Consider the following 72089-nt stretch of genomic DNA (forward strand, 5'->3'; position numbering starts at 1 on the left):
TTGGGATGTCTTTGAAAATTTCAAGTAAATAACACTTCTCTAGTATTTGCTCACCTCAAACCCGAACAATTCAGGTATAGTAAACAGAGGTTTTTGAATATCCATCTGTATTTTAAAAGCCATCTTTCCCAGAAAAAAGAAGCAGCAGAATGATAAAGAAAATTTAAAAATTAACTACAGCATTACAGAAAAATAAAGCAACATTCTAGAAAAACATATATGCAGAGAAATACATACATTGAGATAAGAGAACCTCCATTTAGAAATGTCAAAAGAACCCGTAAATATTCCCAAGACTCAATGAAATATAAATGAGAAAAAAAAATAAAGTCCCATGGAAATGACTGTGATATAAACCAGTCCACAATTGCTAAAAAAAAAAACAAAAAACAAAAAAACGCAACATACCCAGACCTGATAGGATATTGACATTACTAAAAATTTAAACAGCTTACCTCTTATTTGAAGGCCTTTATACATATTAAAATGAAGGCAATTCTTGCATACTTTTTCCCTACTTGCTTATCTGTAAGCACATAAGTAGTTCTGTTGCAGTAAATGAGGCTGCTCATATTCTTAAAGATGAGCACATATTTCATTCAAAAGGAAAAGGAAAAAGGGGAGAAAAAAGGAAAGCTTATCGAAACATGTAAGATAGCTCCATTGCAGTGATCCCAAAGGAAGGAACTGTCAACACAAGCCCAGCCTCTGCACTAAAAACAATTTCAAAAAGTTAGTAAAATTGTTAAAATTATAGATTTGTATGGTTTTATGTCCTTATCCAATGTATAACACAAAGTATATGCCCTCTGCATTCCATCTCTCTTGTTATTTTCATTGTCTTTCAATGTTACATTGATATAATTCTTTTTCTAATGGTATCTATTTAATCTTCTGAATTTAACTTCTCTTCTCTGGATCTTTGAGTACATCCCCAATACTACAAACCACTCTATTATCCCCAAATGGAATTTCCAACAACCTATAAATTTGCTTTAAAAGAGATGATCCTAACGTGGAATAAACTTTGTTTACCCCTACTGAAGGCAAAATTTATTCTAAGAGAAGAGCACAGAGACCAGAATGCAGTGGCCACGGAGACCTCTGCAGTCCAAGTCAGACAACCAGACAACTTTTTCCTCTTCTGAAAGTTTCCTCTGGATTAGGCCACAGCATGATCTACTATGATACAATGAGTTTTATTAATAAAGGCATCAATCGTGAGTTAGACCTTCTGAAAGGAAAAAGAAAAAAACACAGAAGAAATGGTCTCAGAAGTGAAGTTGACTCATCATCATTCAGAAAAATTTCTGAAGCCTCCAGAGATGTCTGCCTGAGTACTGCATAATGGGCTCAAAGTTGCCCAAAGGGCAGATCTTTCAAGACCTGGGCAGCAATTTTTATTCTGCTCTGTTATAAACTATTTGTCCATCTTTGCCATTTGCCACTAGCACTAGTACAGGCACATATTTTTTCTCATTATTTATTGATTCTATGCCCATAAACCACGAGAATGAAATAGAATACAGTAAAATAAAACAGACTTTTAATACTGGACTCAGAAAACCTTCTCTCTACTGTAATAACAAATGCCAAATTTCATAGCATCTTCTTTTTAATAACTGAGCTATAAACCTCTCAATAATGAGTCTTGTAATGGAAATGCTAAGCCTCCCTTTAATGCTGTGGCCTGAACTTGCTGCTATAATCCGCAAGTTTTATCAGTTAGTTGATTGCACCTTAGAAAAATGACTGCTGGCAGCACAAGTCCTGTTTCGCTAGAGGTACTCCCAAATACTCCATTGTGATATTATAACTGAGAACTAAAAGAAAGAAGAACGAAAGAGAGTGAAAGAAAGAGTTAAAGAATGAAAAAAAGAGTAAAACTAAGCGGGGGGGGGGGGGGGGTGGGAGGAGAGAAGAAATCTGTGCAATGGATGACAATCTCCTGACTTGTCATTTCCAGCTCTCACTAGCAATGCAAAAGGCTGCTTAACGTGCAGCCCCTGCTCAGGCAGGGTTGATTTTGGCCCTGGGATCTCTCTGCCACCTAGCCAGTGTCCTGTGCCACCCTGGAAATGTCAGCAGCTTCTGGGCTCTCCTGGGTAGCCAGCTCTCCAGGTAGCCTTGGAGCCCTGAGCTCTGCCGGTCAAAGGCTACCACCACCATTACAGGCATTATAAGATTTCCTTCTTGTTGTAGAAACCTTGTGAATTCCTGGTCATTTTTGAGGGTTTTTTTCTTCTCCCTGATTTCCCTGAAGACTTCAGCTGGCATATGTTCACGCAGTGTATTGAGCCTGCAGTTTCCCAAAGCTTTCTCTGATCCAGTTTGAGATATAAGTGGTATATGTTATATACCAGTTTAGCCTATAGAGTTTACTCCCTTTCCTAAGCAAGTCATGAGTTTCTTTTACTGTTTTAACTGTGTCCATGGCATGTTGAAAGCCTACGTGATTTCCTGCATAAATAACATCTAACTAACTTCCAGCTATGTTCTCTAGAGAAGCAGAAGAGGACACAGGAAAAACATCAGTATCTGGTCTTTTCCTGAAAGAACTTGTAGAAAAGTGCAACACAAACCAGAAATATTGCACCTATTTTCTTCCCTTTAAAGAGTAAACCTAAAACCTTTAAAACTTTGTATTAAAATGCCATTAACAGTATTATCTGTGCAGGTGCAGCTACATACTGAGTGTCCCAAGGACACACCGGCATGCTCTCTATCCTTATGTTAGTCAGTGGGAGCTGAGGCCATTTCTACAAAAATCCTGCATTTCAACAAGCACTTTCACTTAACCGCAATGTTATGGTGTGGCTCAACAGTGCGATATGATAAAGGGAATCCATGAGGCACTTATAACACACTGTATGACTAATTATTGAAATGTGCAGACATAATCCTCTGACCTTGAAAAAAGTACAAGTGAAGTATTTGTAAAGATAATTATGAAGGGCACATGGTTGCAACATGATGACAAACAATATTAAACATGCAAAAGGAAGGACATTCAAAGAGGCTTTTTTGCACGTGCAGAAATTGTACATTATTTTCCTTGCTAGCATCCCAGGCAGCATTGTGCATATGCAGCTAATCATGTCTTTGTTTATACAGATACATTACAATTACATTTAAGTTTTCCTAACTCTTCCACTTTAAATAAGAACCATAATGCTGACCATAAGAGAGCCAAATGCTGTCCTGCGAGGACAGAAAACACAAATCCCATGGATCTTGTCTCAGCTACAAGATGAGGAGGCATTAATTACCTGACTTTATAACCCTAATCTCTCAAAACTACTTTTTAGCACTGTTCTCTCAAAAACTTCATAATTTAGCGCACTTGCCCCTCAATCTGCTTAGAAACCCTAAAATCTTTTGCGATCCTGCACTGTAGGGAGCTTCCTCCTGACCTGTGCAGAGCCAAGATTAGACCCAAAGCAAGATCTGTCCTCAGGCTTTGCATACAGATCGTACTGCATGTCTTCTAGTCTTCAGGGACCAAAAGCTAGCAAGATCTATACACTTTAAAGACAAGCACTCATCTTTCCAAAGGACACCCTGTTCCAGTTTTGTAAGCCCAAAGATGCTGGGAAAGGAGGAAAGAACACTGAAGAGCCAAGAAGTAGAAATCAGATTGCCATTTTAAATATTCAATCTCTACCAAATTCCCTGCCCCCAGGTCTCTAATTCCCTTAGGAAAGACCTCAAGAAATATTTCTACCAGGAAACATGTCTTCATGAGAGGGGAATGAGCTTTTCACACACCCACACTGACAGAACATGTATTTCTGTGGCTGCCCCTCTGGCAGAGTACCAATTTGGGAGAGAAGGAGAGAAGGAAACTAACTAACTTTTTTTTCCTTGGGAAGAAAGAGAGTAAATTAATCGACTATATAAGAAGGCCTATGCAAAAATGCTTTCAGCAAGATGCATGTTGCATCCCTCAGTCAGGCAGCCCCATTAATATAATTGAAGGTGAGCCATCTGCGAAGGTGAGCCATTGCCTCAGAGTTTCACAGGAAGTATGAGCATCACATCCTTAGCCACAAGGCAAGTGTATCACAGGTGTATTCTAGGGCAAAAGAACTCAAGCAGAGAATAGCATCACTCTTAAACAAAGCTTTTGTGGTTACAGAATGATTATAAGTGCTTTCATAAAACTACACTGTTTTATTAAGCAGAAAAAGTCTCCTCCATGATGTTGTGGAGCAGCAATTCCCACAAGTGACTGAAGTATAGCCACTATCTTTTTCTTTTTTTCCTTCCTTTTTTTTTGATAGCTTTAATTTGCTTGTTCTTTATGTTCATTGGCAGCCCTGCTAAAATGTATCTTTACAACCTATTGTCTTAGGTAAGATTATATCAACAGCTCCAGATGGACCACTTTTAAAAATAAATTCTGCTTTCCCTTATCATTGACAGGAATCACATTTACATATTCTCCTGGTGGAACTGATAATGCGCCAGATGATTAATGTGCCTCGATGTACTGATACCTGTAGACTGTTTGATCAATGTCTCGCAAAGAAAGTGTCTTTCATTCAGTATGCTCAGAGTCCAAAAACACACTGTGATTAATGTAACTAAATGTTTGGGGTCAGCTGAAGCTACAGTTCTTGTTCCTGATTCAATATCAAACTAAAGATAGGTCACAGGAGAGTGAATTAGTCATGTGAAGAAAAAGTCTGAGCATGCAACTTCAAACTATCTCCTTAAGGGAAGCTGCGAAAGAGTTCTAGCATTTTTTAGTTGCTCTACAGTCATCTGGGCTGTTTTTCACCTCATTGTTAAACAGAACAGCCCAACATGCTAAGCCTTTTAATGCCAGGATATTTTCAGTATAAAAATAAGTGGGTTTGATTCAGTCCTTGGCATTGAAGTTTGGATTTATTCAGATTTATTTATTACAGTTAGTGAACCATGAAAATCCAAGTCTCTGAAGTTATTCCCCAAAGAAAGCACTTCTTACAGTTGGGAGATAACAAAATGTCTAACGAACACTAGACCTTTTCCTAGTTTTACTTGATCAACTGGAGTAACACTATTTCTGCTTGTTCTTACAACAGCTGTTAGGTGTTTCATTAAAGATAGATGGGAGATATAGGAAGCACAGGGACCTGCTGAAGGATGGCTTTCATTTCCACTTGTACTCCTTTACTCTTCTCCTCAACTGCGTAGGAGATATAAAAGCCATTCGGCCAACGAGGGGAAACATCTCCTCTTGACACCCTGCCAGCTCTTTTCCAACCACATCCCTGATTAGAAGGCAAGAAAGTAGGCCAAGGAAAGACACTTGGATGTACGCTGTCAGCTGGCTCCCTACATGGGGAACTTGGTTGTCTTAGGCTGCCTCTATAGTCATAAAAAGTCCTTGAAATTAAGTGAGATGAATCCAGGCCAAAGTATAGCACACTGGGAACAGATAAAGACATCTTGGAGGCCATACACATGTTGGAGCTGGAATGGCTACTGGTTCCCAGGAAAACAAAGGTGATGTGCAGCTCCCTTAGTCCCACCTGCTGCTGCACTGCACCTCCCTCTGTTCAGGTCAGTACTGGCCTTCCATTCTGTAAACACAAATGCGTAAATGCCATTTACGCTGATGCGATGTCCTTTTGGTGACTCGTGTTCTCAAGTTTTTAAATAAGATCTCCATAACATCAGTTGAGGACTGTTACCTGAGACTGGCTCACAGATGGCTACTAAGATGACCAAAACCTCTCTGCTATGAGACCAGGAGAAAGTGAAGTGCTGCGCTCCTGTGAAGAAGCACATGAAAAAATAAAACACAATGCTGTTCTAGTCAATATACCAGGAGACAGGAAGAACAAAGAAATCATCACATTTTCTAACCCACACACAATAATTTCTCTCTTAATTAAACAATAAGCTATGTTGAAACAGAGATTTAGGGCTGAACTGTACCTACTCTCTATGTAAATGTGCTTGGGAAGAGATACAACAGTGAGCCTTTCCTCTCCTCCTGTGTGCTCACTCGGGGAACAGAGAGACCTGGTTCAGCTGCCACTGCTCCCTCCACCAGGTCTGCAGGTGGAGCTGGCCTTGGGGACAATTCCCTCCAGTCCACCCCATTTTCTGTCATGGGTACACTGTCGGTGAGAATGGAAGTGACAGTAAATGTCACTGTAGCACCTCAAATGCCCAAGAGATGAATCATCTGACCATCCTTCACACACCACAGAGACAATGCCTTGTCAGCATACGTGACATATCCTGAACTTTATATCCAGCCCCACTGCTCCAAAAACCTCTTCCCATGCTGTGCAGCCTCTGTTGAGTTGCTACTGAGTTGCTCCTCTTGCGGCCAGGCTTCACAAGGCAATTAGTGACACTGGAGATGACATTATCTCATATGCAACATCTGGCAAGAAAGAAAGAAAGCAATGGCGAGATCCACCCTGAAAATTGCTGGTTTGCGATGTAGTTAATCTTATAAACCACAATGTTCTCAAGAGTAAGACGATAAACGAGTAGGTAGGGAAATACGTTACTCAGGAATTGTCGCTTCTTTCCACACATCCTCAGAACTGCCTAAGACACCACTAAAAGTATAGCCTGGGCCTCAAATTCCTGTGTTGAAAATGAGCATCTCTGCCAGCAAAGCCCAGCTTGTGACTTGCTGAAATTCCCAACTGACAAGGGCTTCAGCCGCTGACTCTTCTGAGCAGCTGATACATTTGCATATTGTATAAAGGAAGATGATAAGCCTGGTACCAAGTTTACACTCCTGAACTGTAATCAGCTTCAGCAGCACCATTTCTGACTTTCCTTACAACAAACAAAGGTTTCTGGGCCATGTCTTGAACCCCACTGCAGTGATGCACAGGACATTCATTACCCTCTTTCTAATGTTTGCCTTAAACACAGCTTAATACACCACTTCATAATTGCGCTGTGGACTTACAGCATTCTGACCGACGATAGTTTTCAACTTAAAGAAACTATAAGAGGCTCTGAGATTATATTTATTATTCAAGAAATACTTGAGACTGCTAAACGTATCCTTAATACTAATATAGCTGCAAAAGTTAATGCATGAAAAATAACTATTATGAAAAGTATTATCAATAATTTTAGGAATAACATACATGCATAATGAATGAGTTTTGCCCAGGGGTAATAGCTTGCATCTTGGCCTGATTTAGTGTGGAGAAACTCTGCATTATAATGAAAGGCAGAATTATCACGTAGTATAACTGCTAGCTTTATCACTGCTTGATAGGATCCTAAAACTGTCATCAAAATGTTAAAATTACACTCACTTAAATGATCTCTATAATACAAAACTATGTGCATGTGGATTTATTGCCCTCAGAATAATGTGAACAACTTCACCATCACTGATTTGTAAAACATTAATTATTCTGCTGTAAAGACATACATCAAAATAAAACAAGATGGCACTTTAAAAGAGGGTAAGCTTGAGGAAGAGACTTTACCAAATATGCTGTCTTGATTTTAAGCATGGATGAAATTATTTATTTGTCATTTGAAAGGTTTGGGGTTTTCCTATTTAATTTCTTGGGTATTTTTGTAAATGACATTGGCTTAGGCTACTAAAGCATACAGGATTTTTCATTTCTGAGAATGAAATTTTTTTTTTTTAAATTTTTTTTTAATGCTACAGTAAGAAGTTAAATGTGACTTCCTTGCTTTGGGAAGAAGTTCAAGTTACACAGTGCAATCGATCCCTGAGGAATTACTTAAGAGCATATCTCTTAAGAGAGTAGCTCTGTCTGCACATACCCAAATCAAATGGAATAATAAAATGGAGTTGCTTTATAGACAGAATAAATGTATTGGGAAAATAAGTGAATGCTATGTACACACTGTTATACTGAAGTTTACTGTAGACAATATACGCTCAGCACAAACCGTTACATCCCTAGTGAGGTTCTGCTACTATGTTAGAGATTTTATTGCACATCGCCAGTAAATCTGCTTTTCATCATGAAATACCATTTAATTGCATACAATGAGTCTTATTAATGCACAATATAGAAATGTTTTAAATTATATGGGCCCATAACGGATTACAAATATGAACACTCTGTTGTTCGTCAAAACCTTTCTCCTTATACTTCATGCTTACCAACATTATTTGTTAGAAAGAATAAATCTAATCTAGCCTTGTCTTTAGAGAGACTTCAATGTAGCCTTTGAGGTCCTGATTCTGCAAGGATCCCTCTACCCTTTCCCATTTAATTTTAAGGTCTTAGGTTTTTATGATTTTCACACTGGTAATTCAGCAAACACAAACATTTGCACGTATGAAGACCAGAACAGAAATAATAGCTCATAGACTAAGCACCTTCCTCCATCTTGTGTGTTAACAAATTTAAGCAATTCTGTGATGTTGACAAACCTATAACGCTATATATATAAAGTGCCTGGAAACTGGGAAAGGAGGCCCATGTATGTGCATATAGTTTTCTTGTTCAGTAGCAACAAAATAATAATAAAATGAAAATAACAGTTGCCAGGATAATTCTCACATTATCAACCTCAGTAAAATCCTGGTGGAAAAGTCAACCTGATAGAAATATTACTAATTATTTATTGAGTGTTATGATTATAATATCGTGGGACCCTCAGATATATTTGCAGGGTACCTGATCCAGAGGCCACAAAGTTCTCTAGTTTTTCCACCACCTTCAAAGGGTTTTCACCTCTGTGCCTTATTTTTAACATGAAATATTTCAGCTCCAAAATGCACTCAGTTCTGTTGCAACTCATTAGAAATGCTACCCTTTTCCACAAAATGCTCAATTCTATAAAACCCAACTACATTTCTGTTAAAAAAAAAAAAGAAAAAAGATAAGCATCTCTGCTGTATTCATCTCAGGCAAATTAGTTTCTTCAAAAACACATGAGTATATTGGGAGAAACACTTGGAAATGATTGCTGAAGAGGAAGGTTGCGTGGGGTACATCTTCTAAGACATTGAAGAATGGAAGCAAATGGGAGTGAATGAACAAATTAATGATTAAGGAAGATTTTTTTTATTTATTTATTCTGGAAGCTCTGCCCAGCTTGGCCTCCCAGGTTCGAGCAATCTTTCACTGTCAACATATGCCATGAGATTGATTCAATTAAGATTAGCGGCACTAGAGAAAAAAAGTGGCATGGTTTACTTTTGATTAGTATTGTCTTTCCTCCCATCTCACAGTGGCTGTGACCCCTACAACCAAGACAGTTTAAATATATTAGATGATGAAAGTAAATCATTTGTCGAGTATCTATAAGCACAAGAGGAAACAAACTTAATCACCACTTATATTTTACATGCTTTTATATCTTTGCAAGGATCCTCCTTTCCATTTCACATATTGAATTTAAGTTACTTATGATTAACTCTTACTCATATCTAAAACAGTGACAATGGTACAGTGCTAGAAAAAAGGGGCAGGGTGCTGAATACAGTTTACTGCATGAAGTAGTGTAATTCCCAATCTAATTACCTTTGAAGGTGGATTAGTTTCTATCCCTCCTGCATCTGAAGTACTTTAAGAGTATATAAAGGACACTTAGTTCCCATATCACACATTAGCAGGTAGATTACATTAGAAAATTAGCTAGATATTCAGGGTGTTCATCTCCCTGCTGTCACTAGCATGGCCTACATTTTCTGCTGGTACAAATGGGATAAACTGTCTTGAAAACAATAGAACCAAGAATACTTACAGTAGATGAGAATTTGACTGAAAACCTGTTTTTTTTTTTTTCCTTACATCAGAATGAAGAAGGAAGGTAATTCTCATATTATCCATTCTAGAGAAAAATGTATGGCATTTTTTCTATTTTTCCCGTCTCCCAGGACAGAGAAAGATGAAATCACTTAAATCAGACAGGTATCCCAGGCTTCATGGTAACACAGATCATAATAGGTAAAGGAACACCATTTGCTAGTGTGATTACGTTTTCGTCATTCTATAAAAAGGCTTTATTCAGTTCAACAGAACATACCATAAATTTAGTACACAGTGTCCATATGTACAGTGCCTTTACATTTCCAGAGCTATCTCTTAATTTAAGGTTAACTAATGTATTTATCTTAATTAAAAACAAACAGAAAGAACAAAATCTCACCTCTAATGATCACAAGACACAAACTCTGCAGACCAATATCAACACACAGCAGCTTTTAGGAACATTGTCTTGACCAGCAAAGGTCTGATTCTCATGCAGCAGGAAAGTGTCTCCTGACTTATGCTAAGATTTCAACCATGGCACAAAGGTTTACTTAGTAAAAGGTACTTGTTTACGCTCCCAGTGTTTTATAGCAACGTATATAAATCACGAGGTTTTTTCCTGAGATACCTGGGGCAGGATCCTTGCCTGGATCCACGCCAAATGATACTGGTCAAGGGTTGATGGGTAAAGGACATGAACATAGCCGTTTATCTTTGCCCCAAATTCATATTCCAAACCAGTCTCAGCAGTGAGTGTAATGAAATCAGAAGTCTCAGTTCGGTCCCTAGTGGCATTAGTTCACATTATAAAATCATTACACATCATTTGACAATGTTGTGCACTGTTAGCATAGAGAAGAACTTGTTCTGTGTCTCTGGGGGGGGCGGTCCCCACAGAAAAGATCAGGTTTGTGTGTGATGAGGAGGTGCGGCGAGGAGTGCAGCTGGCTGGTTGATAATGAGCACTTTGATGTTTAGCGTTTTCAGTCCCTTAACACTCATCAAGACCAATATTTGTCAGAATACAAAGAGGGAAAAAAGTCAAACTGTTGTTTTCTAAAAGGGCAACTGAGTAACATTTACCTAGTACAAGTTTAAAGGGAAATTCAGATGTTGGAAAATACATTAAATCTATTAAAATACCTTTGTTTATTGCTATTCAAAACACCCTTGACTATTGCTGTGCTGGAACTTCAATGTAGAAATGCGGACGTTTTCCTATTTCTCTTTTTTCCCCTTTTAAAGGCGGATTTACAGTATAACATCTGATCTCATACACTCGTCACTGCAATACTCTCCAAAGGCCCTGCAAGACAATGGATCCTTCCAAGTCAAGCAAAAGAGCAAATGTTTGCAGACTTGGAGTCTAACTACACATCTGGCAGTATAGGAAAACACAGGCAGAACATGCCTCAGTTGACAGCCTCCCCAGCAGACAGTGGGCTGTTCATAGCCCACTTACACAGCACGCAACAGCATATCTTTAATTACTAGGAAAGAATCCTATCTTTAATTGTAGTTGAAGAAATAAGTCTCTTTGCAGGCCACAGAGCATGTTCTTTCTCAAGTGAGATGAGCTGCAATCATAATTGGAATATAAAGAAGCAAGGACAAATCACTAAGCAGTTAATTAGCTCTGTAGCTTTAGTTAAAAGCTATGTTGGTTTTTCAGTCCTGGAAAAATCACTGTTCCCAAGAGCATGGCTGGTATTACCTGGACAGCTGTTAGAAAAGCCAGTCCCCAGGGGTCACCTGAAGCAGCATGACAGCAGAAATTAAGGATGGTAAAGTCGGGTAAAGCTGGATGGAAGCCATTGATTAGCTTTAACATGAGCACTTTCTCAGGTGTTGGTCCCATGACAACCTAACCGATGCAAGTCAGGACCAGCGCTGTCCAGTCTAAGCCATGCGCTCCCATCCTCTGCCTCCCTGTTCCCCCGGTGGGATGAAATGGCTCAGCAGAGGGGCAGGCAGGAGCCAGGGCCAGGACCATGCTGGGGAAAGAGGAGAGGAGAGAGGAGCACAACAGCCCTACTTGGATAGGTCTAACCACAGCAGAACCACCGCCCTACTAATCTACACATTCTACAATCTTGGCTCTGGCCTACCACAAGCATTACAGCAATTTAAGTGATCTACAGGAAACTGCAAGACCTGTTGTCACATTCGTTGACAGAATAGAAGACTTTGGGTTGGGAAGTGCAAGTCTGGATGTCAATGGTAGCTGTCAGCATAGGGCCCACAAAGGCTGTTGCTCAGGCCTTGAACATCTGGATTTGGAGGCATTTTCATTAAACAAGGTACACTTCCTTCTATGTCATCCAATTCTCAAGTTCTCATTTTATTTGGGATTTTGACTCATTTTAATGATTTTCTCTGAAACTAACATGCCGCGATTCAAATTTATTTTTAAGGCTAGTGTTCTGATGCAGTCTCAGTACTCGAACAGCCTGGGTTTTCAATAGAGCACCACTTACACTGATAGAATAAAATCAGGAAACCTTACAAGACTAGACATGCTTTAGGTAACTATAAGCAGGTTTATCCACTCTTCACTTCAGAGTAAATATTTTCAAAACAAAATTAAGGAAACATATTAAAGAAATGATAGTTCCAAATTGTTCCAAGCCTCTAAACGTTTCTGCTTTAAATTGCTACTCTGGCAGCTGTAGTTTGGAGGGGGGTGGAGGGGGAACGGGTCCTGCAGATATCTGGCTTCATTCACCATTCACTCTTAAATGGTGTAACAGTTTTATGGCCTTTTCCTAATGATCACCCATTGTGTAGCGGATTGCCAATCAAGGATCACTTAATGACAAAACAGAATAATTTAACCCCTATTCAAATGACAATGCCCAGAATTGCCCACGTAAATGTCTTGACACAACAGAGCTGTACAGAAAGTTTTTCAGCCGAGTGAGGTAAATAACATTAACAAGCTATTATCCCATAGCTCTTCCTCGCCAGTCACAAAAGACTGACCTTTGAACTTTGAACTTTTTCTTTGACTGATCGCCACCATTATAACATTTGTGTTAGTCATTTAAAACCGCAGGTGTAGCCACTTACAATACCTAATAAAACGCGTAGGCTTCAAGGGAGGAGAAACTCGGGCTCACAGGAACAAAACCGCAAGAATTAGCAAGGGCATTTCAAAAGGATTAACGTCCCGTAATTCTCGGGCAGCAACGACAGGCCTGACAAAAGTTCGGCGCTTTGCTCCCCGTGTCCCACTGGGGACAACTCCTGCCAACCTCTGGAGCCACGGCCGGCGCGGGGCACCTCTGGCCCGCCGCTGGCTGGGAGCGCTGCCTCAGCGGCACAGCTGCGCCCGCTGCGCCGCCGTTCTCCCCGGGCTGTCGCCTGTGACCTTAGTGTTTCGGGTACTGACTCTCACCAGCCACCGGGTTCTAAGGTTACTTGGAAAAATGTCGCTTGGGTTGCTAAAGCACGCCGGTATTCTGTAACAAAAAATGAATTAACGTTGCAGTGCTGTGTGTAAGTACCGCAAAGAAACAAGTGCACATATGTAGCGTGCTCATTCAGTCAGGGAAAGTTAACAATATCACTTCTTCTAGATGACTAATCATAAGCTTATGAAAAAGATGAAACGAAGTGGTTGAGGATGATGGCAAGAGATGGGAATTGATGGGCGGGGGGGGGTCTTTACCTGCTATTTCAGTGGAGCTTCTTGGAACAGACTTGGGAAGAGAGAGGATGTATTTTCAAATCAGGTACGACTCCTAAAGGATCTGCTAGGGACATTTTAGGAGCCATACAGTAACTAAAATTAGAGAATACATTGCTTTCTTTAAAACACAGGCTGGGGTTTACTGGGCTGATACAGCGTAGAAGGCAGCTGCTCTGTACCTTGTTCCATGCCTTTGAAAGCGAGCGGGAAGGCAACTTCCAGAGCGCCAGCAATATGTGCAGTTCCAGGCCAGCAAGGTGAGCACTTTGCAGTTTCCATGGGATCTTTCCACCTTTGAAACCAACTCAAGGTAAGTGCAAAAAATCAGAAAAATGTTATTAATTTTTATTTGAAATTTTTAAATGGAATCACTTCTGTCATTTTATGACTCCTGTGTTTATTTCCTAAACACATTCAAATTATTTGATTTCACCGTTTTTCACAGTACGAGAATTTAAAAGGCAAATCACTACAACACAACTACTTATTGGAACCAGATTTCATAATTACACAGTACTTTATAAGACTAGCCTTATAAAAACAGGTGCAATATCTTTTGATTTATTTGGACAGTCAGAAATAAGCCACTTACATTCCAGAACAAAGTTTCAAAGTTATGATCAATTCAGTGAGGAAAACATGCACAATGTATTGGTCTAGTGATAAATTTAAAGGTATTTGAACATGTTTGTAGATATACTGCAGTTACCAAAAGAAGGTAAGTTGATCAAATAAATTTTTCACTTTGAATCATTCACGCAGCTCTATTTTAAATAATTGAAATAATTACTTTATTACTGTTTTGAGTTGAAAATATTATCTAATAATGTAATAACATTTTAATAACATTTTAGATAATTGGTGTGTAACAGGAACTAATTTAATGTAAGAAGAAAAAATTAAAATGGATAAATAAAAAATTATTATGAATGACCACTGAACATCACCAAATTCGACAGGAATTTGGGAATTCTAAACTTATGTTGTTTTAAAAACCCTTTGTTTTTTGCCATCTTTTCTAATGATGCCTCACAAAAGCAGACTGCACCCTGACCTATCAGAAAGGGCACACAGATGTTCCTCTCTTGAGTAGCTACTCTATTCACATGTACACAAGTATTACCAAAAAAACAAGACTTCATACTTAATAACCAAATAGATAAGTCCTAAAGATCCGGTCATGGAAATACAAGCCAGAAGTGGAGATGGGAGTTCCTGTCTTGGTATATAAACACTCAGTAATTCAAACTAAACCATCTCTCTGCAATGTCAGAGTGGATGGCCCAGGGAACCAAACGGAGATCAGCAGACCTGCCCTTTTTAGTCACTACTTTAAATAAGGGACTAGTCAGGAGTGTCCAAAAGTCTTGAATCATCAGCAGGTTATCCGAATGAGGTGGTCTTTCTCATGCAAAAAGACACAAACCCACCATCATGATAAACACATTTCTGGCAAGTTCAGTGGATATGATAAAGGAAGCAGGAAAGACACGGGTTTTTTTCTGAGAAGAAACGGGATGCGTGTTCCGAGGCAGGCATAGCACTGCCTCTGTGATGAGCTACCAGGGCAGCTGGGCCAGACACAGTTCCCCAGCAGAACCTCCCACCTCCATCCAGTTAGCAAATCTGGACCTTCCTAATGTACACCTCGATGAAGAAAAGAGAAGAAAAGGCTACAATGCAATTGTAGTGTTGACTGATTCAAGACTAGGCTCTGGTGTAGACGTACTGAGCTCCAGCAAGGAAAGAAATCCCACTGCCACAATTTTCTTCCATTTTTTTGATAGTTGTCTTGTGTCCAATATAAAACACACCCACGCAATCCACTAGAAATAGTTACACATCTTACAGAATAGGCTGGATACTTGAAATGATTGCCTACAGTGGCCCCGCTATAACTAGCAAAGAGCTGAGGGAGAAGAACAAAGCAAGTTTTTAAACAAATCTACACTTATTCTGTAGGTGGACATCAGTTGTCAATTTTGGAATAGATACGTCAGATCAATACACACAGGTACATTGAAACACCTTCTTTTAGGCAAACGAATCACAAGAGAAGTTTAGGGAAACAGCAAATATTCAAAACCACTTAAAGCCCCCAGCTTCACTGCGAGTCGTGCACAAACCACTGTCTCTTCTAATGGGGCACTCTCCATTTCCCCGGAATCCCCTGTTACAGGTTACTTAAACTATCTGGCATCAGCCACGCACGCTGACTGTGAAGCCCCGCGGTGCAATGCTCCAGCTTACTGCTGGGTGAAGACGCGTATCGTCGCATATGGATCTGACATTGTCTTATCTCGGGCCTTTTGCTGTTGACATTTGTCACCGGTTCAAAACTTATTATAGCCACCACCTCCGTTTAAATTTACAGATAGCTTTTAATTAATGGGGGAAAACGTGTTTATCTCCTCCAAGCAGCGCCTGGGTTTCAAGCATTTGTTATCTCCGGTGTGAAATTTAGGCTGACACGAATCGACGCTTCCCACGCCGGCGGCCGGGCGGCAGCGCGCCCGGCAGCGGGAGCGCGCCCGGCAGCGGGGCAGGGCGCAGCCGGCACGGGCAGCCGGCGGGGCCCCGGGGAGCTGCCTGCACTGCGCTGCTGCCTAACGAGGGCCGTGCTTAAGCGAGTGTGCAGAGCACATCTGCCCGGGCTCTGGGACTTGGGTCTGTGTGACCAATGCAGCGTCCGAGAGTTAAATTAATGGTAAAGAGTTTAATTGTGAGTAAACAATGCCACATTAAGGAGCAGTAAACACAGCAGTAGAGACTAAAAGACGTAGCATTCAATCACAGATGTGGCTGCTTCGGCGCTTTCGTTAACGATCCCCCCCGTCTGTACCTTAGGACTGTGCTTTCGGCACGGCTGGGCGTGCAAACGCCCTGCTCCCCTGCCAGCTCTCGCGCCAGGGCCCTCCCCGGCGCCCGGGTACGGGCAGTTTGGGAACGAGGTTTAGTTCCCAAACTCCCGAGGCCGCGGGAGGCATGAAGATCGACACAGGTTCTGAGCGCCCTGAGCAAGTTGCCTCAACGCCCTGAAGGGGTCAGAGCAGTTGCTACCGCGACCGTTGTGCCTCAGTTTCCCCCTTCACAAAACGGGAAGAGGCCCGATTCACGTGAGCGGGAGGCTACAGGGATTATCTGCAGGTCCTGTGAAGTGGTAAAAAATACACGACAGCTAAACAAAGTATATGAGGGGAGATACCGAATTCTTGTTCATCATTTTGTTTCGCTGTTTTCCCTTCACTCCCATTCTCATTGCTTATTGATTTTTCTTTCCAGCTGACATACAAGCGACAGCCTATATTAAGACAACAGCAGCTGAAGCATCAGTAAAGTCAACATTGCTACATACCATTAAGAAATCTACTGTTTGAGGATGCACATTTACCACTCCAAGAAATACCTTAGGAAAATGCAACCACTCCTGAGCAGGGACTAGTACTAGGTGGGTGGGCTTCAAAAAATGCTTCTCTGCATGATGTCCAGTAGGAGAATCCCTTTCAAAACCAGTGAGATGGATGAGCTGTCATCGACCCACTTCATAGCCTGCCTTGCAGGACACTCATAAATGGGCAAAGGACAGTTCTGGTCTGTTCAACACAAGATAAAAATGCACGAAAGGTGATTGACATGAAGAAACTGGAAGTGTGGTAAACTACTTTAAACATACACTTCTGGGAGCACAGATCTACTGGAATAAGTCAGTCGTGTGTATTCTCTAGTTGCTGAAAGACTAACCACCACTTTAAAACAATTGAAATCCCTGTATATTGTGAGTATAAGCTTTTAATTAATTTGCCATGTTACATGTATCAACAGCTAGGCAGAAATGGAGCTTAACATCAATTTATCTTCAATTTGGTTTTGAAGCCAACACAAATATTTCTTCATTTCACCCTGCTTTTGACTCACTATGCAAATAGAAGAAAAAAGGCCCAAACCACTGCTTGCATTAGCATCACAAAAGGTGTAACCTTAAATCAGTAGCACTGACTCTCGTGCTAGCAATGAACTGGGATCCCTGTCTTCACTTGTGGCACTCCGCAATTAAAAGCATTTGATGTAAGAATAATTATGAATGAACTCACGAGACTCTCTTGCACATAAGAAATGACAGAGGCAACAGGCTTGCTTGGTCCTGGGGCTGCATTTTGGCTGCTAGGCAGAGACCTTCCCCCTTTCTGGTTAAGGAAAATGAACTGTGGTCCCTCACCAAAGCTACATGCATTGTGCAAACCCTGCACAAACGTTCTCGCCAAAGTGCTCCCACTTCTTCTGAACCCACAGCGGAACAGGCGCCTCCCTTCTGTGCTGACAGCAGCTTTCTCCCGCAGCGCAAGCCATGGAGGAGGCAAGGCTCCAGCTGGGCTTCTCCTCCTCCACAAGTAGGGACACCCTCACCAATGCCACTAGCAGTGCAGTTGAACAGAGAGGATTCAAAACCAAACCAACAAACCACACCATCACCCCCTATTAAAAAAAAAAAAAAAAAAAAAAAAAAAGGAGGAATATGTGAGGGGAAAAAGGACTTCCCCGCTTATTCTGTCCAGGCTTTTCTGTTGAGTGTTGAGACTGTCACCAAGAACATTACCAGAGTTTTGTGCTGGTGAACACAGGCACCACCTACTTTCGCTTGGCCATTGCATCAGCACTAGACGAACAGGGCTCTTAGCCTGGGCTTGATGTGCGTGGGTAAACAAGGAATTTCCTCTATCTTTTGCCATTCAGCCCCATACAACTATTAACATAGCAAATCTCCAAAATCCAGATGCTCAAACCTGAGGAACGGTTCCAGAAGGCGAGAAATCTTCATCAGAGACTCAAGTGAAAGAGAAACAACCTTCCCGAGACAGCCAGTCCATATTTGTATTCTCCAGTTTATTCAGTCTTCCTCTGATTATTTCATTAGCTCTTCACTTTTTAATGAGTGTAATCCCACAACTCCCCAAGCATGCACACTACATCAGCCTGTCCCTAGAAATTATCTCCCTCTGCCTTTTATAAAAGCTCTCTCACAAACAAACAGACTGCTCCACGCTGTACACACATATCCATGTAACTAACACAATTTGCCAAAGGGCAAAAAACTCTAAGCTCCCTTTATTTGCCTTGCTGCTGAGTGATCTCAGTCCCAGTGACTAAGAGTCAAGCAGCGAGCTGTGGGGAGATGCCAGGCTGCAGCTAAACTCACCTCAGCTGCAAGCAGCAGAGCTGCCATCTTGCTAATCAGCTTTAATTTAGCTGTCTCACAGCTTCATAAGTAAATAAAGACTTACTTAGTGTCAGAAATATCAGTATTTAACCGTAGAGTTAAAGAAGTATGGTAATTAAAAGAGTGCCACAAGTCACAGCTCTGTGCAATCCTAACAGATTGTAGGGTTTGCCTTTTTGAACCTCTCAGCACGTTTAGAAACTTGAGTAAAACAACAAAAGGTGTTAATAGCTTTAAGGGGAGCACCATGCTGATAGATTACCCATTATGGTTATCCACTCACAGCGAAATGGCAAATAGGTTTGATCAATTCGATTTTAATGTAAAGTGGAACTTGGAAAAAAAAAAAAGCAATGAGCAAAGAGAAGACCTTTTGTTGCTAATGTGTCTGAAAAAAGCACTTAATTGAGGTGATAATAATATTAGCAGTTATCACCATCAATAATTCAGCCTTATTTATTACTACATGGTAAAGTTCTGTCGAACAGGAATCGTTCAGGCTTTGTTATACATGTTAACATGAAGCTAGCTGTTGGGTGATTGGTATATATTTCACCAGCTGCTCAAAACTGCGGGATAGCAAGAACTAATGATATTCTTTCTTGGTCCTTGCATTACACAATAGTTAATTTGCTGTATGCAGAAATATACGTTACAAATATAATAGTCCCACATAAAGTATGCGTAATAAAAAAAGCATTATATCTGAAACAGTGACTGACTAATCTTGCCTGAGCTATCTGTCATAAGGAAAACAATTTCAATTCCTGCATGATTTAGTACTCCTACAGCAGAAGAAACATAAATTCTGCCTCTTCACACAGTTCTAGTCACCTGTGATTAGTTATCTTTAAAAAATCTAAACGAACGTATAATTGTACAATTATAGATGCTAACTCCAGTGTTAAAATTTAAAATGTATTAGTCTCGTAAAATGCCTCATTAATCTCCAGGTCTTAAAGGACATACTTGTCCGGTAATGAGCCAAATGCAGGAAATATGTGTGTGATGGTGGATGGGGGAATTTTAGCTCCTAAGATTTTTTTTTTTAATCCTTACAATCTTTTTATTCCTACAAAATCTGTTTACCATACACAAAGAAGTTGTCAGTGACAAAGTCAGTTCTAGTTCTCTGGTCATTAACTATGGAAATAAGCTGTTTTGAAGAGATTCGTTTTTCCTCACACAAGATACTCATGGATTTATAACAGCTATATAATTACTGACTGGAACTGCAACCAGGAAGGTTGGGCAGGAATATTGATCCCTCCCTGTCTGCTAATGACCGCTTCTCCCCTGCGCTGATGGCAGGAAACCTTCTATTAGGTTTTCACCACCCTCCTTAAGCGGGGGGGGGGGGGGGGGGGGGGGGGGCGGGGGAGAAGGAAAAGAAGAGAAAGATCATAGGGGCACCTGTGAAAAACAAGGCTTGTCCCTCTTAGGGGCTGTCAGGCGGCGGCATTAGCCGCCGCGGCGTTCGGTGCTGACAGGTAGGAAGCCCAAACTCGGGGTGGAGCGCGGAGCGGGGCGGGGGGCAGCGGAGTGTGCGCGTGAGGAGGCAGTGGATGCAATCCCCAGGCAGGAGGGGGCCGGCGGCCCCTCGGAGAGCTAATCCACTCGGCAGCGGTGAGATGGCTCCTTGCAGGAGCTAAAGTAGACTGACACAATGGCCTGCGAGGCATTAAAATGTAGGAATTAAAAACTGTTAAATTGCACAGAGGGATTCTTAACCTCAGCCCTTTGGCAACGCGGTGATGTTTCTTCCCTTTTCTTCTCTCCCGCTCCTTCTTGAAAGGGCCGTACACAGCAGATTTATTTATTTTCCAGATGCCTCACTGATCAGACCTCACCAATTCTGGACGCCAGTGCCTTGCCGTACACAAACCCCGTTAATGACGGCTATAAAGCGGCTGAACGGCTGCCTCGAAAAATAATCTCGCCTTCTGCTCCTCGCCGCGCTGCCCCATCCAATAGCCGTGGCCGCATCACTCCAAGGCACATCTGGATTCATAGATTTGAACCTTTTGATCCTGCAAATGTAACAGCTCCAGACAAGCCTTCCTTTGCAATTGGGGCTGTGCAGCAGATTCCCCAGCCAATTTGGAAGAGAAAGGTGAGGCTCTGTGTTGTTTAAATGGACAAGCGAATGTTCAAAACGATTTTAAACTGTGGACCATTATCGTTTGCCCTGGAGCTTAAGTGGATGTGGTGGTGTCCCCCCCCTTTTCTTTCCCTGAAACACAAGCTATCCTCAGGCTCAACAAACTGACATGCGGGTCATGACAATAACAGCGTATCACTCAGCCAGTTTGTGGGGAGCTGCCAAAATCGACTCTCCTCTTCCCTAGCTGGTGGGTTGGTTTGCGGGTTTTGTTGTTTTTAAACAGCGTGACATTTAAAAAGTTATTAGAGCATTAATGCTGCTTTTTAATGAATACAGCTTTATAAAACTACTGATATGGAATTAACATAAGTTTACCTCTGAATGCAAGTCTCTGTTTTTTCCTATTTTACTATCCATTGCTTCATTAAATCAACACTGAAAAAGACTAGCCTTGCCAAATTTCCCACTGTATATTCAACTGTTTGCCCATGACAGTATTTGAATGTGCTTATTATTTCTAGTAAAGCCCTTATCATTTTCACTGTGAAATTTAAATCACCCTGATCCAACTCTTCTTAGCTAAAGTCAGCTTTATCAACCACAAGAGATGTGGGATTTTAAAAAGATCTGAGTAAATTCACATTGTTTGGATAAACTCATTCAGGGCGTTCAGCAAATGAAAGCTGAAATAGATATGTATTCCAAGGGGGCTACAGACTGCTCAAATCCAAAGAGTTAAAGCATAATTTAAAAAAAAACAAAGAAAAAAGTTAATAGTATCAGTATCTTCTTAATGAGGGCATTCACAACCCGGGTTTTGAATTGGTATTTTTGTGCCTCCACAATAATTCAGGTGAAAAGAAAAAAAAAAAACCCCAAACACAAACCTAAAACTGTTTACACAAAAATATTTTTTTTTTTTTCTACAATCTACTCTATGTTATCCGGTCAGTGTTGTGCTATCAAAAATGTTAAGGGCTGCACTTATGCATTATCCCACAATTTAAGTAACTGTGTATCATGTATATTTAAAACCATCTCTCTGTAGTTTTAATTATCTCAGTCTGCAGGGACAAAATGCAGCTCCCATGCCTAAGACCGAAATGAAAGTGCTGCATGCTGACAGCTAAGATGTCTGTCCTAGCTTGTTGAGATTTCCTGTAAAATTTGCATTGAAAAGGCAGCTTTAAATATACTTAAAATAAAAAGAGCATTTGCATCTAATTTGCTACACTTGCAGTATTAAAGTTTTATCTGAATAAAGACATGTCAAATGGATTTATATAGTTAAGCTGATAGCTTTTAAAGTCAACACAGTAACATCAGCTAAATTCAACAAAGTAATGGCAGCAGCTAATGGCATTTATTAGTTTATCATCATTTACTTAAAAACCATAACGCAGATCACTTTATTTTCACATAGCTGTTTGTGATTCTTTGACTCAGTTTGTATTGATTCCACAAATTATGGCAGAAACTGACATTTATCTAACAGTTTTCCAAGCTATAAATGTTGGCTTTAGTGGGAAGCAATTGAACACTTGCCACACAATGGTTTGAGCCATGCTAGAAACAACCATCTTAAAATAAACACGTTTGGCAACCATTTTAAAATACGATTGTTGCTTGTCTGATAATAACAGAAGGGTTTTTGTTACTGATAAGGCTCTTATTACAAACCACTGCCTATGTAATCTACAGCTTGATCATGCAAAGTGCTAAGCACATTCACTCCAATCCAGCAAAGCACTGAAGCATTCAGCTTTGTTTTAAAGACATGCATAATAGCAAGCAAGTCTTTTTACAGTACTTCTGCGGATGTCAAAGAACTTCACAGAAGAGATCATCACTGTTTACACAAACAGAAATTGAGGCAGAGAGAATCCAAATCAAACACAGTGCTGCAGTGGAACTTGATGTTGCAAGTCCCAGTTTAGTGTTCTGCACATTATGTTTTACTGCTACCTTATGCTCCTGTTGACTTCAAAGTGTCATCATCACTTGCCCTACTTGCCAAAAACACGTGCTTACGATAAAGGTTGTTAAAGGGGGCTGAATGTTACAGAACAGTCTCTTGACTATAACACCATGGTCAGAAGCAGGGCTTCTGAATTACACTCTCAGTTCTGCTATAGCTCCCTATTTCTCCCTCCTTTTAATAATGATTACATGGACCTAAAAATTTACCATGAAACACTAAGCAATATTTTATTGCTACCACAAAAACTAGGCACCCACACAGTTTGATTTGTAAATATTTTGGGTGCAGACACCTATATGTCATCACTCAGTTTTACAACTGCATTTGAAGACAACATCAGAAGTTTCCAGTCGTGAGATCTACTCTCTTTCTCAGTGACATCTATGCCTGTTCTTCAGTGGAATGAAAAAAACAAGTTGGAGATAGGGCTTATTTTCAGAACTATGCACGGAGGTCAACATTCTTGCTAACGGGAGGCCATGTCTAATTCCCCATGTCATACCCTAAACCTTTAATTCCAAAGAGATCACCAGCTTCTCTTTTTTTTTTTTTTTTTTTGATAGCAATGCTGTATTCCCAAGAAAAGTGACAATCACAAGTCACATTTGGCAAGAATTTGAAGAGATCATGCTTTGTTCATGCCATTTATTATAATTCTCCCATACCAATGGGCTTTGTTCTACTGTGTCCTCACCCTGAACTCTGACTACTATTTCAGCACACATTTGTAATTCCCTATCCCTGGGCTGAAGAGCACAAACCTCTGGCTCACCAGAACAGCCTGAGACAGCTGGAGCAATGGATTCTGAGGCATAGCCATCCTTCTTGAATCGCCATCTCACAGCTGGCCAACTTTCTTGTGTGTAACTGCCAGATAGGGCAAAAAGGAGCGAGAAGTAACTAAAAATTGTGTTGACCTTCACTTGTAGCCCCAGCCTGACCTCATTCAACTCAAGAGGAATTCTGTTCTTATTTTAACAGCAGCTGGTTCAAGCATTTATAAGGTTTTATTTTATTGAAGATTATTAATGAAAAACTACTGCAAAAAGTTATACTAAGGGAAAGAAGTAGGAGTAAAAACATTATTTCTTTTGCTGTATAGCCTCTCTTTCTTCGCTCAAGGAACATAATTGCAACCTACTAAAAATGCATACCGTATTTATGGCTATTTCAGTCACGCTGGACAGAATGACAATCCCTGAAGTTTACATTGTGTCACAGAGACAAGATGTATTCTCCTCAGGGCTGGAGGGGAGGCAGCGCTTCTAGCAAGACTCCTCTGGTGGAGAATACTATGGCACAAGTGTTCTGAAACAAAAGTCTAGGACCAGGTAGCTACAGCACTGCAAACAGCATCAATGTTTAAGAAGTAGGGAAGCTCAAAGGAGGAGAGATAGTTATATTCAAAGTCAGAAAAAGAAAAAGCAACCTCTTGGTTTTCATCCAAATGCAAATAGAAAGCCAACGCAGCTGCTGAAGAACTGGTTCGTGCCAGCTCCACCTGAGAAACAGGGCCTTTCACACAGTAGTAGTTAGAGCCTCCATATGGCTTTGAGATACAGCCTCTAAGCAGTTTAGTTTGACCTGAAAACCCCAGGGCATGGGAGAAGTTTCCCATCCCTGATCACAGACATGGGCTGGAAGAGCTGTTCTGAGCACTAATCCCTCTAGAGTAACATGGAGCAACCTCACTAAGTTCATGTCCTTTCAGTTGCATCTTACTATGTTATGGTGAGTTTTCCTTTTTATTTCAAACTTCTTGTACTTCAAACAGCTCATTCCTAACTTGTGCTAGCAATGGCCATTCTCCACTTTCATTCTCCCCCAGTGAGGCCCTTCCTAACCCGCATAGGAATGAAACAACAGCACCCCAGCTGGTGTCTACACTGTTGCAGGCACGATAATGTCAAACAGATATAGGGCCACATCCCCAACCGATGCAAATTATCCTAACTTCATTTACTTCAGTGGAGCTGTTGGTGTTTTCTATCAGATAAGGATGTGGACTTTAGCATTAATCGTGTGCAGAGCAAAACCCCACCATTTCAAGCTTCATTATGAAACAAGTGCTACATTAGCACTGAGCATGGAAAATCTCAGAATTTCCCGTTAATGATCTTGAAGATTATGTGCAGCAGGAAAGAAGAAGTGGAAAATCTGTCATAAATATCACTGAATATTTTTAATAGCTAAAAGCTAGGCTTTCTTTAACACTCCGGCCTGAAAAACTAGAGACTATTCATTAACTAGGGAAGCAAGGGAATTGGTTTGCCATTATACTATGCCTGTGACACAGAACACAATGGAAGGATGAAGTTCTCAGGCCTGGAGACAGCACAGGCTAGGAAAAATAGCAGATGGGCAAGCACCACCATATTAAAATATAGTATGTATGAATACGGAAATAACTCTGAAAAATCTCAGGATACACTTATTAATATACAACACACACTATAGGCTGTTGCAGCCTGTTCTTTTCTCATCCTTGGCAGCCCTTTTAGTCACTACACATCATCTGACGGCAGCAGGAAATACCTGTGATGGTGACTTGCTTTTCAGTATCTCTAGTGACAGCTGGAGACAGCTTACATGAATGGAGTCTGCAGTGGACTCCCTCTGCTCCCTGATCACGTGCAGTAGGTGCACAGAACATTGTAATTCTGAGAAGGCATCAGAGCGCTACTACCTGAATTGGTTGTTATGGCTTTAACTCTACAATAACAGAAAATGTTCCTCAAATCAACTTTAACCCCATTTTCCAAGCCCTGGCCCATGCTCATGCACTACCTCAGTCTGCTCCAGTACATGTGCATCTCCCAAGAATACCTGCAGTTGGCTTAGGCTTGCAGAAAGACCTCTAACACCGTCCTGACCTCAGAGCAAGAAGTGGAATCCCATTTCCTCTCAAAGCAGCTACGGAGATGGAAGACGCTGCAGCTTTGCCCACTGTCTCAGCTCTTATGAGTCTAATCCATACTGACACAAAACCTTGATAAGTGTCCATGTAATGAGAATAACGCTCGACAGGAGAACATAAAGAACTAGTCAGGCAGACTGTAGTTGTGATAGCGTTTCTATAAGGGGATCAACTTACTTCCTTAGATGCAAAGGTTGTGTGGGGCAACTCCTCTCTTTCACAGGAGCTGGAAGTCTGCTATGAATTACATGTTATTTGCTCAAAAGAAACAAACAAAAAATATTGTGAATACATGTCTTCCACAGGAAAGGAATTAACCCAGTATGTAGTGTTGTATTTCACTGAGTATTTAAGAGAACGAATTCCCTGGAAAGCTTCACTTGAAGAAAGGAACTGGCAATAACTGCAGCCTTTACAAAAATTATCAGTTCACTTTGATTGCATTGGGTGATGGTTAGAGGAGTTTTTTGTTTGGCTAAGTTTCATTACACTCCCAAAGGTGTGCCACACAATTTCACTTAGGCTTGTCTACAAAAAAAAGGTAATCTTTGTGTATGTATTTCCGCAAAATGATACCCATGATGTATCCTTACCCGGCAGAAATCTTCAAGTGTAGGGAAAACAACCCTTTTTTCTTTCTTTCCCTTATAGTCAATTAATGACAAGTTTACCCACTTTTTAGAGTCAAACTTTAGCCAAACAAAACAAAAAAAACACAACAACAAAACCTTTGTGAGAATTAAAGGAATTAATATGAAAACTATACAACCCCAAACAGCCAAATAGGAAGAATAACAATAGAATTGTAATTAAAACATTACCATTCACTTTATGAACTGATTGCATGCTCCCTTTCCCCTCTCCTTTCTGAACCAGTCTTTCATTTAGAGTTGGAGGGAGCAACAGAAATCTCTTGGTCTCAGCTGCTAACTGGTAAGGCCTAAGACTTATAAAGCAAGTAAGTTCTGTCTTGTGAGCTCCCACGTATGTGTTCACTGACAGATGGTTCCCACACAGCCGTTACATTGCATTTTTGAATACCAAAGATTCAGGTCTTGAGAAACTGTTTTACTTGCTTGTCACCAAATAATGTGCCAAGTTGAAAAAATATCTTCAGTGATCTGCTAATCAGTCTTTCCTACTATAGTCTACTCAATTGTCTACATTTGAGATAATGAATATTAAAATTGCACAATTCATCCCACAGGGTGTTTTTCAAATTATGCAGAACACAACCGAATCCCTTTTCTCGCTGTTGAAATTCCACCTTCTTTAGGGTGGAAACACAGGAGATATGGATGAGTGGAACGTAACACTGTGCAGCAAAGAGGGGAGGAGAAATCCATGCCAAATATAGCAGGGCAAACCTTTAATCTTACAGAAGAATGAAAAGGTCGTTGGATCTTTGCAGTCTAATTTGATATCATCAGCCATTGCGCACAAAATCAAACATGTCCGTGTGTAAACCACAGCTGGGCAGCTGCATGCAAACAAAGCAGGTTGCGTAAACATCAACACGATCAGCATGCAAGTTACTGAGACTTGCACATATATTTTGGTATATGTGCAAGACAGAAAAGGCCATCTTATACCCATATGAAAAGAACAAGCACATACTTGCATGTTTAGGTCCAAAAGACAACCCTAAAGTATAGAATACAGCCCAGGAGAGATGCAAGGCAGCATCATTTTGGCTAGGTGCTGAACAGATATCCAGCACATCTGGGAATTGCCAACTTGGTGTTTAGATCCCAAAATACCTGCTCTCTGGAAAGCAGGGAATGACACAGGGTTTCACTGTAGTTTGGTTTTATATAAAATTATTCATTAAATAAATAACAATTCTTTAGAATGGCAAAAATTCACAAAGACAGTAAATTTGAACAGAACTTTTGAAAGTGATCCAAACCAGCAAAACTCCTAGTGGGTTTAGTGAGAGAAGAGGCCCACGCTGAAGATGTGTTTTCAAAGGTTTTAAAAACTTAACCTCAAGAAACTTCCAATTCCAGAATTAAAGGGAAAGTATTTTCCGAAAGCCTATTCTGAACCCCTTGTCCATTTATAATTAGACAGGCAGAATATTTAGCTCACACTTCCATGACCTTTTCAGACCAGAAGAGAACTTCCAACATTTCATCTAGTAACCAGAAACAGGCTGCCGCCAGTGGGGCAGGCATGAAGGGTGAGTACGTCCGTACCCTGCAACTTCAGCGGTAGCTCAGCACTCCTTTCCCTTCTATCGAGAACTTCTCTGTACAAGATCAGCCTTTTTAAAAGAAATGTGAAAATACGGTGTATCATGTTAACCTCCCTCCTCCTTTAAGATATACTGTACAGGTCATAACTTATCCTTTTTAATAAAAAAGAAATAAATTTACCTTTTGAGTGTAATTTCTGACCACTGCTGCCCCTTTGCTAAAGCCACAGGCTTCACAGTAGACAGCCTGATGGAATTCCAGTTCACAGCTTAATTTTCCTCCTGATAAAAGAGACAAAAAGTTCCTTTCAGTAAAAATACAATTTAATACAGTACGCAAATTTGATATATTACAACCTCCGACCTCAGCTTAATTGTTCACAAAGGGCTAACAGTACCGCTGGCAAGTAAATGACTTCTACAGAGTGTTGCAACTCTGATAGCTCAAGAGAAGGGGAGCAGCAGTCTGACAGATAATCAAAATTTTTAATGTGAACCATAGTGAGAGAGGTTATTTAAAGCACATCCAGACTGTAGGAGCCTTCCACAGCTGCCATGGTAGCTCCTTGGGATGAGAAATGCTTAAACATCATCCTCACTCAACTTCGTTAAGTGTTGTTGCTGTTAGTTACCAACCAATACAGAGTCTGACACCTTACAATAACAGACAGCAATGGTCTGGGATCTACAGAGACAGAAACATGTTACTTAAATTTCTTCGAGGACAAACCTGCCCCCAGCTCCATGGCCCTAAAGAGCTTTTCTTAGAGTTTGACAAGGAACTGAGGGAAAGAGTATGAAGACAAAAAGGAAGGAGTCATGCAAAACCATCTACCACTGGCCCATGGCAGCTGACCTTTTAAAGGCTACTGCAGAGAGCAGGATTTTAGTGAGGCAGCTGGGTCTGCCACTGCAGAGCAAAGGGCTGTGGGAGGCAGAGCAAAGAGAGGGCGGAAGAGAGACAAGGCGGAAGAGAGACAAGGCGGAAGAGAGACAAGGCGGAAGAGAGACAAGGCGGAAGAGAGACAAGGCGGAAGAGAGACAAGGCGGAAGAGAGACAAGGCGGAAGAGAGACAAGGCGGAAGAGAGACAAGGCGGAAGAGAGACAAGGCGGAAGAGAGACAAGGCGGAAGAGAGACAAGGCGGAAGAGAGACAAGGCGGAAGAGAGACAAGGCGGAAGAGAGACAAGGCGGAAGAGAGACAAGGCGGAAGAGAGACAAGGCGGAAGAGAGACAAGGCGGAAGAGAGACAAGGCGGAAGAGAGACAAGGCGGAAGAGAGACAAGGCGGAAGAGAGACAAGGCGGAAGAGAGACAAGGCGGAAGAGAGACAAGGCGGAAGAGAGACAAGGCGGAAGAGAGACAAGGCGGAAGAGAGACAAGGCGGAAGAGAGACAAGGCGGAAGAGAGACAAGGCGGAAGAGAGACAAGGCGGAAGAGAGACAAGGCGGAAGAGAGACAAGGCGGAAGAGAGACAAGGCGGAAGAGAGACAAGGCGGAAGAAGTGGTGTTTGTCCTGGCTGTTTTGACTTGAGAAGTTAGAGAAGGAACAAATCTGTTGCATTGTAACACATACCCCACCTCAGTGCCTGGAGAGTGCCAAGACTGAACACTCTGCACACTCCAGGTAGACACAAGAATATTTAATTTATGCTTCTTGGTTAAAGTTACACAACTGAACTTCAGATCCCTCTTTCTACTGAAACTCAAATATTGTTGTGATGGGTTGACCTTGGCCAGATGCCCACCCAGCCACTCTCTCACTCCCCCTCCTAAACAGCACAGGAGGAGAAAATAAGATGGAAAAGCTCATGGGTCAAGATAAAGACAGGGAGATCACTTACCAATTATTATCACAGACAAAACAGGCTGGACTTGGGGAAAATTAATTTGATTGCAAATTAAAATAGATTTGGATAATGAGAAACAAAAACTAAAACAACTTCCCCTACGCCACCTCTTTTTCCCAGGCTCAATTTCTCTCCTTCATTCCCAACTCCTCTGCCTCTCTCTCAGCCGAGCAGCGCAGAGCAAATAGGGGGTTGCAGTCAGTCCATAACAATTCCTCTCTGCCTCTCCTTCCTCCTCACACTTTTCCCCTGCTTCAGTATGGATCCTTCAGTGGGCTGCAGTACTTCAGAATAAATCTGCTCCTGTGTGGGTTTTCCATGGAGGCTACAGCTCCTGCCAGGAGAACCTGCTCCTCTGTGGGATCTCCACAGGCTGCAGTTCCTTCAGGTAATGTCCACCTGCTCCAGCATAGGAACTGCACTGGATAGGTAGATACCTGCTCTGGCATAGTCCTCCATGGGCTGCAGGGAAATACCTGCAGCTCCATGGTCCTCTCCATGGGCTGCAAGGAAATATCTGCTCCAGCACCTGCAGCACCTCCTCCCCCTTCTTCTTCACCGACTTTGGTGCGCTCACACTTTTTTTCCCCCCTTCTCTCCACACTGCCTGTGCAGCATTCTGCCCTTTCTTAAATAGGTTTTCATAGAGGTGCCACCAGCTTCGCTGATGGGGTCAACTGTGCCCTGCGCTGGGTCTGCTGCGGAGCTGGTTCCGGCTTTGTCTGGCATGGGGCCACCCCTGCAGCCTCTGCCCGCTAACAACACCTGGCCACAGACACCCAGTACAGATGTGCAGTACGTGGGCAACTTACCAAGCTGGCTCTTGTCCCCACATGCTGTCCTGCTGAAGTCAGCAGAGACCCGCGACACAGAGCTGGTGTGGGGAGACAATGAGCCCATGGAGTTTAAGGGACCATATTGACAATATTACCAAACAGGTCCTTACGTTCTTGTATTTGGAGCACACAAAGGAAACTGCTTTTTGGACAGGAAGACAGAACGGTTTGTAAGCTGGTTGATCTCACTGTCTTCGTTGTATTGGACAAAAGCAGAAGAAAGAGCATACCTGTTAAAAACACAGTATCAGTGTGCATGCATGTCTGTAAAGGGAAAGCACTTGCTGAAGTGCTGAACTGTGCATGCATCTACATATACACCTTACCAGACCCAGGTCATTAGCAGATGTACTTATACAGATGGTGCCGAATGCAGTTTCCTCCTTCCTGATTCAGTGTGAGGTCAGCGACATCAAACAGCTCCCACACAGAGCACTTGCAGCCCCCAGAGACCACCGACAACTGCATTTGTTCTCGTAACTGTCGCTCACCCTCGGGGTCTGCTCCATAGTGGGTTGCCACTCGGGGGCTGAGGCTCACAGCACAAAGGAGCCCAAACTGTATTCTACTAGAAAAAGGAATTCTAAACCCACCCGCCGGGTGAGAGGGTAAATGCCTGATGCATCCTCCCCAAAACACAGAAGACGACAGCAACCTCCATGCTATCCTGCACAGACACTCCCCAAGCCAAGGAAGGATCCAGCCTCTCTGGGATCACCCCTGCAAACGCCACATCGGAGGAGCAGCACCACCACCCCAGTGCACTAACTCTGCTACGCACCATTAACCACCACGTTGTTTGGCTTTTTGACAGGCAAAAAAAGTATAGTCAAAACTATACCTGTCTTCACATTGGTGAAAGACAGCTGAGCTATCTAGAGCTGCAAACCAAAGGGAAAGAATGTTTTTAGATGAGAGGATGTCTCTGGATAAACACAGCCAAAATCACCAGTCTCTTCCTAAAGAGGGAATAGGGATCCTAGGGATGCTGATATATCCAGCACCGCTGTTCATATTGGTCGTCTCAGTATCACTGGAAATCAACTACCAAAGCCTCCAGAAGTTCATATTTCAATTTTAAAGCTGAGGCTATTTTAGCTAATACCCGCAAGGCAATTGTCTGGTCAAACATCAGAGTTTATATTGCTGAATGGAACCTTTACGTTTATGAGATCTCTGCAGTTTGGGAACCACATTAGACTCCATTTGAGCTTCTCAGATTATACTGTGTTGTGGATGTCTTCTCTTTCCCCCCTCTGTTTGGAATATATCTCAATCTCCTCATATTCCTACAAACCACTGAAATCTCTCTCTGTCATGTTTGACTATGAGTTTCATTGTTGTGGGATTTTCCCCCATTAACTAACTTATTTTAAAAAATAATCTCTCCATTGATGTTGTTCTTTTATGCTTTTGAGTCTAATGTCCTGCAAATTAGTAATTTATTTACTTTTTCTTTAGCAAAACATTGCCTGGATTTTGGTCTCTCACGACTAACGCCAAACTTCGAACCTCATTTTAACTCTTTGACCCCCCAGGATTCCCCTTCCTTTGTTATATCTCTGAGCTTCTTGGGTTTTTTTCCCCAGTCACTACATTACTGACACCAGGGCTTGGCTCCTTTGTTTTGGCACAAGGACAGCACAAAGTGCTACCTGTTGCTGCAGATTAGCTCAGACAACTGGTTTCCATGTGCATTATGCCCTGGCCATGTTCATGGGCTGCCACTGTGCTGGTTGCACATTAGTGACCCAATGGTCCTGTAGCTGGCTGTGAGGTATTTGGAGCCTCACATATCAATTCAAGTCATGTGGCTTGAAGGCATTTCCTGATCTGCAAACTTAAAAAAAAATTTTTTTTCAACCACTATACTAGAGCACTTGGTCCTCTGCCAGATCTGAGGCATTCAACCTTTTTGCCATTTTTCCTAGCAGTGGAAAATGCTAGGAATTAAAAACATGTACTCCTGTTTTTAATGTCTCCTCTAGTTTGGGGTCTCTAATACTTCTGAGTGTCCAGTTCATGACACGTACAAGCTAGCACTGAATTTCACGCACTGTTAATCCCACTGAACCTGATAGTTCAAAGAGCTCAAGATTGACACCAAAACTATGGAAACGTATTTTTTGAAGTTTGGTCTTGACAGAGGAGGCCTTTTACTTGGCCAGAGAAGCTGGACCGCTACACTATATGGAAGAACAGGCACTGATGATAGTGATGGACATAAATGTGAATGTTCCTATTGCAGAGTTTTCTTTCCAAAACTTTTAACTTACATGCCCTACAATTAATTTTGTTAATACATAAAGGCCCCTCCTAGAGCAGGCTTTATTGAACACTCTCCTTTACAAGACTGAATCTAAATAATACACTATCTAATGACAAGCTATCTCTTTAAACACAGAACAGAGTGAATCCACTTTCCTCTTTCCACAAAATATAGATGAGACCCTCATTCCTCCCACTCCCCTGCACACAGCTGTGTGACCAGCAGCACCTTGGCACCCGCTTCACCCACCCACTAGCACTCCCACAGTTACTCTTGCAATTGCAACATGTGTCTGAAATAGGACAAAGTAAAAGGAGTATTTTAGTTGAAAGAGCGAGCACGCAGTAAGGTTCACAGTATACTGTTTGCTTCTATAGTCAAGATTTAACTTTTGTAGCTTTGTTCTCCTCATATTTCTGCTAGATCCTCTCCATCATTGGGAAAGCAATAGGTACCAGATGCTGACAAGATAGCACTGAGCTAAGCCCAGAAGTTAAATTTTTATATTCATTTTCATATAATGAGCATCTGTACTTTTTCGATTTGTCTGAGCAAGTTCCTCCATTTCCTTCTGCTACTTTTTTTTTTTAAATATTATTGGCTGATACCCAAGTAAGTAAAGTATTTCAGTGCCATCCCATCTCTAGGTTCAAATAAAAAAAATAATGAAAGAAACAGTGTAAGGTTGATCACACACTTGTTATTAAGTCAAAGCCGGATTCAAGTGTTTGTGTGAGGTAGAATTATCTCATTCTTTTTGTCTGTGTTTTTCTGTGATCTACCAGTCAAGTATGTGATTGGATTTCAGCTCAACAAAACCTTAAATTACACACCTATTGTGCCTGAGCTAAGCCTAGTTTCACAGCACTGGAGAAGGCTCCTCACTGCTCTTTTGGCACTGTTCGATCTGGCTTCTGCTATCATCCGCAGGTTGATGAATGAGTAATAGGATTAGAAAGTCTCATCTCTGAAATGCTGTAATTGTCACATTTGGTGAATTGACAAAAGGCCCGGGTGATGGAGAGGTGCTCCATAACGTAAAGTCATACGTTCAACCTGCACTCACTAGCCAACGCTAAGAGAATGGGAGGAATAAAAAGAATCCCTCCAGCTCTCCATTTGCTCAACATACACAGATATCTGCACACTCTAAATTAACCTTTTATGCATGAGTTTTAAGAGGCAGAGCACTCTGCCTTCCAACAAGGATCTTATCTCGCTGTGAGGAAGATGATATATTTGTTGATTCTTTGGTTAGTGCAGGGGATTAAAAACTCTAGGAGGACTGGGAGCAGGGAGCAGACTTTCCTGTCCTCCCCAAGAATCGTAAAATCAAAAGACGAGGGGAGAGGTTTTTCTCCCAGGCAAGCAGAAAAGCACAGCTCAAGCCACGACTCAACAGCTGAGGATCTGAGCCTCCCTATTCATAGACTGCCTTTCCACCCACGATCAAGGAGGGTCAGTGGCACACTGGTTCTGACACGTGCCACACATTTCTCTCTGTGGGCCCACATTTATTAGCCAAGGTGTGTCTGAGAAGGGCAGATTTTCAAAGGGATTTACAAGCCAAACTTGGGTAGATGTGTTAGTAAGGTACACTGGGAACCTACCTGTCTAAATAACTATGTGAACATAGCATTGAAAAGCCTAACAGCAGAAAACAAGCAGAACAGACAAGTAAAACCTTTCTATTGTTTCTTTCTCCTATTTACTGTTTTAATTTCCACTGTTTACAAGCAATGGCAACATCCCCATTTTCAAATAGAAGGATAGAAAATAAAAAATTAGTGAGGTAGTTCTCTATTCTAAAGTACCATTGGCACTGCCTTCTCCTGAGAAATGGTTTCATACAGTGCATATAAATTAACAGAGAACTTTATTCCTGTTCACCCTTTATTAAAAAAGAATATCAAAAGCCAACATCACTTTTGCTGAAAGAATGCGTCCCCAAACGCTCTACAGATGCAGCATGTGAGGTCAACATTTGCCATCCCCTTTCTCTGTCAGTGTGAGTTTCATTTTAATTACAAGTGCATGTTTTGCACATTGTAAAACTACCTCTGGCTCTGACCACCATAAGAAAAGGAACATTTAGCTCAGGAAACAGTAGCTGACCCTGCCTGCTCTTTTTCTTCCTTGGCATCAGCTTAGACTATTAACACCTTATGTGTGTTGCCTGTATGTCCCACACATGTGTGCTCTGCATCTATTTCATGCAATACCTGTCATAAGTGCATACTAAAAGCTTCCTACTGGGAATTCTCTGCTTTGTTTGACTCCTCTTCTTGGCATCTTGCTTAGCTATTGAATTCATCTGCTTGACAGAGAAACCTTTCTATGTACTAAAAGCTTTGTCCTTGGAAAGCTGTTACATTAGACTTAAACACATAGAGGCCTTTTTCACCTCAGTTCACTTCTTAATTATTCATTCCCAACAGAGGAAATCAGGAGAAACCTCAGCAGCCAATGTAAACATTTTATAGTGGAAGGCGATTTTTTTTCTCCCCAAGAGCACAGTGTGACCATGATAGTCGAGTTTCTTACTAAGAAACTACTCTGGTTTTTTTTTTTTTAAAAAAGGGGGGGGGGTGTGGCGGAATAAGAATACTTTATTTTTTGTGGGAAAGGACTGATAGAGCAAAACACAGCCTATTTGATGGTGACTATTTTGTTCTGAGAGTCCTTCGCCAAACAATTTCAGAGAAAAGGGCCAAGTCTCCAATGTACATTCCACTTACAATTTTCATTTTCTTCCACCTCAGCTCAGAGGAGCCATCCTACAAGCCCAACTAGTACCTCGTAACATGGAATAAGATCGCCTGTTGACTACTGCTTTAGGGATTTTCCACCTAATGTGGCTAGTTACTCTAAAGAATCCCTTTCCAGTAGGGCAGTGTCTCCCCATGGGAGCATCTTCCCCATTTCATACACATGATCTGAAACCGACTCCTTTCAGAGCACTCTGTTACTAACAGCAATAGATGCCCTGTGCAAACAATTTGCAGAACCAGGGCTACAGCCAATATTTTTCCAATCTCGCTGTAACCTTAACTGCAACACACAATATTGGCCTGCTCCCAGGAACCGTCAGTGGGAAACGCATATAGCAACAGGCCACCCACTTACTGTTTTCTTAGAGGAAGTTTGCCAGGAGTGATATGTACCTTGCACCACCTTCCTGAAACATTTCCACACTCCCTGAGCCTGCACAGGTCTGCTCCTACCAACATCTCTCATTTCAAGCTGTCTTGCTCCACCTCCTGCTCCTTCCATGCAGCCCAGTCTTCTCCAATTACTTCCGTTTTCTTCATCACCTTTTCCTGGCTTAGTGCCTTTTTTCATGCTGTTCCTAATGCCTGGGACAGCCTCTGATTAATGTTCACCAAACAGCCTCCTCCACAGATCCAACCACACCCAAGCATGCTCTGTTTCTCTTATTCGGCATTATTCTGACTCGTGCCTTCCACCTTTCCAAAGCAAAGGCTCTGACTTGCTTGACAGCAAACAGCACCATTTGTTTCTTCAAAGCCACATAACAGTCAGTGGGTGGGCCACTCGCTAGGCCAGTACCACCAGAGCTCCTCACGTGAGCAGTCAATGGGACAGTTTTTGTATGAAATTAGCTACTGTCCTCTATAAACAAAAGGAAGAGTACAGCATCATCCCAGAGCTGCATTGTGTTTTAAGATTACTTGTGTACCTTTTAATGACGATTGATCAATACCACTACCTCACCTGGTAACTATTTTTTTTTGAGAACTAGTGGCATGATACCATTTTCCATTCTCCAATTCTCCTAGGAGTCACTAGAAAGTTGAAATATCCTCATAGCTGCTTTGCTAAGGAATAAATAATGCACTTGCAAAGGAGTCACTTTTATGGTCCATTGCTGTATGTTTTTTTCTGTCAACCTTTTTTTTCTTTTTAATTTTTAGGTAGGTTACCAGGATAGCCTGGTTTGGTGCAAGATGCCATATATCTCCTACAGTCTTTTGTAAAATCCTTTTCCAGGAGTCATTGTCATTGGTAAGGCAACATCTAAAATAAACTGAGAACTGAAGGACAGTTTCTTTTAGTAATCAACCATAAAAAAATACAGTATCATTTTTAGCTCTCACACTGTGTTATGTATTTGACCTTTTGAGGCAAAATTTAACTTTCCCTCTTTGAGAAAAGGTAAGGTAAAATGGAAAACATTTGGGTAACTTCTCACTGTATTAAATGTAGTTTTCTCAAGACCAGCAATACTCCCAGCATTATACTGTTTCTCTAATTCTGAAAGTTTGACAAAGCACACATTTAACACAGGTCAGCAGTATATTGACAGGATGTTAATTTTAAATTGTGTCAGCATTTCCTGTCTTGAGTGTTAATGTCAATTAGCACCTTGCTGCATAACCTCCAAGTCCTCCCTTATTACGGGAAAGTAGCAAAGCACACAGCAAAAGCACTTCTATTCAAAACACCACTCGCTATCAGCCAAACAAAGAGCTGTCATAACAAAACCAGCGAGGTGAAAGCGACTAAGCTGCTATGGATTTGAGGGTAGAAGCCTTAGTCTTTTTCCTTATTCCTGATGTTAAAAGTGTAAGTGTGTCAACTTGGAGCAAAAGGCTAATTACTTTGAGGCTCTTTGAAAAGTGTGTTACCATTCAAAATCTCTAAGCCTGACATAAAACCCTTGGCTTTAGATTGCACAGTGTATAGCTCACTGTAGGTCATCTGTTAGTGTCCTTAACACACTCTGAAAGGTGCAGTCTTATTCTGGGAAACAGGAGCATTTCTGTGTACCTGCTTTTTTCTGTGTTTCACACATGCTGTGGAAAGCAGATCTTCCAGTCTCCAGCATCTCAGTGAGACCTCACTCCCAGGTGCTCAGTGAATAAGCCTGGTGACTTTGTACATGTTTTCCTAATGCACTGTGTAAAGACTTCATTACAAACTTCACAAAATTCTCACCCTGCTCACAAGATGTATGTGTATATGAAGGTCGAGATGAATAGACATCTGGGCCTGGTACCCTTTGTTGCACTTACCTATTCTGTTAAATTCAGCAGTGTAAACACCCAGCGTGAAAAAATCTGACTTAAGTGAAGAACAAGCTCTGCCATGATGTCACTGACCTCATTGCCTGTCTTTCTCAGAATACAGATGTGTTCCCAGAATGACAGCACAAATCTCAGGACATTTAGCCTAAATTCTGAAGAAAGCTAGCTGGTATTCTAGTCTTTTGTGAAAAATAAATTTCAACGGAAAATAGAAAATGTTACAGTCTTTCTCATCAGCTCTAGTCCCAGGCCTTGTTGCCTCTTCAGTAAGAAAATAATAATAATAAAGACAAGGTTTTTCATCAACAACTCAATGTAAAGCCTAGTGCTGGATGTCTGGAAGCTCCTGTTGCAGTCTGTGGGTGCTCACATTTTGAACAACAGTTGCTTATTTTTAAATAAGACCTCAGTAACTTCTGTAATTTTTAATTATAACTAGTTGTCCTTTCAAAGAAATATTTTGGAAAGTACGTTACCATCCATCTTGAGCATTACAGGAAACAAGAATAAGAGAGAAGCATCATACAAAATTCCATAGGATTAAAATAAATTATTTCTATGTAAAGCAAAGGCTAAATGGGCACAGCATTAACAATCTGCAGTGAGCTATACCCTATTGCACCAAAAGGTTGTCATGTCATATTGAATTGTGTGTGGCTTTCCATTGAGGTAAAGTGGGGCTTCCTGTGGCTACAGTTATTACCCCACTGGGTCCCAGGTGACCACAGGCAGCGATGGCAGTGAATGGCACTCATACCATAACTTACTCCTGCAGCTCTGGCAGTGTGTGTGGAAATCAGTCATTCAAAGTATAAAAAGCATCTTCATACACACCCTCAACAAGCACCTTGTCACTTCAATTCCTACCTTTGTTTCTCCTGAGCACGGAGTCAAGGTGTGTCCAGGCATCACACAGTAAATCTCTTGCTCTTGAGATCTGGTGTAGAGATGACACAGGCATTATGCACAAACATTGCACTGGGTGCATGTGCTCTGCCAGATTCTAAACAAATTGGCCAAACAAATTAATGCCACACACCCTAAATTGGCTGAACAAATTAATGCAACACGCCCTTTGCACAAGGGTGCCTTTGAAGGCCAAAGACCGTGCATGTTACAGCGAGATGCATTCTACTGAATAGGGTGTTTCAAACAAATCTGTTTTGAGGGAAGAGAAACAGCATATTATAGTTTCAAGTTAGAGCAGGGCTTTCACCCGAGAGCTTTTCAGACACCAACACTGTGTGTTGACATTTAATTACTAAACTCTTAAAACAAATAATTTGTATGAGCAAATACTCCTCAATCATTTCATAATAACACAACTAGTGTTTCTTGGCAGTTAGAACAAAACCAGAAGCATGTTGAAATCACACACACAATGCCTTCTTCTGACATGGGAAGAGGTGCCAGATAGAGCGGTGTGAACCCTCCAGGCTGTGGGAGCTGATGGGATTCAGGAACTGAGTGCTGCAGTTTTGCTCCCAAGGGCTGGCAGCAAATCAGCCCCAGCAGGTTCACTTGGAGGTTGGAGTTTACTGAATTTCATTCTCCAAACAACCCTCCCTCCTACTGCTAAAGGTCCTTTCTTCCACCGAGCCCCAAACCTCCCAGCAGAGGATTAAGGGAGTGTGCATTCTTGAGGCTTGTTGGGCAAGAGAGGTAGCTGGAAAGGCAGGAGCCTGGCAGAGTATAAGCAGGTATATGCTTTTTGTTACTGCGTGAGTGTCATGTACCTAAATCAATGGAGCATTTCCTTCCACCTGACTTTCAGTGTGATCTATTGCAACATTTTGCACACCGCTGTTACCAAGCAGCTACGCTCAAAACCAGTTCTAGCCAACACGTAAAACTCACACCTTCACTTCCTCTGTCTCAGTGCAGCAGAAATTATTGCTCCCTGGAACAGTGGTGGTGGTCTTTAAGTCCTTCTTTTTCTCTTATCTATTATGTCCTCATTTTCTCATCAAGCTCTTCAGGACAATGTCTAAGACTTGTCAAGGGATTTTTCATAAAGAAGCCAAATCGCTCTCCTAAAGCATGATCCATATTCTGAGACTATCTGCTTACCTATGTAATCCCCTCTGTATCTGGGACTTTTGTGAAGAGTGATGTTAGAAGGCTATTAAAAGAAACAAATCACTTTCTGATGAGATTTAAATAGCGGCGGTAAAACAGCTTTGCAAGTAGGAAACACAGCTTTGGCTTGCTATGTTTCTCCAGGTCCAAGCCTCACCAATATTTTACTGTACAACATCTACCAGCTAGATCTCTGTTTCCACCACGCAAGTGGTGTTTTTTTAACACTTGGTCTGGAGTTCCCAAGTTTAATGTGAAATATTTTTTGTTTTAAGTCACAACACTGGGATTGACTAGGGCTGCTCCTTCCCTGTTCCCCTTCCTCCCTCTCTCCCTTCCTCCCTCCCCCCTTCCTCTTCCACCCACCTACTCCAAGTCCTTCCTCTACTCACAGTTGTACTCTGATCTCCTTACAACCTTCTCTCCTTCACACAGTAATCCCATCATTCCCCAGGCATCTTTTTATGTGCATATCCATTGACACATCCCCCCCTCCATCACTGTAGTGTATCTCTCTCCTGTTTTTACATGTGTCCCACTGCTCCTTAAGTAAAGTTAGTGATTTAGAGGCCAAACTCACAAGAGAAAACCCGTCTATATAACCAGTTTCTTCTAGAAGCACGCCGGTTTCAATGGTGCAGGGCCAGGCCTGAGTCTGATATGCAAGTTTTCCTTATGAAGTTTCAGCTGGAGAGTGCTTGTTTGTGGAAACTTCACCTAAAATGCCTTCTTGGCCATCAACGCTTTAATAATATTCCAAGTTTGCATTATTGGTCTCAAGCTCACTACGCCTTCAGTTAGTGGACCTCTGAAATGCTAAGATTGTCCCAGCATATTGCCCTCCTCTCTAATTAAGAGCCACCTATTGTGTTCTATTTTTCTCACTTAAAATTGCCACTGCAACCTTGCTATCAGCTCAGTGTCTTACCATTAGTCAGGAGGGCAAATGTGTGGTGTCCTTGACATGTCAGCTAGAAACGTCTGGCCCCCTTTCTCTCTAGGGAGCAAGCCTATAAGCTCTGTAATGCATTTAACCTCTATCACCTCAGGGAGTAAGAGTCGCCACAAGCAGTTTGCTGCCGCCCCACCCCTGAGCTAACTCATTTACCTTATTTTTTCTTACAATGTTCAATAAATTACACTCCACCCTTTAAAAATTACTATGGTTAATACAAACATCTCTTTAGCAAGTCATATAATTCACATAACTCTATGTTATAGCTTTAATCTCATAACATAGAACATTAATAAATGTGGCAAGGCTCTCTGAATTAATAGGCTGACTTGTATTCGCATATTTAGACATGCTTGTATTTGTATACTTCTCTTATCATATTACAACATATAGGCCAGATTCTGATCTCCATGTCAAAGGAGAAGGAAAAAAAAAGAAAGAAAGAAGAGAGACTTAACATTGTAGGCCATCAAAAGAAATATAATGCTTTGTTAAAATTACTAATTTCTATTGCAAAACACCAAACAGCTGGCTTTCACAATGGATCTACAAGCAACGATTTGATCCGAGTTTCTGTTTAGTTTTCATTTGAACAGGCTGATCTTTAAAGACAAGTGTATTCTTCCTGCAGTCCTCAAAGGTTTATTAAATTTGATAAAGGCCATATCCCTTGGTTCTTGATAGTTGGTTCAATAATGAATCCAGCTGCTCAAATGTGAATGTTTAAAGCAAGACCAATAGTTCAGGCAAAAGCAAAGGATGTGCAAGAGCCAGTGTCAGGCAAATACTTGGAAATTCCTTGTAACATTCATTCCCATTTTTACACTTATTAACTTTTCACCTCTTTCTTTGTGTTTGCTTTACCAAATATTCAAAGAGCAAACCAGGAATGTTTACCCTAGAATGAAAAATTATGAGGATCCATAGAAAACACATTCCAAGTCTGCAAACCCACGAATTCACACCAGAAAATGTTATTATTCTTGACAGGGAATTTCTACATATAAACCAAAAAATATGAAGTGTCATGAGACTTTCCTTAATTGAGTTATGCCTGAGAGAAATGACAGTTGTTGCCATTTGGAAACCACAAGTTTGAAAATGAACGTGTTTAAAAGCAAAACAAAACACAAGATTAAAAGCCAGCCCAATAATCTTGAAGTTCCCTAAATTATTCACAGCATCAAATAATTTTCATAACTACAACAAGGAATGCAAAAGCCTGTAATTCTGGACAATGAAAACCACAGTCCTACCACAATTCAGGCCTCATCTCCTTTATTAAACCCAACCCTGGAGTCTCAGCTGCATGTTGGTGGTAGTGCCCATGTGCATGAACCCATTTGCAGTATCAAACCCACATTTTAAATGTTTGGTGCCAAGTAGGCCAACTTCTTACTGTGCAGTACTCCACACACTTCTCAGAAGCATCACCACCTGGGGAACTAACTTTGGTCATGGCAAGAAACAGCGAAATATTTCAGGTCTACCTATGCAAAGATCAAATTTTTAGGTGGGGTGGGGGGAATAATATTTCATGATTTTCAGTGCATCTTCTTGGATTTTGTAGGTTTAACTGTTAAAAAGTTGCAAGTCCTGTAGTCAGGTGAGCTTACATGAGAATCTCGGTTTATATTTAAACAAAGGAAGTTTCTGTTAGGGCTCACAGTAGTGGAGAAAAGCCTGAAACATAAAAGCTCCAGAGTCAGAAAGCACACAAAAAATATATCAACTTCAATTTTGGGGAAATTTATATCCAAATTCTTGAGTTTTGTGTGTGTGTGTGCATGGGGGGAGGGGTCCTAGTTATGACTTTTGCATGCTGTCACTAGCAATACCAATGTAAATTTTTAACTAAACTCTGTGCTATTTATTAAAACAGCTCCACCCAATTTACACAATATTGTATATTAACCGCCAGCTGACTTGGAAACATCAGTAAATGAATAAACTACATTTGAAAGGAAAAAGAGGTGACGTGCTCTGAAAACATTATCGACAATTCTAGGATAAGGATCTGCATCAGATTCTACTTTAAAGCATTTGGCCTCAGGAGGGAAGGTTTAGTAGTTGAAACTCATCCTATTCCATCAGATAGATTAGTCCAGAGCACAGGATTCTTTTAAAGCCACTGTGAGAGTATATTAGCTACTACTAACTTGCTACTGGGAAACGTTCACACGTATCTGGAAGTAACTGAGTTCACACTCATAGCCAGCATTAGAGCTCTTCTTGGTACCTCCTCTGACGACACATGTGCTATCTTAATGCAGACCACAATCTCACTGGAGGTAATGGATTGATTCTTCTAAATGCACGCTACAAAGGTGAGAGTGTAACTCTGCTTCAGCCCAAGGGAGGCTTTATTAGTATACAAGGAAGGCTGGGCATCTTCCACAAGAACAAAGGGATGAGCTAGAGATTTGGAAATGCTGGTAAAAATGAGTGTACCAAGTGAATGCTTTTAGGAACTAGTAACAATAATAACTTTGCAGTGAAGTGCGAACACCTCAGCTGGCAGTGAGTGGATGACCTGGGTATATTTGTCGTCACAAGGTGGCAAGCAAGCTTGGTGATGTGGCCATAAAGAAGGGAAACAAGCCTAGAACACAAGTCAAGGCATGACGGCCCCAGGAAGATGGGACAATATTCTGGAGCATTGGGTATGAAACCCCTCACTTAAGGTATCAGAATTAAGGCAAATTCAAACTGAAAGAGGCACCAAAAAAGGAGAGTAGGAAGTTCAGGGGCATGAAGAATGTATTCTAGGATAGGATGCTAAAAGCACACAGTTTGCTCACCTAGGAAAAGGTGGCTGTCGTCTAAATTTGTAAAGTATGTGTATTTAGTAAATATGTACTGAATGTTGCATGCAAACACCCAAAGTATGGAGCAATTATCCTCCCTGTCAAGAGAAAAAGGGGAATAAATGATCTGGGGTTGGGAAAGCTGAGAATGACAATTTCCCAGAACAGGCAAGAGGAACTGCCCCAGCCATGTAATCACAGGACCTGATTTGAAAAAAGAATGTTATAATGTGGATGTTCAAGGTTGGATGAAACAGGTTGCTTTGAAACCTGTGTAGTCCTTCAGGGACTACCAGAGCCCCATAGCCAGCCAGGAAAGGCTGGTGCACTAAGACAGGTGGAAACAGAGCTTGTAGGCCTGGCTTGGAAAGGGCAAGAAAGACAACCGGTGAATTAAAGCTTTTTCTTTCTTCCAAGCTGGTGGGTTCAGTCTTGTAACCCCAAAAACAACAGCACCAAGATATTCAGGAATAACATCCTTTTAAAGCGTCAGAGCTAAAGCTCTGACATCTTCCAGTTTTAATGTCCCTACTAAGGTAAGACAAATATTCTGACTATCCACTTTCACTTTAAAATAAAATAAAATAACCCTCTCAAGTGCTGAAATGGCCAGTAAATGAACCCTATGTTCCCAATCTTCTTTTTCAACTGCTATGATGCATAAGAAGGTGAAGTGCTATTAAGCTGGTTTACAACACCAGGCAAAAGTGATTTTCTGCTTAATAAGGAAATATCTAGTAATTGGTCATAAGGCAAATGACATTAACGAGTGGGCCATTTGGCTCTAAATGAATGGATCATAACCCAGAGGGTTTTATCTGCATCAGCCTTTGCTCTTTAAGAGGTTTTCATTTCAGCAGTGAATCAGTGCTAAAATTATAAACCAAGGCTGAAAGAACACATTGGGAGTAAATTTGGAAGCCAGTCAACTGCTGGAATGAAGAACCTTTGTACACGTTATGCGCAGCTTTGGGAAGTCTCAAGACATCCCAGTTCAATTTCCCTGGTGTGTCTCAGAATACTCCTTGGACACTGTGGAGAAATGGAGGGCTGAGTCTCAGAAGATGAAATCCCTACAGTCAGGACCAAGGGTAGAGAATGGCAATTCTGTAGACTAAAAGCAACATAGAACGTAAGAACTGAGGAAACAAGATGTCTCCATGGGGACTTACTTAGCTAGTGATGGCCAGCTTGAAACAACCCAGTTGAAACAAAGATCTAACAAAATTTTGTTTTGAAACAAAGTATATTTAAAAAAACTACTAAAAATATCAGTTTGCCATAGTTGAAGTTATTTCAGTTTTGAGCAAGTATAATCTCAAACAGTGAAAAATGTGTCTAGCACATTTGCATTGGTGGAACTCTGCTGTTAACTGCCTCTGGAGGCATGAACTAAGCCAATGATTTCAACCATCCAGTATATTTAGCATATTTAAACAAGAACTGGATGCTTCAAAGAAAGCATTTCTCAGGTAGTGGTTCCAATTCAGAGCTCAGCTCCTTCAAATCCTTGTGCTCCATTTCTGTTGACTTATTTGTCTACCAGCTGCATAATAATGATATATTAAGGAAACAATAAGAAAGAAACTCAAACACCAAACTTTTTAAGCTCACAGAGCTCTTTAAGAGTTTCAAGTTTATTTTGCTAGTAAATGCCACTGGAAAGTAGAAGGGAAACATAATATTTCCATGTGGCATGCTAGTCATCTAAACTCTTCCCTGCCAGCTCTCTTCAGCCTGCATAGTGTAAGCCACAACTGTTTAATTATCATGTGTTCTGCCAAAGGTGCAGTCAAGGGTGTTTATAAGGAAACAGAGACAGTAAGCCAAATTTCATTTGCAGATCAGACACGCCTGCTAGCAAACAAAGCCAAGGTTTTAGGTACAGATGAGATCAGTAGTTCTGTCCTCCAGCGAAGGCGGCTGCACCTCAAAAATTAATGAGTAATTTTTCAAATTGATGTTGTGAGGTAAACTAGTTATTTTCACTATTAAGTGCTTTACCAAGCGTTTAGGAAACTGTAGTTTCTGATTGGACAACCAGTTCTGAAGGTCCAACTGGAGAAGATACAAGGCAAACCCAAGGTTATATCAAATCTACTGAACCACTGCATGAATACCGTTGGGAAGGACAACTCTTTGCAGGGCAGGGAGAGGACATTCCATATTTCAAAGGCACTGGAATCCAAGATGGGTAGTTTTCCTGGCCATAGAAAATCATTTTGCTTGCTGGTAATAAAGCCAACCTTCAAATTACAAATCTTGCTAATAATTATGAGTTATTTTCCTTCTGAGTCCTGCACTGGTTTATAATAATAATCAATACTTCTCTGTTCCACTGATGGGGAAATGATGAGACAACACACAAGACTTGCGTTGATACTAACCACAGGGTCAGTGAATACATGCTAGCCCACTTCTCATCTCCTAGCCCAGCTTCAAGACAGCCTCCTCTTTCCCTTCCCTCTGTGACAGGGCCAGCCTTGTCAAACTTTCTTCTAAGCAAAACTTTTCCAGAGCCCCCTGCCAAGCTGGCTATGGCTTTCGTGCAATGCATTGCACATGCCAGCGCAGATGCCAAGAATATGCAACCTCTCTTTTGGTAATAGAGGTAGTATATGTAGAACTGGTAAACTGAACTCACAGTATGCTGTTTGAGTTTAGGTAAGGTTTTATTCCTTGCCCAGCATTACTCTCTACTACCAGATAATCAGTGCTTACATACACGCTGATCCTGTAATCCTAATGCAAAGTTCCCTTTAAGGCCAGAGAGGACTTTGCCTGCATAAGAGCTGCAGTTTTGCCTACAGATAGACACTACTAGCCATTTCCTATCAGTTTTCAAAAAATTCATCACAAACCAGTAGCTTAAAGCATTAACTTCTGGCAGCTACTGTGAGGAGCTTTACATATTGTGTCCCACAACATGCTTGTTACACATATCCAAGACAGACATACAGAATGTCCTGCTACATTTCCTGCAATCAGAGGTGGAACAGTGTGTCCATGCTGGAAACCACCTGAAGTAAATCTACTCCTCCACCACAGTAAATACTAGCTTTGTTGTTACTGCTTCCTGTGCTGTTTATAATGGGAAAGATTTTGTTGCATTTTGTTTGGATTTTCTTTTGGGGTTTTTTTTTGTTTTGTTTTGTTTTATTCATCTATATAGCAAAGAAAACACAAAGTTTAATCTGACATAATTTGGAGCAGATTCGAAGTTTCCTGTTAAAAAAAACCAACCACACATAGAAAGCAAATGCAGCCCTGGCAGACAGAAATGAAAGGCCAGCTATCCCTGTTATGCTGAAGACATTCACTTTTATTACATTACATATGATACAAGTCCTAGCTGTCAAAATCCTCAGGAGCACCTAAACAGATAATAAACAATCAGTGAAAGACTTATGGCTACATGTTTTTCATAGTATTGGAAATCACCTGGGAACCATATTTTAATGGAAAATACAGCTTGATGGAGACAAGCTTCATAGATTTATGAAGAAACTGCAGCACAAATCAAGTAGAGGGTTTAGCTTTCCAAGATGATATGGAAGCACTAGAAAATAGCACAAAAAAAAAAAAAAGAAGGAAGAAGAAAGGACGAAGGAGGACAAGCAAAGAGGGAAGAAAGAAGTGCCCTGCTAATGATTTACGCTGTAGAGAAGGAATATGCCTACTTGTGATCCTGTTACCCTTACTGCTCTTTGTGATTGTTATTCTTCCCCTAAGAGAAGCGGTCATGTTACATACTGACAGAAAGTTACACCTCTTCAATGTGATTTGTCCACTTAAAACAACATTTATCATGTTGCCAGTTTATAAATCATTTAAGCCAACTAGATTAAGGCTATAGGAAGCCAGCACCCCTAACTGATCCTCATGCCAGATAATTCACAGACCTGCATTTGTTTACACTAAACCTTATCAGCCAAAATTGTAGAGTCCGGTGCCAGCTGAACTCCAGTTCCTTCGCCTGAGTGAGAACACAGGACAAGGCACAGTTTTAACACATTGAGAGATAGACTCCTGCTTTAAATGAAAATGTACCTACATCAGTCCACACCATGCCAATGTCCTGGAAGGCTTCATTGACATGGACAGCTCTTCCTATACACTTTAGAGGAGCAGAGCCTCTACACAGAAATAGGAGACAAGCTGAAGAGGTTCAACGTTAGCTCACATATTTTATCTATTTTGTATATGAAGATGTGGAAAAATGTCCATTTTTAACTTATGAAAATACATTGCCCCCTTGCTGAATACACACAGAAACAAACCACACTGCGCTCCTTGCTCCATGCTCATCTTTGATTCCTGTAAACTGAAATTATCAAACTTTAAATTGGCCTTTTGTCCAATTAAAACTCTTCAGACGTTAAGAGGAGGCTGAAATACCAGCTGGGATACATGATACAGCCCATATCACTGTATACAATTACTGATACAGAGCGGGTGCCAGGCACCGGCTCACAGTATACTTCACAGACATACATGCAATGAGACAGCTCGTACACAGAATGCAGCCCCCAACTAAAACACGGTATTTTAATTTAACTTTGAATAAAGCCCCCAAGCCCACACTTCTTATAGCGCTAGGAGATGAAAAAGAACAAGCTTTGGATCCAGAGGATTTCAAACTAATTGAGAAGCAATTAATAGCCTTAGGCCTGATGATCTTTACGTAAGAGACCTAGCAGAAGGGAATAGGAACTAAAGGGAAAACCTTGGTCATTTAATGTCCTTTGCCTCAGAGGTGATTTTTTAAATCCACAAGGAAAGCTATATTAGTTTCTGTAAAACACCAGCCAGCCAAAGTTCTTCTGCAGAATCTTGTAATCTAAAGCTCTTCTATGTTTTCCGATTGTTGTTTTTAAAACAGCAAACTCTTAGAAAGTGAATTATTCTTAATCCAAACTATAGATGATAAATTACAGAAACAGTGTCACCCTATTCACCTTAGAACATATAGATGTCAGCACACCAGGCTTAGATACTGTTCTCCACACAGCATCACAGGTCTCTCTTCTGTTCTTAATTATAGGCACATGGATCAAAGCATCAGATTGAGACAGAGTAGGTCTTTTAGTGATGCTCAATGCACAGCTGCCTTTAACAGATCATCCTGGAATATAAAGTAAGGTATGTCTTGTCACAATTACCTTCACGACTGGGGCCTGTGCTATTTTCAGTCATCGCCATTGCTCTTCCTTCTGCACCTAGTTGATTTTCCTTCCTCCATTGCTTTATTGTCTTTACTCTCTCTATGGCCTCCTGCAGAATCTTCCAAATCCCAGGTGTGGAATTCAGTGCTCTTCTTGACAACACCTTCTAAAATGCCCAGCACTTAATGCTAACACCCACTTCGCCAAGGAGTTTTTCAGAGGTATGGTGATTGCTTCCTGAGAAAGTGGCTGTATAAAGATACTTGTCTACCTCTGACAGCCTGTCTTGGAGAGTGGCTAATATTTAACACTCAGCAAGGTTAAAAAGAAGCTGGAAATAATACACAGATGATTTTTAGGAAACAGCTACTGATTTGGGAGCAATCAGCTCAAGATGCCCTGGCTCTGTTTTCTTCAGAAATACTCAGCATAATGCCTTGGCCTTGTCCCTTAACAATTAGAGAATATTGAATATTGACATGTGTACTGGGATATTTACTTTTTGGGGTTTAATCTTAAATGAGGGCTATCTGTAAAAAATGAACAACACAGTAATAAATGAGGCAGGATAACTCACTTCCATACAGAGCAAGAGAAAGGAACCCAAAGAGCTTAAAAAAGCTTCCCTTCAGCAAGAGTAACTCTTCTTTGAACAGTGGTGGTTTGAGACCTGTAGCACCCTAAGAGTTCAGCAAAATCCTGCCTGGATCATCACAGAAGGAGAAGTGGCCAGTCATCAAAAAAAGACACACATGAAGTGTTTGATGTTTTAATATTTTCTTTAGAGTCTGTTAAATCCAAGGCAAAATGCACTTTAGGATGGATGGATGCCTGGTCACCAGGTAGTGCTGGTGATGGACTCTTGAAGAAAATTTCTGGCAGAATGAACTCAAGCAGACAGGCCAGAACCTGATCTGGCACAAATGGAAACCCATTTCCAGGGGTGAACGTACATCTGATACCTGAAAGGAGACACTGAGACGAGGGTAGGCACAGAAGTACAGCTCCTCTCTAATCATGACCCTGAGCACTCACAAGCCAGGCAACATCAACAGGAGCCACTACAGACAAATTCCTCCAAAATCTGCTTTTGAAACATGAAATATACAGATTTACAGATTCAGACCCTTTATCTGTAATTATTATTCTTTGATTCTGCAGGATATAAATCCGCTGTATTTGTATAGGCTGTGCAAATACGATGAGACAAGAACAAGCCCCTGGGCAGCATTTGACAAAATCATCTCAGATAGTGGGAGAAGCCCTCTCTAGGGAAGACTTTCTGGATAGATGTACCAAAAAAAGCCTGCTAAAAGAGGTTGGAAAAATGTTGGTGTTTAAGCAACAAATTAAGGGATCCACAGCTTCTGTGTCATTTGACAGAAAACAACTTGCAGTTTTTTACAATGTAGAAGAAAAAAACCTCAGTTCTAACAAGTTTTATACCAAAAGCAAAACTTTTTTAGAGTTTAGAAAACCTTTGAATTGAACACATCATTGAAGATCCTCTTGAGCACTGAAAAAATGGCACTTTTGACCAGAGCTAGAACACGTAGTAATTTCCACAATAGAAACTCCATTCTCTCTACTGAACTCCCCCATTGCTCTCCTTCAGCATAAGATACTGTCTCACTTTCCATACCCAAAACATTGCACTGAACCAGTGTCTCTGACCCAGTGTGCCATGGCCCAGCCCAGAGGGGTTGCCTTTTGATGGTAGATATATAATAAAGTGGAATAATCTGTACAAACTTGGAACTCTGGCTACACCCTTGAAGCACACAATAGGGGTTACAGAAGCTTTAAAAATATAAATAAGAGAAAGAGAAGAGAGGCATAAAATTATCAGAACAAGAGCATAATGGAATAACTTTTTTTTATGGAGAAATGACTGGATTTCTTTTCACAAAGGAATCATATAATAAATTAAACAAACAGATGCACTACCTGAGATGTTCAACATTAATCTAAACTCACTGGCCTCATTTACACTCCTCTGTACTCATACCAGCTGCGAACAGAACTGAACCCAGGAGTTTAGTAGTTCAAATTAATTTCAAAGAAATTATGATATGAACCAACTGCCAAATGCTTAATCTGCAGGTCTAAGTTTCTCTAGATTCTTGACTATCTTCATTATATTCTTACTGAGCTTTTTCTTTCATATGGCAGATATTTCTGAACACTGAATCCTGATGAATTACAAAACCTGCCTTTTCTAATACTCAGTCCAGGACTTGACCGTGCATTGAAGGATACCCCCTCATTAGGACAACTGATGTTAGAACAAAAATAAATGACCAGATGAAAAGGGGAAGGCACCACTCTCCAGGGGTGACTTCTCAGGGCCTGACACTGCTCCTCTGAAGCAAAGCGTATGCCTGTCCCTCCTTGTACCCGCATCTGCACTCAGCCCAGGGCCCTCTGTTTGTGTCTGGAAGCAAACAGAGGTTACTCACGACAGCGAATCTAAAAAACTGCTGTTTGTTCTGCCCTACTCCAAGCAGCACGGTGATCCAGGAAAAGGGATGCTAAAATCAAGTGACTTCTCATCAGGCCCACCGAGAAAAGAAGTGGCACGTACCAACAGCAGTGACAGTGCTCAGAAAGATGAAACGCAGTCAGCAGTAGACAAGAGTTTGTGTAAGGGAGCAAAACTTTTCACCAAGGATCTCTGTGTTAGTAACTGAATCTAGTAATTTGAATTTTGATTTATCATGTAATAGGAAAAATTTATTGTGAAACCTTTTCCATGGGCAATAATTTCCCAAGAGAAATAAATAGAGTCCTATTAATGCAGAGTTTTAAAAAACAAGATTTGGTAAAGCACTAGGGAATATATATACACACACATATATATAGACACACACACTATAGGGAAAAATCCTACTTGGGAATAGTCATTATTAGGTGACCTCCCAGGTCTTTACAATTTCCAATTGCACTGCTTTTAAGAGCTTGGCATTGAAATGCTGTACAAAGTGACACCAGTTTTTCCACGCATAACTAAGCTAGAAAAACTATTTTGCAACAGAATTAAAATTAAACAGAATCACAGAACAAGAAAGGGTTTTGCTTTGTTTCATCTTACTTTACCGGTAAGTCACTGCTGTTTGGTTTAAGACTAGACAAGCCTTCTCAGGTGATGGGAGGAGTGAAAAATGTGATCAGTTAAGAAGTCCTGATCATTGAGGAGATATTTGAGACACAGAGCTTGATTAACTGCTAGCTAAGAGGCAGAGGAAAATATTGTTGCTTTTGGCCACTGTGTTTCAGCATAGCAAAGATACACACAAGATGCCAGTCTTGCATCTGGATCTGAATTTCAGCAGCCACACCTGGGTAGGGGTTGACATTTAATTTGCCAAGTTTTTGTTTAATTGGTTAATACTAATATCCACTGTAATCCTCAGGCTGCCCTAACTGAACTTAAAATTTCCCAGAATATCACATCACACAGCTTAAAAATACTGCATCTATTGTTTCTTTGCCGAAACAAACGCACAGCAAAAAAATCATAATCTAATGCCAATTCATAACTACATCCCACCTATACACATCCACAGCAAACACATGCATTTTGGCTTTACACTTTCAGGATCAAAGCGATCAGGTAGCATTTGTTATGGCAAAAAGACATGGAAGAAAACTCTCCTGACCTTGCTCTCTTGTGAGTAGGAGTCCACTCATCTCCACAGCACTTGTAGGGATGGAAGGGAGTAAATCACTTTAATTACTCAGACCAAAATTCACCTGGGTCTTTTAAGTCAGTGCCTGCACCTACCACATGTGCCTGAAAATCTGCCAGACTGGAAACACCAGTGGCAGATCATATTACAATCAAACCTAAAAGCGGGAAGGCTTAGCAAAATTCACATCTCAATCCAAACCTTTCTCTCAAATCCTGAATTCTAGATCTGAGCTTCTGAGTTGGATGCATGTCTGCTCCAAAAAGATCAGCATGAGGCAAAAGCTAATGCTTCACCCTCTTTACCATAGAAGATGATTAATTATCTGTCACCTGGAAGTCACGCCTCTGGGACACTCTCAGTGGAAGCTGTTACAGGTATCACCTTAGCAGGACTTTCTGCTTGCCATGAGATTTCTGTTACTGCTCATCAGCTTTAGGTATAGCATCTCAGACTTTTGAAATGCACAGGCACAGGTCAGAGAGAAGAACTGAAAGTTAAGCTAATATTCAGGGGAAAAGCTTTAAGAGGTGATTCACGTTTGCTTGCTACACAGTAGAGACCAGTTACACAAAGTAGACTTGAAATGTGTCTTTTTTTAAAGTGGATAACAATTGTTTAAACAACCTGAATGTAAATGGAAATAAAATGCTCTCCTGCAAGTTAAAACACTCCTTTCAACCTCTTCAATTTGATGTCACTAAATGTCAAAGTGTTTGACATGTTTTAGGCCTCTTGGAGATCTAAGTGCTAACCATGGACCACTGATCAGACACAGGGCAGAAATAAGTTATGGAGAAGAGCAAAACCTTTTGCAATCATTAATTTGAATTCAGCCTAAATGTAAGCCGTAATAAAGATTTCCAGTAGGGGAAAAAGCACCCAAAGAGCTGATGAAATACAAAAATATTTAATAAGTTAGCACTCTGCAAGTACTCTCCAACCCACCAAATCAGAAAAGGATGCACATTGATCGCGCCAAAGTTCAGCATTGCTCATTTTGAAGGGAATGGTGTTGATTCACTCTAATTATGACCAAAATCTGAAAATGTCTGGAAACCAGGTTTCTAGCCCAAATTCAACTTTTACATTAACTCAAAGCCAGTAACATGTTTAAATGCTTTGCTGAAAAACAACCTCTGGAAAGTACAATGTAATTGATTTATGTCTGATAAATCACCAGTGATAAGGGATTGACCAAATATTTTAAATTCACCTCAGAAGCCACACAAACAACATTTTCTGAATTAGACATCTCTTCTGGTCCAGTCTTTGTAGAACAGACTCCCTAGCAGAGCTTTAGAATATTTCCTGCATACGACTGTTTTACAAATGTCACTAAAATAGCCTCTTCAGTTGTCTGTGGCTGATGCCCACAAAATCTATTAAGATTAAAAAAATTTCAAATATGAGATAAGTATATAGTTAAGTGAATTAAACTATTCTTATTAGTTTCTGTTCTCAACGAGAATTCAGTTAGGATTAGTCTACCCAAGCTCACCATTTGTTGTTCATCAACCCCATGTTGCATGATCTTGAACCAACTAGGAATCAATGTCCATGTTTATTTTCCCTTAGGATTTGTACCCCTCTTACATGATGATGGAGGGAGAAAGAACTAAGATCATTAGGAAGGCTAAATTAAGAATATTGCAAGGGAACAAGAAAGCCCTCTACTATTAATTTTACTCATAGTCTCTTAGTACAGTCATATTCTCTGAAGTTAGAGGCACACATATATAATCTGGGAAGTCTTCCAGATGTCTTTTTAAGGAAATGAAGTTCTCAACACTGGCTGCATTAAGAAGGGTATTTTTGGTTTTCCACAATGCAATCAGCAGTGCTGAGTAGGGCTCTGAATACATACTTGGAGGTTGTGCAGTATGTAGCTCTGTCCTTGTAGAGCTAAAAAAGCTGTCATCACCATACCAAGTACGCTATGCATCCAGGTTTCTCAACAACTGTGCTACATCACGTGTTTGTACATCGCTCTAAACCAAAACCTATCCCAGAGCTGGCACTTACAGCACAGCTCTAATCCAGGATGTGAGCTTCCAAATTATTTTTTTAAAAGAAAATACAGCTATTCTTGATAGATATTTCAGCTATTTTGACTGTGAAAAGCATCTTCAAAACACACATTTATTACATGAAGACATATTCACTGATAACTACAAAACCTAACGAGTCCAGTATTTCCCAATACCTACTTCTCCATGTAGCAGATTTAGTCAATGTGCTAATGCAACAGTCTGAAATTGTTTTGCCTCCCTCAAGTTTCAAAATTGTCATTAGTTCTTCTCTCGAGTGCCCATTCCTCCAACATTCCCTACCATAACTGCTATGAGGTATTTCCATAAAATGAGAATGAATATATCAAATAAATAATAATTTAAAAAATCCATGGGATTGTATCAAATAAATTAGGGTAACTAGAAATCTCTGTACTTTAGGATTGTACCCTCACTATGTGACAATGGAGACAGAAAGAATAAAGATCATTACGAGAGCTAAACCAAGAATATTGCAAGAGAACAAGAAAACCTCATTCGCTGAATTGTTTAGTTGACTTACATGGAGTTACACTGATTTGAACAGGTAAAGACTGCTTCACTCAGCTGAACTAGCAAAGACCATCATGGCGAATGCAATGTCAAAAGACAATACTCAGTATGTACTACATTTGCTTATGTCAGATTTGAGAATGTCTCCATTTCAGAATGTGAAGAAGATATCACTGAATTGTCAGGGTGTCACAAAACCCAGGAATCTTGCCACTTGTTCACAGTGCAGTGTTTGGGATTAAAACATTTCTCGTGAATAAATTAATGAAGTAATATAAAAATTGACAGCTCAGCTCATCCACAAAAAAGTCACTCCACCCAGCTGAGTGGGTGAAGTAAATTTTACAAGGTTGAATTAATGTAGGTACTGATGGAAATATGACCTTTTTTAATCATCACAATTTCAAAACAAATTCTTAAGTAACAAAAAATTAAAACACACATGTTATAGCGAGTGGAGTGAGATGATCTGGATTAATCAACCATGGCTGCACTCTGTTAGAGGGCCTGCCCCCATTCCTCCCTAACATTCTTCTCTCCCACCTGGAAAGAAACCTATAGCAAGTTGCATAGAAGTCTGACTTATGCAACAAACAGTTTTTTAAGCCAGTATTCAAGTGTGTTTGAAATGATCTGAAAAAGTTCAGTCTACATTGAGTCATTTTATTTTTCAGGACAAAGCTCTCACAAATGACACATCATTAGAAGAAAGAGAGAGCACCAAACATTGGAACAAATTTTCTGAAGAGAGTCTGAAATGAAAAAGATCTCATCAAGAAAGCTCAACCCGTTACTAGTGTAGGACATAAATGTCAACCCGACAAAATTAAGCACTGGTTGAACTTTAAGCAAAAATTTTCTTTTAAAACATCAGGTGTCCAAAAGCAAAACATCCCATCTTTACTGACATGTAAAAGCAGCGGGAAAACTGGTAAGAACTCAGAATTTCACATGTACAGGTGCCATGGGAAAACATGAGTGCTGCATATCTGCAAGGCCTAGTTTAAGAATAAACTCACTTTAAATACAAAAAATATAAAAATACAGAAATACAATAGTTTGTGTATCTCCCTTCTTCAAAGGAGCACTCTGTGAATCTGTCTGTTCACCTAATGGTTACAGGTATGAGATGTAAATGATGTTCTGACCCTAATGCACATAAGCACCTTGATAATAACATTTCTCTGTCATAACCGCATTAGAGCTGCAAATGTTCATGCATACACGTTACATTGGGGCTATTCAGCTGCAGCAAAATTACAGTGCAAATTGGTTTGACCTATGGATGTAATTTTACTATCTTCACAGGGCTGCATTCTCTTCTTGCTGATATGCTCAGTGATTATTTCTTGTCTTTATCTTTTGTGCTTGTTTGTTTGCTTATTTAAGTGGTAGCAGTGTAGTGACCATGACAAATAGCTTGAAGGATTCCAAACAGTTGAGTATTTTCTCCTTTAGCAGCTTTATAGCAACTCTTTATCAGTACCTCTTCATTCCTGTGCCTCGAGAACACTCCCATTGCTTTGTGTTTTTTTTTTTTTCTTCCACTGATACGTGTGCATCACTCACCCCAACACTCTGACTCCTCCAGTCCCTTGACAGACCTGCTCAGGGGCTGCCTGAGAGCACATCTGCCAACAGGAGTGGTTGCAGTAGTGTGTTAAGGACTACTCTCCTTTTCATTCATTTACAATTAGCTCTTGGTGATGTATTTTAAGAATGAAGGTCTGAGGAGACCACTCAGCAGAGATCAGATGGGAAAATACCCTTTGCAAAGATGCTCCAAGTGTCCTTAGAAGGCGGTAACATAAACCTTCACACTGCTGCCAGGGAACTTCTGTGTTTTGGCTCTCCTAGGCATAAGTTTTTCCATGAGGAAAGTCCCTTGCGTCTCTGACTGGCAGGAGGAGGGGAAAAAAAAACAAAAAACAAAAAACAACAAAAAAAGTATGTTCACAGGGCTGCTGCATTCAGAGAATAGTGCACAAGAAGCAGGGGAGGGGCAAACATTTTGGTTTAGTTTAAGAAGACTGACCTTAGTGAGGACACCGAACCAGCTACACAAATTATGTTTAACACTGCATCTTCGTGTGCATTCAGAAGCCAGCCTTAAGTTAATATAGTGTATTTTCAAAGATACTATACAGTGCATGTTTAGAACCCCAAATGGAAGCCATTCCCTTTGCTCAGCATGTGAGATAAATCTAGTAAATTAGAGAGCAGGTAACAAGAAAACAACATACCTACTGCAGCTCAAGGATTGCATTTCAAAAGTGGACTACAGTACATTTGCACTCTGGTATCGTATTTACATTTGTAACTCTTGTGCATGCTGCAAATAGCAGGAGTACTTGTTCTCTAAAGCCTTTTGGTAAAAAGAATAGCATTTCTACTGTGATTAGACTTGTTTAGATCATCTTACTAAATTCAGAAATCACAATTCATCTGCAAACAGCTGCGTTTCCCAAAACCTATATGCACTAGGGTTTTGTTGATAGGCAAAGGCTAAATAGGGAAACTTCTGATTTTACAAAACCTGCTTTAAGAATAATTAGGTTTTCATTGAAGGCACATTTAAGCACCTACCAAACCAGGGCCCTTATCCGTGGCTGAGGCCTCCAGACAACTGCCCCCATATAAATTATAAGTAATCACAATAAAACGAGTTCTCAATTAATATAATTGTAAACTGCTAACTTGGGGAGGATCCAAGGTTACAAAGAGGTGCTGAGCCACATCAGCAAGTGCATACAGATTATGGAAGAGATGTAACCTTGTGCTATGGAGAGCATCTCGGTTGTGTTTCATATGTATTCTTCACAATTCTTACAAGGGATAGTTCCAGCTCAGGAACAAAACCAGCCTTGCTCCAAGGGTATTGTATGTAAAGATTAACAGTGTCAAATGGTGACAGCACTATCGTAAATTCCAAGCACACAAAAACTAAGATGTTAAGTCCTATCTCTATAACTTCTGTTCCTCTCAATGCGAAATTCAGAAGGTGTTGAATGGAAGTGATCACAGAAAGTAGTAGCTTGATTGATAAAGTCCCTATCTGGTCATTTACGATCTGGCTGAAGGAGAAGCAGCTTTTGCCAGACAGAAAAGCAATTAATCTGCAAACAAGCCGAGGAACAGCAGGGCTGTGCATTGGAGTCTCAGGCTGCTGCGAGCTCATGAGAGGAGATAAGACTGCAGCCTGCTATTTATTGTACATTTTAATTAAGTGCTTGTTAACGGCAGTTATCTTAACAGTCATAAAATTACTGTTGTAATGCATTTTGTTTGAGGAAAAAAAAAATGGAGGGAGCCGAAGGACTTTATGAAAGCAGTCACAGATTGCTTTCACTTTAAATCAAAGAATAAATTCTGAAGAGGAGGGATGTTGCAATGATCTAAGCCGAGCCACTAATGGTTATTTAATGTGGCCATCAGTGTTTGTAAGTCCCTAGCATACGGAACGTACACAATAGCCTCCAAACCCTCTTTAACACTTATTTGAGATGACAGGAAAAATGAAACCGTTTGTGCTTTCAATGGAAAAGCAATCATTGGTACATTATATTCTGCTTGCCCTATCATGCTAATGCATGGTAAAAATGTCACCAAATGTATTTAAGGACCTGATGGAGTGTTGCTGTTTGATTCCTGTTACCGGGCTGATTAATAAAAATCTTCAATTTGTATGTAAATGCAGTGGGGTTTCATATCATCCGCATACCTGCACCTGGAGAAAATAATAAACTGAAGTTTAATGCAGCAATTATAAGCATTTATGGAACTCTTTAAAGAGGCTGCCTGCCTCCCCTGACCATCAAGATGAGATATTCACAGAGGAATATTACTGATGCTCAGACAAGCAGGGCTGCAGATGGTCCCCAGTGCAAATGCTGCCAATGCAGATTAACTCACTGACTCATACTCACTTTGGTACAACAATGTAAGCTACTTATTGTTAGACAAAAGTGTCATATTTTTCCCTACATCTGAAATAAAATCAAATTGAACTGTTCTTTGGAGTAGTGGGAAGGGTGGTAATTAACATTTCAAATGAGGTGTGTTTGCATCATTTACACTTTTCCTGACATCATTTAATTCCCTTGTGCATATGTTCCCATGACAACATCATCACCACCGATAAAAATTGCATCGGTACAACAGAAACTCTTCAAGATATATGACAACAGCTGTTTGTTTATTTTTTTTTAATCCCTCTAATGATCTTCAGACTTTTAACCAGTGACCCCCTAATGGCTGATCCTTAATAAAACAAAGTATGCAGCTATTTGCATCTTCACAGATGGATATTGGAAAGGGTTTGTGGTTTGGGTACTAATGGAATAATAAGTACCATGTATTGGATATGGTCATGTGGAGGAATACATTACAACATAGATAGATATCAGCTTTGATGTATGCCCATGCACAAGCTCTGCTCACATAGCAATCCATGATTAAGTGCATATGACATAGATGTTCTTAGTTTGTTGTAACCATTTGCTAATCTACATTTGCAAATTTCAGTGAATGTGCTCAAAATGAGAAACAAACATATTCAACTATAAACCCCGTGAGAGACTGTGCTGGATAAATTATTGTTCTATTGTTTCAACACTCTATTTTTATTGGAGCACAATTCTTCACTAACTATTAGCAGGGTACCAATGCGTTTTAATGACTGATGCTCCTCACAGATTACACCCAGAGAATGAAATCAGTGGGCTACCAAAAGCAGAACTATAATTAGTCTCTTATTTCATAGCCTCAGACAAGGGTTTAACTTATCCCATCTACAACTGAGTGCTCTGTTGACACTGAAGAGCTGTTTTTATTCTGCTTCCCGTGGTGCATGATCAAGCCACTCTCCTTAAAGAAGTTTAGTGGAAGAACATCCTTGTTTTTAAGCCAGCCTCCAGCTTGTCACCAAACAATAGTTTGCAGGCCCAGCTGTGGCACACAGCATGTATTGCCTGAAAAGCTGTTCGTCAAGCTCTTACGGGGCAAAAGCAAAATGCACACCCTACTGAGATAGTCCTTCAGTATTTTAACCAAAATGCACACCAAGAGTCACTTTTGGGCATGCTCTTTGACAAATAACTGTTCTAGAGGCAGCTTCCCAGTGTTGTGCCTTGACAGGCTGAATAAATCCTTACCAAGAAAGTCTTTCCCTCCAGCTGAAGCTGGAAATCCAAATTCCAAGCAATACTGTAACTGTTGAGAGAAAAGCGTCTATGTTAGAGGTCTCCAAGACCCAAAGAGATGTCAGAATCCATTCCGGGGGAGAGGGGCTTGGCAATTACCAGTCAAACAATTGTTTGTTTACCATCCTAAATAGCAAGTGTAGATTCAGACAATCATCAGCACGATAACATCGCACTGCACAGGAAGAGCTGTACTACCAAGATGCTTCACAGAACCATCAGTCACCATATTCACTGTTAGGCCACACGTCAGACAGAAACTAACCAGAAAGCTGTTGAAAGCAGACCTAATTTCTTGACATGCTCGCAGAGATTATCTGCTTTTTAGCCGGCGTTCCATCCAACCTGGTAAAATGCTGATCTGCTCTTGCACCTGAAGTTGGTGAACTTGCAAGGATTCAACTCCTGCTGTGGTTTCACATGCCTCACTAAATACAAGTACCCTTGTTCCCACACACCACTCTACTCTCCCAGCCCCATTCTGCAAGGACAGGGGGAGGAAGCCGAAGCATCACCATTGCCACATGGGCACAGGTACTAAGACAATGATCTAAACATTTGCTCTAAACCCTAAACTAAATGGGAACTCTGTTGCTGTTGCCAGCAGACTTTGGTTTGGAAACCTCAGGTGTCAACCAATTCCGACTGTACAGGTCTGCCTACCTCTTAGGAAGAAATCACCCTGGTACCAACACTTAGCCAGGGCATGCCTCTGCAGTCACCCCTGCACAGAGGCCCGGAGAGCTGGTACTGCAGAACCACTGAGCTGTGCAGGACTAACACCAATGATAGTCCACTTTGTGTGTTATCAACAGAACAAGCAGCTAAATTCAGATGATAAAAGTCTTTATTGCTGATCAAAACACAAGAAACAAAGCTTGCCAGCCAGTTTTCAGATCCCAAGCAGGCTCTGCAGCAAAACCCCAAGTATATGCCATCAATACTGAAGGATAAATATGGATCCCCACAATGACAGTTAAATAGAAACACTTCTGCCTATATTTGAGGTAAGATATAAGACTGATAAAGTCAAGACATTAAGTTTCAATTGAAAAGAGGATTATAGAATTTAAAAATTCAAATCTCAAAGGTATTGTTGATCTTTACTTTCTTCCTCTACTGCTTTGGACCAGAATCATGTTGGTTCTTATGTGATAATATTCCCAAAGAGAAAAGAGATTTCTTTTTTTTTTTTAATAGCTCTGCCATCATATTAAGATAGTGAATCCATGTATATTGCTTAAACCTTGCACCTTGCCCTGCAGAAGTAAGGAGAAAGTGGGAACCTAAAACATGAAGGGCCCTGCTTCTTAGAAGAGAAAATTCAAAATTATGCACCCAGTTCACTGCATTCTCTGGAAAATACCTGTTTCAGTGTAAGTCTGTGAATAAGTCAAAAGTTAAACAGCATTTTCAGGATGAAAATACTTTTTTTTTAATAACCTTGCACTAATATCATACTGCCTTGAAGTCAAATTCACTTTTACCATCCTCTGAAGCTGTTGACCAGACTTAAATTAGCAAAATACTAAAGCTCATTTATACAATAACAACATGTATAAAGAATACTTTGTTACCACATACACGTATATATGAATTCTGCTCCAAAGCACACATAGAATCAACACCGATGACTTGAAAACCCCAGTATATACCAAGATATATTCACAATGTTATATCAATAGTACATATTGTAAATATTGAAAATGTGTTCAGATATTCTGAACAATATTTGTTGTCACTTTTTAACACACAGTTTCAAAAAAACCTGCATGCAGCATCTATGCAGCTTGCTCAAGACAAATCTACGTCACAGTGACCTTACAGCAACTCCTTACAGCGAGAATTTTTTTTTTTTTTCATTCTTACTTAGAAAGCTTTTGAAAAGCTTGTTCAGCCACAAGCAGGTTTGCACTGGAGAAGCATGCTGCTGCTTAAGCGTAAGATGTGGCAGGAAGCACAACAGCTTTACAGTTACTGTGCCGTAGCTCTAGCTTCAGCACTGTTGCATCCAATGACTTGGGAGAATCACCCAATCTGTTAAACAGAATCACACTGCTTGAACCAGCTCTACAAGTATGTGAAGAAGTTTGATCAGTCACGTTTATAAAGGGACCTTTTGCTGTTCCCTCCCTCCATTATAACTGTTTATAAAATGACTAATTTGCGGTAGATTGACCTACAGATTTTTGAAACCCTGTATCTACATCCTTGTGTCTACACACATACACGTCTATACACCACTTATTTGTTTTCTAACTATAAATCTTTCAAGAATCTCACTATTAAGTCTTAAATATGTAGGCTCTGAGCCTTTGGGCAACAGCCCCAAGCTGTGGTTTGTAGAGCACATTTAGAGCAGTACATTAAATACTTGTTGATGGCTTGAAAGGAGCTGGACAGTTACACAGTGATGGCATCTCATTTCTACCTCTTTGGACACCTCACCAGTTCATTACACAAGAAAATAATACAAAGGGAATTTTAGTGTCATTCAGTTGGTGGGAACCACGAGAAAGCCAGCTAAAAAGTTCTGACAAGCACCTTAATGTATAGCACATACTGTGAAAAGGTCTGAGGTGTCCTGAATTTCAGTCTCCTATCGCAAAGCTGCTCTGTGAATGCGAATTATTTTGCCCAGAAAAAAATTGTCCTTAAATAATGTACCTAGATATGCTTTGAATACTTAAAAAAACCCAATACCTGATCCCCACAGATCTGCTGGACTTTTAGACAGTAAGTCCATTTGGTAGTCACCACTGTCATATTCTACTGTCCTGTTCACAGCTCATTACAGCTAAGGCCAGCTTCACGCATTCACCTGCTCATCTAGTTGTATTTGTTACAGCATACGCGTTTGTAACCCAGTGTAGTACAAGTTGTAGTGTTGGTATAGTAACAGCAGCGTAAACATGCCCTACTTTTGTACAACATAGGGCTGGCCTACATGGTAATGTGACTGTATAATAGTATACCTGAATACTACAGCTTATTAACTCCACATTAATTACTGCATGTTCATAAGAGGTGAGGTAGCTTACTCTTATGTAAAAGAGAGCAAACCACTTCACATGAATGCACTCATATTGCTTGCTGAGGCTACATCTAGCAGCCTTACCAGTAAAACTAAACACACTAGGGAATATTCCAGGGCACCAAGGCTGGACAGCCCCAGAGAACTCATGTCTCCTCCCCATCAGAGCAAACTGGGTGCTTGCAAACCCCAGCCAGCTCCCAGCCACTGGCAGAGGGCTTCAGCACAGGGTGGCTGTTGGTGGTCAAAAGCCCACCAAGAGCTTCCCAGCATGGCTTTCCAGGTGCCAGCACTCAGGAATGCTCCCCGGCATTGTCTAATTCCCTAGTCTAAATGTAGCTTAAGTGTCTGGGGTGAACACCAAAGCTATTTGTCAGTCACTCCTCCATGCGGGTAAACAGTTTTTTCACTCCTGTGTATGGGAAATAGCAGCATATTTGTATCAAATTAATTATCAGCAAAGTTAAAAGTAGCAAAACTTGTGTTTAGACAAAGCTTTAAAACTCCTTTCTTCTCCCTTTGGAAAGTTGGTTTTACTGTTCTTCTACGGTATTTTCAATGGTTTCGTGTATCATTCCCTGTTGAAGTCCAGGACTCTGCATGATTTGGTGGAAAAGAATGGGTCTTATTACTCTTGAGTTTTATTTTAGTTTTAAATGACCACTGTAAGGATAAATTGCCTCAAAAAAATACATCCAAATCATTAGAAATACTTCCTAAACTTGCCATAAAGATTTCTTTTACCACTGCGACCTTAATGAGAATGTTTCCCTTAAGAATTGCAGAGAGTTTTATGAGAAAGCAACAACAAAACAGTGAGAAACCTTGGCAACATTGGGGGGGGGGAATCAATAAAAGAAAAAAAAACAAACCAAAAATAAAACAATCTCTCAGAAAAAAGGCCAATACCAACTTTTAGGATGACCAAATTCTAATATCCTCTCATTTGTAAGTTTAATTTGTTTTCGGTACTATTTTTATCTCACTGAGCTGCTATTATGTGAAGTACAAAAAAAAAGGTCTTTTACTTAGAAGAATTCTTGACTAGCTTTCTCCTAAATATGATATTCTTGGGAAAACAGGATATCACTTTAATAGATGGAAAGAACAGTCCACAGCCATAATACACAAAACCTGATCTACAGCCTTAGCTAACCCATTGCTTCACATATGCCTAGGTTTAAGCATGTGACATATTCCCTAAAAGCCACTGATTCCCATGAAATGCCTCAATGGACCTAAAAGCAAAGCATCAGTTTGAGCACCCTGCCAAACCTATGGCTAGCATACCATAATATAACCTCAGTCTACCTCCAAAAAACAAGAGTAAATATGGCATCCCAAGGAACAGTGATAAAGACATAACCCTAAAGATGGTGAGCAGCTGTCACAGCCATGAACAGAACATTCTGGAGAAGACCCACAGGTCTTCTGCGCTCTGTTCCAGAGAACCAGGAGTTCCCTCAGCAGGCAAAGTGTGTCTATAAAAACAAAGCCTGACACACCCCACCAAAAACCACACATGCTGTATATTCTTAACTTGGCTAATTCCATTTAAAATAATAATTTCTCTTCTCTCGTTTTGGTTTCAAACTATGGCCATCTTTAACCCAAACTATTGGAATTTTCTAAAGTAGGGGCTCTATTCAAAAACACCACCACACAACAGCAAAGGGCTTTCTGGTTAGGCTCAAGTGAGCGGTCTCCCAGGAAGGAGGACTCTTACAGGTCCACCGGACCAGCTCAGATGTGTCCCAGGGTGCTGAGTGAGCTGGATAACCTCAGCACGGAAAGGCCACGGAGGCAGCCTTCAAACCACCACGCTAGGCCAGCCTGCATCTTCCCTGCTTAGAAACTATTAATGAGATAAACTCTGGGAAAGGAAGGCTCAAAAGAACACTCTTGCATTTTGGCACATTTTCCCATGGCACATTTATTATTTGTAAATACTTGTATTTCATAAAAGATTATGATTTGATGTTTGGATTTTCAACAAAAATCCCAACATTTTAAATAAAATTTTGTTTACATTTCCATTTAGTGAAAAAGTATTTCTTCCTCTCAAAACCCAAACTCTTCTGTGCAAAAAATGTCAAGTTTGTAGTTGATTGACAGTTCTGGAAAGGGACAGGAAAGATATTCACAGTCCTTTCACTAGTTAACTCACTGATTTATTACACAATTGCACCATTTCAAAAGACATTCTGAAAAAATGCCTCATGTTCAGCTATACATTTCGAAATCTGGTGACTGCCACAGCTATATGGCATTCTTTTTTTTAAAAAGCAAATGGCATTTCTGTCTTGATTCCTCCTACATATTATTTAAAGAACAAGTTGCTCTTGAAGCAGCAAGAAAGTAGAACTATCCAAACAACAGAAAAACCTTTCAACATTAAAGATTGAAACTCCCCCAATTATTTGTTTTTCTGAGCCTTTATTCACAGTAATTTCTTTCAAAGGGATGGAAAGGAGTCATCCTCTATATCCATGAGCTTCCCACTGAAGAAGCCAAAGAATTATGCACTGCAGTGATCCTTCCAATATTGTCCGCATCTTGACCAAGACCACCATCTTTTCTACATCACAGATATAACATGGCATGAAATACTGACCTCTTCCAAGCTGAGTTAAAAAAGTGAAAGAAGTGGTCCTACAATGAGACTCACAGTTTATCAGACCTTAAACATGTCCAAGGAATCGCTATAAAAGAAGTAGAACTCTGACTGCTTTACAGTTTTCTGCAACTGCCATATCAGATCTGGTATCATATTTGCATTTGTAGTGGAAGTCGAAAAACTGAGTAAAGTCTTACTTACCTTCTGATCCCCTAATATACATGCCGACCAGTCCTTTTAGGACGTATATCAATAGTTAGGATGTACATTGTTTCACAGATTTTTGAAGAAAAGTAGTCTCTTTATGTGCAGAAAGTACTCTCTGAAGTTCAATATAATGACCAATATTTTTTTGGAGAGCCTAAAGTGCTCTGAAGACTTCACAGACTGAACTATATAAGCCGGGAACATTTTATCAACCACCAAATTCAGGTATCTCAAGCCTGGAAGACAGCAACCATTTAATATGACACCACAATCCCATGTCTGAGTTGAGGATATGAAAGAAACAGGAAAAAAAGAAGTGGCTATAACTTAAACTAATTACTCAAACTCTGGCCAATGCAACAAAACTTACACTCCTCCTTCTGCTGGAAGCACCTACGTATCTTTAGTGAAACGGCGACAAACTCAACATTACATCTCTCTGAGAAAGTTGTCATCTTCTCCAGCTGGTAACCCGCCCCGTTCCCATCACTAGCTATTACATTGATTCAGAAACTGATTCCAAGGGAAAAATACCACACTCTAATTACCATAGAGTGGTGTTCATTCAGCACTTCAGTTTTCCTTGGAGGCTTCTTACCCAAACATTAACCCTCAACCAAGCCAACCTCAGCTGTTTCAACATTCTTTTTTTTTTTTTTTTAATATGTATATAAAAAAGAAGGACCAGACCAGTTGCAGTCAGACTTCTTGGCAATTTAACATTTTTAACCAAAGTAATTTATAAATTATGCAAGTGGAATATTTATTTATGTGAAGAATTTTGTGGGTTTTTTTTAAAGGTGGGATCGGAACTGCTTTTGTATAGTAAGTGACTGAGAAATCTCTGAATGTTGTCTTGTATAAATTTCATGCTAGCAGCAATGCTACAGAACAATTTTGCCTTTGTTGAGGGCATATGTACATTTTAATTAAATACTTTAATTATGAGATGGTTGCTTATATAGCTATGTGAACTGAAAAAGGTTTGGGTGTTAGTTTTTGATCTGTCCTAATATAAAAGATAGTGTAATTTAAACATAACAAAACTAGAGTGTTCTTCTCTGCAGTAAGAGGGGAAAGACACACAGCGGGAACTAAAGGAGGACTTGAAAGGAGCCATGCTGGTTGCCTATCGGGGTCCCCCCTATTTGCATACCAAAGGTACCAGACATGTGGGGGAGAGTCTGTGCGGTGCCTATTGCTGTCTTCTGCGGGGCCTGTGCCGGGGGAATTCTCCCCCAGCCAGAAACGGGGCTTCCAGCCCTTTTATGCTGCTCCAGCCTGTTTACCTACCACAACGGGGTCAGAGCACAGGAAGAAATCTTAACCCTACATTTGAGGCAGAGAATGCTGCAAACCGAAGGACCCGGCCACACGTGGGATACAGTCATCAGCGGCAACTCATAACTGGCACTAATGTAAACCCCAAAACAGAACAAAGCACCTCAGCTCAGCTGCTCCTGCTCGAATCCTACTTTGAGACTAAAGTCACATTGGAGAAATGCTCCGAGACATTATAACAGGCATCACAGAAATGCTAAGTATTTTTTTTCCCAGGCTACCTTTAGAAAATTACTGAAGAGCAAGATGTATACCTCTGCCATATACATTGTATTTTCCACACATGCATCAATAACACAGTCAGATAAGCAAGGTCATATGTGAACATACACGCTCAGAGTGAACACCACACTATTTTTTTATTTTTCTGGAGGTTCTCTGGAGATGCTTCCTCCCTTCCCCGGCTGACCACTGAATCACCACACAACCTCACAGTGTGCTGCTGTGCTTGGACATCCTCCAACTCTGGACACTCCAGAGTGTAAAGTCAAGTAGATAAAGGAGGAGAATACAGGAAGATGAAGGGAGCGAGAGGAAGGAAACTATCAAATATCACAATTCCAACAAGCCATTACTTTTCTCTGGGATCAGTTAGAGAGTTAGTAATACTCTAACTCCATGCCTAACAATAGTAGTAACAAATTAGTAAATGTAGCAAAACAATGACTACCAAATGGATTCCTTGCAAGTACAACTTTGAATATCTCACTCTAAAAGCTCAAAGAGGATACTAAATGACACTCTTGTAAAATACTGTTTTGCATAGACCAACAACAATTGTGCCCAAATACGTAAGACTGGGGGGCTGGAGTGGGCAAATGAACTATTTTAAACCACAGCATATTAGCAGGAGAACTGGCCAAATACTACAGCATTTGAAATTTTTTAAAATGGAAATATTTTGATAAAAATTATCTACTGTAAAACCAGTTTAAAAATTCCTAGTACATTTTTAAAATGGAATCCCAACTCCAGTGTATCAGGTGACATGTCTTAGTGAAACAAAGCATTCCTGTTTTTCAGCCAACTAATAACCAGGTTGCATTTGGTACCCCTTAATGGGAAAGAGCAATAGCTATTAAAGGAACATAGCAATTAAATCACTAGGGCTAAATTGCCACATCCTCCCAGTTAGCTTTAGGAGTGGGCTTTTTGTGATGCAATCTCCCCCAAAATTTCTTCATAAAGATTCTCTTGCAATGTGTCACAGGGGGAGAAGGCAAATGTTTGCTCTCCACCTCTGTTCAAAAGCTGCTCCTAATCCTGGAGGAACGTTAAATTTTGGGAAGCCAAAATCCACTCAGAGGCTCCAGATTGCCACAGCCAACCAGCCATCTTTGCCACAGTCTCCCTGCCTTTGTTGAGATAGAAGGTCCCTACAAAAATTAATGTGGTTTGCAAATGTATCATCTTTTCTGGTAGGAAGGTGCACGTTATTCACCTCTCAGCTCCACCTCCAAGCTATATTCACAAGCACATATGGTAGAACCTTCCACAGCAAGTAACTGGAGTGGGTATCACATCCAAAGTATTTCAGTTGCCATTTTGAAAGCAGGCGTTGAGATCTTTGTGTAGATGCACAGATCTCAGAAGCGTGATCTGGCCCCCAGACACGATAGGTTCCCTATGAAGAACAGCGTTACTATAATCCCTCTCTTGTCATGAAATATTCAATTTTCTTTTTCATTCTTAGAAAATAAAATGCTAAATTACCCAGTTTAGTAGGTCAATGTCAAAACTTATGATGAAAAAGAATCTTCCTAGGAGAGTTTCTTAAAACCTGTATAATCAGGTTGGTAATGCTGCCCACAGGGAAAACCCATTAGCAGAAATCTCTAACACATTTCAAAAAGCTAAACCTAAGTGGATTGCGGGTGTGCCTAACTTTGTTATATTGCAAGCAACTCAACTCATCTGAAAGCGTTGCTACATCGCAACATGGATTGCTTTCCCTCTGCATGTACTTTGTGTAGAAATCTGCTAATGCAGCCAGCAGGCAGGGTTTAGGAAGATGAATAAAGTAGATTTCATCTTAATCGCGTAATTGGAAGAAATTTTGTAGTTGTTTTAAGGGTTAAACTCTACTCCTGAACTTCAATACTCAGAAATTCTATGCACTCTTTTTAGAGTACTCTTCCTTCCTTCCTATCTGCTAACACAATAGGGAAAGCTTTGTTATCATTAATCATCTTCTGAGCCCTGGGGATTCTCTGAACACTGCTGCAGCCTGACTGGAAAAACCCATGCAGACATGCACCGAAGTTTCTGTCCGAGTTCACGCATGCAGATTTTCATTAGTGACTGGATTTATGAGCTGGGGACATGGTTAATGGTTCATCTGAAGTCAAAGGGACTAAATCTTTGATAATTATCACCAGAATCAATATTTTCAAAAAAAGGATTTGAACTTTTTTTTTCCCCTGCACCATGAAGATCTGTAATCTGAGGGGGTTAAAAAAGATGGATTTTTCAGTATAAAACCAAAAAAACAAATAATGTCTTGCACTGCACAAAACAAGATACTAGAAAAGGTAAGATAAACAGTCTGAAGAGAGACAGAAATATATCAGAAATTATACATTTTTGAGAAAGTATGATTGTGCCTTAACAGAGAACAATCTATCCAGACTAAACGCCTTAAATAGCGGGTACTGTATGAGTTTAGCAGCAATTATTTGACCAATTCGTCTTGTCAGCCTCCTAACAAATAGCCCCCCCCCAAAAAGCAGCTTGTCTTGTAATTTCTGGAGACTTTGAAGGAAAAGGATATCCTGTAGAAATTAAAGAAAAGCGACACGGCTGAAAAAACATTTGTAAATAAGTCATCAACATTCTGATTAGTTCTCTAACTCCTTGATCTAAATGTCTTGATTTTTTCATGCATTCTGCTACGTAAAACCAGTTTAAAAAATACACTCAGCACAGAAGTAAACAAAGACAACAAACATAGTCCTGATTTCTCAAACAGGCTTTTTATCTGCAGGTGCAAATTCTGCACTTATTCATAGCTGTTTCCTCAATTTGATGCCTGCTCTTCATAAAAAGTATAGTGCTAGCATTAATATATCCAAGTGCCTATCTGAAGCTGGAAGATATGAGGCTCAGATGTGGAGAACTGCGGTTTTAAAACTCTTCAGACAACACTTATAAGTTCCCCAAACAATCCAGCAACACAATTCTATAACTAAAAATAAACCAACAGCTTCTGACTGAGAGTCCAGTTTCAGCATTCCCAGTGGCAGACAGATTTTACAGGGCATTTGTGCTTAAAACTCCATGAACACCAAGTAGGTATGCAAGGGCACATCAAGTTAAAGGTCCTACCAATCCACAAAATTATTATTTTTATGCATAATTGCAGTAACTATGCATGCAGGTCCATAGCATTGATTTTATGTGCCTACTCTTGTGCCACTACAATATTGGTAACTTGAATCTAATTTATTCTCATTGTTTCTACAGCTAACATGATGCTGTGTGTGTACACAGTGGGCTGTGAGCTAGGACCATGTGTCTTGCTCCACAGAAATTGGAATTGAAAAAATCCTGAGTACTACAGAGTGGCTAGGTCTTCATTCCAGTGAGAAACAGAAGGGAGGAAACAAAAATGAGCAACAAGAGGTGACAGGAACAGTAAGGCAGAGGGATTGGGCAGAGTGCAACAGAAATAATCAGGCACATGACATAAAAGTTCACAGCAAAGGTGAAGACTGACCTGGAGACTTTGGGAGGTATGAGGCATATGCCACATATGCTGTACACTGTGAGGCTTTAAACAGTGGGACTGCAGACACATTTTTAATCAGATTTCCATTTATAAAAAGGAATTTTCAGTGGTTTTGTACTTCAGAAGGACATTATGAAGATAAATATAGTAAGGAGGAAGAGGTGGTGACCAAGCAGTGTCAGTAGTGACCGAAGTTGTAGACGTATCTAAGGTGGATTAAAATAGGACCTGGCAGGTTAGGATAAGAGATTTGACTAGGATGCAGTAGGAGATGCTAAATAAGTAACAAATTATCTCCCTTCTACCCCAGACAACGTCTGTTCTCTCACCTATTGAGACCTCTCTCCAAGGGAATTGGGCTATAAGGCCGTATTTATGACACAGCACTCTTTCACAGCCAGGTTGCCTTTAGCAATATTTGGAGCAGGCGCATCTGAGATGGGTGGTCTCATCAAGCACAGTATCCTCATCCGAGCATTTTTTATCTGCCAGTCCCCATGTTGTGGAACCTATTCTCCCAGATGCTTTATCCTCATCATTTAAATGCTGCTTTAGACAACATTTTTTTCCTCCTTTTGATTAATGTCCAGCCCAGCACATTATCCCTTCCTTTAAATTGATGTCACTTTCTTTAAGAGCCTAAGCATTACTCTAAACTGTGTTTTAATTGCTATTTATATGTCCCTCAAGTGTGCAGAATCATCAATTGTTCAGCAAAGGCCAGGACATTTTATAAATAAAATCCTCACTTGCTACTGAGAATGATAATATTAGCTGGCAGCATCCGAATACGCTTTCATAGTGAAGATTTTACTTTTACAAGACAAGGTTAAAAACACAGATGGCATAAGCTAGTGTGAAACCTGCAGAAAGCTTTTTT

Source organism: Phaethon aethereus, assembly GCF_964289735.1.
Source record: "Phaethon aethereus genome assembly, chromosome: 13".
In the NCBI taxonomy this organism is placed as follows: domain Eukaryota; kingdom Metazoa; phylum Chordata; class Aves; order Phaethontiformes; family Phaethontidae; genus Phaethon; species Phaethon aethereus.